This window comes from Lactuca saligna, chromosome 1 (genome assembly GCF_052625555.1).
Source record: "Lactuca saligna cultivar CGN05327 chromosome 1, ASM5262555v1, whole genome shotgun sequence".
NCBI lineage: Eukaryota > Viridiplantae > Streptophyta > Magnoliopsida > Asterales > Asteraceae > Lactuca > Lactuca saligna.
Window position 1 is genome coordinate 36,650,923 of NC_136417.1, and position 72,089 is coordinate 36,723,011.

At 34.9% G+C, this 72,089-nt stretch overlaps 4 protein-coding genes across 4 annotated transcripts; 2 read left to right on the forward strand and 2 right to left on the reverse strand.

The window, feature by feature from the left end:
- Positions 1–9,516: 9,516 nt before the first annotated feature.
- Positions 9,517–13,317, reverse strand: LOC145032861 (ATP-dependent protease La (LON) domain protein). Its single transcript, XM_078981816.1, has 10 exons — positions 13,097–13,317; positions 12,246–12,328; positions 12,078–12,155; positions 11,877–11,989; positions 11,725–11,790; positions 11,508–11,609; positions 10,959–11,409; positions 10,645–10,850; positions 10,047–10,210; positions 9,517–9,807 (listed from the first exon to the last, which is right to left on the reverse strand). The coding sequence occupies exons 1-10, from the start codon at positions 13,228–13,230 to the stop codon at positions 9,672–9,674; spliced, it is 1,533 nt and encodes a 510-aa protein (XP_078837942.1). The 5' UTR covers positions 13,231–13,317; the 3' UTR covers positions 9,517–9,671.
- An 8,363-nt stretch (positions 13,318–21,680) lies between these two features.
- Positions 21,681–22,478, forward strand: LOC145032869 (Polyketide cyclase/dehydrase and lipid transport superfamily protein). Its single transcript, XM_078981828.1, has one exon. The coding sequence runs from the start codon at positions 21,790–21,792 to the stop codon at positions 22,294–22,296; it is 507 nt and encodes a 168-aa protein (XP_078837954.1). The 5' UTR covers positions 21,681–21,789; the 3' UTR covers positions 22,297–22,478.
- An 11,712-nt stretch (positions 22,479–34,190) lies between these two features.
- Positions 34,191–35,051, forward strand: LOC145032878 (uncharacterized). Its single transcript, XM_078981839.1, has one exon. The coding sequence runs from the start codon at positions 34,258–34,260 to the stop codon at positions 34,786–34,788; it is 531 nt and encodes a 176-aa protein (XP_078837965.1). The 5' UTR covers positions 34,191–34,257; the 3' UTR covers positions 34,789–35,051.
- A 27,529-nt stretch (positions 35,052–62,580) lies between these two features.
- LOC145032887 (alpha/beta-Hydrolases superfamily protein) lies at positions 62,581–66,098 on the reverse strand. Its single transcript, XM_078981849.1, has 7 exons — positions 65,644–66,098; positions 64,962–65,000; positions 64,805–64,875; positions 64,620–64,684; positions 64,436–64,525; positions 64,238–64,330; positions 62,581–63,124 (listed from the first exon to the last, which is right to left on the reverse strand). Exons 1-7 carry the CDS (start codon positions 66,057–66,059, stop codon positions 62,708–62,710), a joined length of 1,191 nt encoding a protein of 396 aa, XP_078837975.1. The 5' UTR covers positions 66,060–66,098; the 3' UTR covers positions 62,581–62,707.
- Positions 66,099–72,089: the final 5,991 nt, after the last annotated feature.

The following is a 72,089-nucleotide window of genomic DNA, read 5'->3' on the forward strand; positions in this document are numbered from 1 at the left end:
TAATATCGTATAAGTCTTCAAACCTAGAGATATGATTTGTTACTTACAAGTTGGTTATGCATTGATTGTACGAAAAACGCATTGGTAACTCGATGTTATAAATCGCGCTCTTGTGTGTAATTCAATGAGTGCTAGAACAAACATATGAGTCGAAGTTTATCTGTTCCTTCTTGGATTAGAAGCTGATATCTGGGCCCCTCGATGATTTTGTTTTGACCTATGTACCGGGCCCGGTCAGAACTAAGTTGATGTGTTCCATTAAGTTCTTTGTCGAACAAATCGGAAATCGGGAAACAAACTGTTGTACAATAAGTAAGACATTGTTCCGTGTATTTGTCTGACGGATATCTAGAACAGAGGATTATATGATCACTTATCTTAAATGGCATACCATCATCTTCTCAGTTCCGAGAAACCTTGTAAAGAGCTACGATTGCCGATCGGTTCCTGAAGTCATACTTGCAGTAATAGTTATTAGACTTATCCAAGTGGGAGACTGTTGGATAAGGTGTCTAAGTCCATAACTATTTCTGGTATGTACTTGACCCGACCCGGCATGGTCCATTTGGGTTGCATGGCACCGTGCAATTGGATAGACTAAATGAGAGAAATAACACTTGGAGATTATTAATATATTATAAGTACTAATATATTAATAATATTATTTGATTAGTTTGATCAAGAATTAATTTAGAATTAATTATGTGATCAAAAGATAACTAATTAAATATATGGGTTGATTATGTAAATCATCCATATCTTGTATAGTGGGCTAAGAGGCTCCATGGATTATCAAGTTGGGTTCCACCCATAGGATGCTCCATGGATGCTCCGTGGGAGTTACAAACCCATGGGTCATGGAAATGAAGAGTCATGACACATTAGGGTTTAACCCTAGATGTGTCAACACTATATAAGAAACATGTTCTCCACCTAAAATCGGCTACAATAAGAAACAAGAGGGCTTGGCCGATTTTGAGAAGTGTGTGTTCTCTCATAAGTTCTTCCAAGAGCATTTGGTGTTGTGTGAAGCATTTGAGGCATCACACTTGGGGTGCTAGGCTCACAAGGTTTCAAGGAACACAAACAACAACAAGGTAAGTTATTCTATCTATACTTTAAGTTAAAATTGTTCCCCATGTATGCTAGATAGGAATATAACCTTGGAATTCAACTTTGCATGATAATTAGACAAACATAGATCCAAGGTTATTAGGGTTGCATGTACACTTAGGAAGTGTTAGAATGCTGAAAAACCCATCAGCAATTCCATGAAATTACACTTTGTGCCCTTGCAAAGACGTTAGTGGAGCATGTGTGGTTTATCAGTACACTAAATGGTTCTAAGCAAAGGTAGCAAAGGGTGACTCAATGTTTGTCATAGTTCGGTGGAGCGTGTATGGTTTACCAGCACATCGAATAGGTGACTGTAACATGTGAGGGCACCATGTAAGTTTGCATGGTTATTCACACCCGCTTTGTGATCCTCGGCATCCCAGTCACAAACAAGAGGGGCATATCGAGATTTAAACATGCCATTGAAAGTTCAATGAATCTCAAAGGATCTAGGAGTTTTCATAGATTTAAAACTTAAATTTCTTTTTCATTTTTCGTGGTGGAAATTAGTGAATCGTCATTCACTTACCTTCAAATATTCTGCAATTAGGGTTACGGCATCCCTCTCCCGAGTTGTGGAATATTGTGTTGGGTCCTAGCCTTAGTATTTCATTTGGGTGATTTACTAAGGACTCAATCAATCAACTAACTTAAATTAGTTTCTCCTGTTTTGTAGAGGTCAAAGTTCGACAACTATGGTCTTCCCAAATCCCGTGGAACAAGCATTCCACATGAAGATGGTATTCCACGATTCGATCGAGGAACAAGATATCATGCTTCACTTCCTCCACCTCCTCCAACTGTTCTCCCTAACCCACAAGATCGAAGAATTTAAAGGTTCAATATCACTAAGGCCCTATTGGAAATGAAACATGAAGATGGTAAATCCATGTGTGCCCACATTCTAGGAATGAAATCACACATCGATAGGTTGATTATGTTGGGTGTGTCATTTCCCGATGAGTTGGCTGTGAACTGGGTTCTGCAGTCACTCCCTGAATCATATAATGAGTTCAAAAGAAAGTATTATATGATGGATCATGACGATAACCTCATTGACCTAACTTACATGCTCACTGCTGCTGAATCAGAAATGATTTGGTGAAGCAATGGAGCGTATTTGTTGGGAAAGTCAACCGACCATGCTTCCGAGGACATTCTAAGAGAAGCAACCTGCGTTTGCTGCCAGGAGAAATGGCGTTGGATAGAAGTCTGCCCCAAGAGCCTGAAGATTCCAAAGATGGGAGAGTCAAAGAGTATGGATGTGCTTCAGGTAAAAATCCACTATCTAACTCCATTAAGTTCCTATTCGTTGATTCTTAATACATGATGTGATAAGATTGCATTTGAATGTTTTACAGGATCGGTGAAAAGAAAGGAAGCTTGATGAAATAGCAAGATAAGTCTAATCACAAAGAAATGGATCTCGATCGCATGGACTTGAAGATTAGATTTTGAGCTTATATATTTATGATAGAATTGTTAGGAATATTCGACTACATAGTTTTCAATGGATTTTGCATTGTAAGGACAAATGTTTTCCGCTGCTTTTATAAATAAAATAAATTTTGTTTGACTTATTTATTTATTTGTTTATTTCCTTGCAATGAAATCGTTATGAAATTGATGTTTACATATTTCTACAACGAATGGATATGATTCTTATCTATGGAAATGTTGAGAATTTACCAAATAGGGAGAGTTTCTCATCGCCCAAATTTCAATTGGACAGAAATTTGGAATCACGCAACTTGGTTGCATGATGAATGAGAAATTTCATATTTGGAAATTAGACTAATTCGTTGACAAAGTGTCAAGTGAAGGACTAGGAGATCGAGCACACAAAGTTGTGTGTTGATCAAGTCCACCATAAGAGTAACAAAGATATTCATCATGATTTACTAAAGGTTTAGTAAATATGATAAGATTAAGTGTAATTCGGAATTGATTAAAAAAAGTTTAAATCAATGGCAGAACGAATAAGAAGAATCAAGTAGGCAGAAAGATAAAAGGTTCTCCATTCTAAGAAGAAGGGAGAGTACCTTTTATGTTTTATGATAGGTCTTAATGATTAAGAACCATATCTCAAATGATCCTCTAAGTGAGTCTTAGTACAATTGTATGTTTAAGAAGAGGAATCAAGAATTGAAGAAATGGTTAAATCAAGAAGTCAATCATACTTCGTTCCAAAACAAGTCTTAAAGTTAAGATTATGACAATGAGTGACAAGTATTAAAAGGTTTATAACGTTCATCAAATGTGGAAAGTTGTGATGTCTTGGATAAGACAAAGACCAACTAGGACCAATTTATGAAGTGTTTTGATAAAAACTACACTAACTCTTGAATATTTGTTTGTCAAGAAATGTTTATTGACAAGAGAATCTTATATGTCAAGGAGTCAATGAGAGTCTTAATGGTCTTAAAAGGTTTCAAGAACAAATCAAATAAACCTTATCGATCATCACTAACACACGAGTTGAGGTTAACAACCTATCGTGTTGACATTATTTTGTTTCTGTGTTGTTCCAATTGAGTTAATTATGCATGTGAGTCCTATGAGTTCTCATTTGAATGCATAAAAGGCAAGGACCTTGATCAATGGAAAGTACATTGATAGGAAAAGGTGAGTTGCTTAACTACTTGGAAGACATGGTGGGCAGCCGTGCTACCATAAGGTAAGAAATCAAGATTAAGAAAGTTCGGTCCATATGAGTTTGAATTTGTCGTAAACCTTGGTTTTAACAAATTCTCATGGATAGGAACACATACACTGTTTAAATCTAAGTGTCATAAGATTTCCTCCTTCATGAAAATGATTGTGATAAAATGCTTCCACTAAGAAAGATTTTAAAAAGATAGTGATTGTAAAATAGCACTCTCGAATTCGATTATGGTTACGGTATCCCTTTCCATGATTTGAATTGTGAGGTTTGGCAATTAGTCTTAATTGTTTAGACACACATATGAACTATCTAAGGCAAAGGTGTATAAGTTCAATAAGCATTGATAAAAGATTATCAAAGCACTAAGTATTAGAAACATGAACTTAAGAAATTCAATAAGTATTGTTTTTCTGAAAGTTAAGCTGTTTCTGAATACATGTCAAAGCTAGTGTGAGCATAAGTGTTATGTTTTATAATAATCATCATGATAGTGGGAGCATAAATGTTATGATTGTATGATTATTAAGGCACGGATTGCAAGTTGGCAATACTAATTATAGAAAACAAGAGTTATACATTGTAAAGTCGTAAGGGTTGTAAAGTTGTTTTGCTATAATTAAGGGAGAGAATATTATGCTTCATTTCAAATCTAAAGGCTTAGGTTGAGAAATGTTAATAAATTTAGTCAAAGGTACATAGTGTGTTCTTAAAATTTCGATTATGATTACGGCATTCCTCTTCACAATTCGAATTTTGATAACATAGCAAATAAAACATTATGCATCGTGTCCCATACGCTTCGGGTATAGTATCGATTGCAAATGATTTAATAATTGACCATTCTAAAATTTTCCAAATGTCTAGCGCATTTAGAGGGAAAAGGGACTAGAATCGGTTTTGACTAAAATAATTAAACAACTATCAAAGGACAATCCAAAGTTCGACGAGGATTGGTTGCTTGTGAGTAGTTGGAAGCATGGTATTGGATGGACCATATCGACATTATTATGAATAGAAAAGATTCTATTAAGAACGAGTTGTCATATGGAAAATATGGAAATGTTTCCATATTGGATGGACCATATCGACATTATTATGAATAGATAAGATTCTATTAAGAGTAAGTTGTCATATGGAAAATATGGAAACGTGTCCATATTGGGAATTGAATATTGAAAATCTATGTCTAGATTAGAAACATTTATGCAAAAGGATGTTCAAAGGAATGTAATTTGAGTGAGAGACATCATATCTAAGGAATTGTCTTGTAACAATCTCCGATAGAGGACTTTGTAATATCATTGGCAATAGTCTTTGTGACTTTGGTGCAGTGACATTACAGAAGGATCATTGCATAAAATACTAGAATCTAGCATATTCTATAAGTAGCAAGAATTTGATATTATTTCACTTATGGAAAAGGATTTGGAGTTGTGAAATGAGAATGATTGGAAATGTGTTCAATTTGATCTATTTCACAAAGAAAGAACCATAGGTAAACATTGTGTGCATGCTAGGAGCATGGGACAAGTGTAATAATTCAAGTAAGAAGTCGATTACCCGAAACGACAAATAATGAGTAATCAATATGGTGATAAATAAAAGGTGTTTTATTTATGCTCAAAGGTTTGAGGCCATATGGGATTAGTATTATTCTTGTGTTTCACTTTGCATGTTTTGACTTCCTGAATAATTTAATTGGTTTAGAACAGTCAAATTATTCGAACGGGCCACAGTCGTTCATATGTTGGAAGTAGATATGAATGAAGATTGTCGTGAATTGGTGTGTGGATTGTCTAAAAGAGTATTAAACATAAGTAAATGTTTACTGCAACGTTCATGAGTGCTTATTTGAGCATTGGATTAAACACACGCTCACTTGGATCACTCCATGAATTGTATCGCGAGTGATTGGTGAGACGATAACATCTTATATTCTTGAAACCGAGATGTGTGAGTTGTATCTTGCAAATCGATTGCACATTGATAATATGTAAACACACCAGTAACTCGGTGTTATAAAACTTATTGTTGTGTGTGATTTGGTGAGTGAGTGCAAGCAAACATTGAGTCAAAGTTTATCCGTTCCTTTTACCCAAAGTGGGATAAAAGCGATATCTGTGGGCCCCTCGATGATTTAGTGATGACAAACATAAATGCTCGGCCGGGCTAGGGCTAATTTGATTTTTTTCAATTAGTCGGTCGTCGTAAATCGGAAATCGAGAAACAACACATAGACTGATAGAATTATTTTAATCCATGTCTCGTGTCTATACGATATCTAGAATGGAGGAATATACGATCCCTTATCTGAAGGACAGATTACTGATAAGATCAGAGTTTGACAGCGTCTTTGAGAGCTACGATTGCAAATCGAGGTGTACTTACATTTGTAGTTACTAGACTTATTCAAGTGGGAGACTGTTGGATTAGTGTCTAAGCCTGTAACCATAATTGGTAAGTACTTGACCCGATTGTGCATGGTCCTTTTGGGTTGCCTTCACCAAAGCAACCTGATTGGAGAAAAAATAGAGAAAGAGGTTATTATGATTTATTAATATGTTATAAGAATAATATATTAAAGTAGAAACCATATTCGTTTAATTAATATTGGTCAATAATTAATTAAGAATTAATTTTGTGATCAAATGTAATTAATTAAACTAGAGGGGCTGAATTGTAATTATGTGATAGTTACAAAATAGGGTAAGGATTATCCTAAGGATAGGTTGGACGAATTTAAGGTGATAAGGCCTTAGAATTCGTCCATGATAAGGATTCAAGGCTTATCTTAGGGTTGCTTGGTGGGCAAGCAACTAGATAAGGATAAGGACTGAAATCCTATCTCTACACCTATATAAACACCCCTTTGGCTCATGATTTCGTCCATACCTTCCCAAGGCTTCTTAGGGACGAATTTTTATACCTCTCCTCTTTCTCTATAGCATCTCCATTTGCTCTTGGTGTTTGTGAGCCATTAGAGGCACTACACTTGTGGTGCTTGCTTTCAAGACCTAAGGTTTGAAGATTCAAGTTGTTATTACAATATAATAACAAGAGGTATGTAATCTAACTTTCTTGGTTAATTTCGAAAATAGCAATCATCTTTAGGGTTTTATTATGTGTTCATAATGTTGTGTACCTAATAGTGAAAACATAGATCCAATGTTTGGGTTGCATGTACACATAGGATTGTTTGTATTAAACCCAACAGTATTCTTTCTGATGGTATGGTAACTCCAGCAATTTTTCACAATAATACAATGATTGGTTTTAAATTTGTATTAGGTATTTGTTTATGATTTTGTATAGTATTATTATACCAGTTACTGATAGTGGTTTTGGTTGTTATATGGTAAGAATTATTGATATGTTAAATAGGATTTTGGATTGCTTGTGTGTTATTGATCGATGTGGTTAGTTTGCTTCCTAAACTACTTAGCATTTCAAAATTACAAATATCAACCAACTCATTAAAATGAATAATTTAGCATTTCAAACAACCAAACAAACAAAATCCAAATACTTGAATGATCAATCATATTATAACAGTAACCATCTAATAAAACTTCAATCACTAACTTAAAAAAAAAAAAACAAATAAAACTACAATAACTTGATTGGTGTTTCACACTCCAAAACCCAACGTCTCTTTCCATTTATTCACACAAAAAGTTGAACAAACTATAGATTTGCTACCTGAGGAAAAAAAAAAAAAAAAGGTATGATTATCATGAAATACATACTTGTGATAACAACTAAAATGTCACGAGTGAGATCTAATTCTTTATTGTTCAAAAAACAAGAAACTAACATAGAAACTAGAAAATCTATTAGAAGCAAAATCATATTAATCCCAACATATGCATGAATCATGTTCCCATTATGAAGAAAAATACAATCACACAAACTCATTGAATATTACATGATTTTAGTGCATGTCATCGGCCGCTTGAGAGCTCTAAATGCCCCAAAAGGATCGAGGCTTTAGTTTCTTTTTTGTCGCAATGAAAAGCCACCCCATTTAATATTCACATGTAGCACAATACATCATACGGATGTCAAAAAATCTCGTGGGACCCCGATCCCGTGGGGGCCCCGTCCCATATGAGGGCATTTGTTGAAGAAAACATGGGACGGGGGCGGGGGTGGGGCAATGTTAACCCCCGTTTTAATTTCGGGGTAGGGGCGGGAGTTGGTAGTCTCGTCCAGAAAACCCCGTGGGGATCCCGTTAATAAACTATATAAATCAACATATATTAATTATATAAATATAATAAACAATAAAATGATTTTTCAAAAAACATGTTTTTAAGTTGTTTGTAACATGTAAAATTATGTTATAAATATATATTTGTTACCCAAAAAATAGTTTCTTTTAGCCTAAATAAGAACTTATTTTAACCCAAATAAGTTAGCCCAAAATCAATCGGGTGCTGGGGAACGGGAGCGGGGGCAGGGGTCAGAAGGGGAATTTGGGGGCGGGGGCAGGGGTCAGAAGGGGAATTTGGGGGCGGGGGCGGGGTGGAAAGGATGGAGATTCCGAGGGCGGAAGAACGGGAAATTTTTGGGGACAGAACGGGGGATGCAATCTCCGTACCGTTTGTCCCTGTTGACATCCCTAATACACTATTATCCATGCATATCTATTAAAAATAAATAAATAAATAATTAATCTTAGTATAAAAGTACTAAGTGTTTGATTAGTTATCTACAAATAAGCTTTGGTCCAAGACTTCTCTAAATGTAAATTAGATACATAGTATCCCACTAAGGGTTTTTTTTTCATGTATGGATATATTGGCTTAATGGATATGAATTAAAACTCAATTTGCAGTTGTTGAGACTTAAACCTCATTTAGTGCTTAATACAGCTTAATACATTAAGACTTGAACAAAAGTTGAAGAGGCATACCAAGGAAACCAGCTATACTCTTCTCTAGCTAGGCATCCCAATAAATGCTAATCCATTGGCTTTAAGTAAAATCATTATTTCATGAACATATCCACTCTGATTCACATAGACATCACCAACATATCGCTTCGCTTGCAGTCATAGTCTACCAAGGTCAAAATAGTAAATTCACTTTATTCCTCCACAAATACATAAAACATTAAATATGTAAATGTATGATAGAACCAGTAAAAAAACCCATTTGAACCGGTTTATTAAACTTGAATAGTTAGATTTCACTTACCCATTAAAAAACAATCTATTTCCAAAAAAAATTGAATAGCTGGATCAATCAGGTTATTCAAAGTGTACACAACTCGAAGGCAAACGCACACCATTTCCAGATCTAGACCAGCAGTTTAACCAGGAACCAATCATTAGGATCAATTCAACTAAAAACCGGTTTTAAAAATATTGCAAATATCTATCAATGCATTAAGTGTGAGCATGCGATAAAGGAACAACCTAACAAACAAAAATCCAAATACTTGAATGATCAGTTATATTATAACAATCAAACTTGAATCACTAATCTAAAAATAAAAACTACAACAGAACAAATTCTCAAGAACTTGATTGTGTTTCACACCCCAGAACCCAACATCTCTTTCCATTTATTACAAGAAATCTATTTTCACAAAACAAAGTTGAACAAACTACACACACCTTAAAAAAAAAAAAAAAAAAAAAGGTACGATTATCATGAAATATATGTGGTAAGTGGTAACAACTAACAAGTCACAAGTGAGATCTAATTCTTTAAAGTTCAAAAACAAGAAACTAACATCAAAACTAGAAAATCTATTAGAAACAAAATCATACAACTTTTAAAAATCCCAATTCCCTACATATGCATGAATCATGAATTCATGATCAATCATGTTTTCATTATGAAGAAAAATACAATCACACAAACTGATTGAACATTACATGATTTTAGTGCATGTCATCCGCCACTTGAGAGCTCCTAATCCCCCAAAAAGATCGAGGCTTTAGTTTCTTTTTTGTCGCAGTGAAAAGCCACCCCATTTGATATTCACATGTAGCACAATACGCTATTGTCCATGCATATCTACAAAAAATAAATAAATAAAATAAGTTTTATTAGTTACCTGACAAAAAGTTATTTTTACAGCAACCCCTGAGCTAATAATGTAAATCAGATACACAGTGTTTGTTTTTTTCCCATTAAGTCTTGTATGAATAAAAAGTTTGTTTGTTTCTTTTCAAGACCAGAGAAATCGTATGAATGAGACTAAATGACTATTTTACCCTTACATTCGAACAAAAAAAAATTGAAAATAATCATACCCAGGAAACCAACTATACTCTTCAGAGGGGACCCCAATGAGTGCTAATCCATTTGCTTTGAGTAAAGTCATTATTTCATGAACATATCCACTCGGATTCACATAAGCACCAAGAGGTCCATCACTTGACATCACCAACATATCACTTCGGCTCGCAATCACAGTCTACCAAGGTCAAAACAGTAAATTCACTTCATTCCTCGACAAATAGTCAAATAAATACAACATTAAGGCTGTTTGACGCTGATAAGCTAGCTTATTTTTCGAGTTTTTTTAAGTTGTCATATTTGGTAAGCCAAAAATTAGTTTATAAGCTAGTTTTTTAAAAAGCTACTTAGACTAGCTTTTCAGGAGCTTTTTTTTTTTAATTTTCCAAATATACCCCTTAATTAACCATAAAAAAACATTTTTTTTAAATGCCATTTTATGTCATTTTATATCTTTCAACTAGCTTTTTAGTCACTTTTACCAAACATCATTTTTTACCAGTTAACTTTTCAACTATCAGCTATCAGCTAGCTTTTCAGCTAACAGCTATCTTTTCAACTAATACGCCAAACATAGCCTAAATATGTGAATGTGTATTTTACTATTATTACCTGACAACTTTTACATTTGACTCGGTCAAAACTCTCAAGCAACTCAATTTCGCGACGCAAACGATACGAAATCCCATCGATTTCTAAAAGCTCCTGCCGAGTTGACTCAGACACAGGAATCTTACTTGCAATATGAAAAGAAAGAAGACCTGGTTTTCTCATTAGGGCATCCATGTTTGGTGTCCCTACTATTTTCTTCCACATATCTGCAAAATTCTTTCAAAAAGATAACAAAATGAGAGTCTAATGACATCATTACTTTTTTTTAAAGAATAAATCAAGATTTCAGAGGAAGTGTTAAAAATTAAAAGCACCTGATAACCTTTGGGCAAGACAATATGAATCATGCATCTTGTAAACCCAATAAGGCCAATATGCTCTTGGGCATTTCCTTAGTCCACGTACACGTACTGAGTAATTGTAATTTTCCCGTTTTGCCCCTCTAAATACCTCCTCATTTGTATGTAACGAGTTTTTAGATTTCTCATCATTTTCATCACTACTTGTTGACTCACCAAACAAACGTGAGCTATAAGAAGAAACAAGTGCAGAGCTATGAAGTTTTCGTTCAGTTAATGATAGTTCACTTTCAAAACTGTCATCTGACATGGCATCTGAGTCATCATGGTCTTGATTTCCATGAAGAGGTTGTTTAGAATGAGAATGAGAATGAGATAAGTTCTTTAATGGTGTTAGTTTTCCTACTGCTTCTCGTGGTGTCCTTAATGGCAAATCTTCTTCAATGATTTGTATCTCTCCACATGGCTATATATAAAAAGAGTGTATTATATTATTATCATTAGGAATTAGGGATATTTATAAAGTAAAAAGGATTAAATTATTTATATATATTGAACACATACAGCTCCTTCAAGTTCAATCCACCTGCGTCTTAAACGAAACCTTTGTTGCCCACGTGCCACTACATTTATTGATCCATCTTCCAATCGCCTATATTGTCGAATCTGAAACAAAAAAAATAAAATAAAAAATCAGATATATTCTTATTCAAGAAATACATTGTTGTTTAATGGGATATAAGTATAGAATAAGATGAAGTGAGAAGAATAGTGGCTACACCTCAGCTGTTGTTCCAGTGGTTGAAAATCTTATTCTTCCATCATCATTGTCTCTATAAACACGAATCTGGAAAATAGTTTGAAACATCATGTTGACACTATAAAAAACCTTAAATACAATAAAACAAAATTACATTGAAGATATTTACATACCACTCCTATGGTGTAAGGAGCTTCAACTTGTCTCAAGGCCCTATCCACAGCAGCTATAAAATTGGGTTGGATTACTCTGAGTGGAAGAGTTGCTTCAGGGAACAAAACTACACCTGAGATTCCAAATAATATGAATAACAAATTAACAATAAGTTTCATTTGCTATAAAATATAGGACACTAACATGTATTAATTACATACCTTCAAGATAAAATAGAGGTACATGCAATATGACACCACCATCCAAGAAAGCAAGCCTATTGTGAGTATCTTCAACCTCTGATTGGTATATATGTATGGGAGTGATTATTAGATTAGACATCATTAGTATAAAAAAGAAGTGAAAATGGAAGCTATTGAGATGCTTACCACCAAGATAAGAATGCATTGAAGCCAAAGATGTATTGAAGGTATAACCACCAGAAGCAGAAGCTCCTCCATATATACGATCACTGGGATCAGGGAAAAACCAGCAAAAAAAAAATAAACAGCAATGTTTGAGAGTTGACCAATAAGAGTCAAGTCTCAACACACAATCCACCTCATGCGGAAGAGTAATAGAGAAGTTAAAGAGGTGAGATTTGATGACATGAAGTATTGTGGTCATGAATAAGGGGAAATGCATGCTTTTCAAAACTTAAATCCTACAAATCCATGGAATCCATCTTAAGAGTTAAAACCAGTAGTCTTGGATAATGTTCTGTCTTAGTGGAACTAATTAAAGTGAAGGACAACAACCCAATTACAAATTGGAGCATATATACATATCTGAATATCTGTGTAATGCTAATACTGAATCTTCAAATAGAACCTACTTCAGGAAAGGCTTGTACTTGGACAAAATTCTGGATACTTGACTAATTGTTCATTTCTTTCTTCTCTCTATAGAATCTTCAAATAGAACCTATTAAAAAACGAAGATCTGGTATGCTAGTAACCTGGTGAAATAAGAGTAATCTTTCCAAAAGAAAAACAATGACACTAAGATGTCGAGCATTCTTAACCCTAAAATGGTACTATAACCTACCTTCGTCGACTAAAGTTCCGATAAAAAAATATTGGGTGCAATTCATTTCCTGACTTCTTTGGAAACCCTAAACCCTAAATACTAACAAGTTACGCATCGAATACAATGCGAATTCTTTCGGGAAAGAATTAGAGGGGGGCAAAGAATATTAGAAGATTCAAATCGCATAATAATCAAGGAGAGATTAGATTACTCGAATTGATCGTCTTCGGATGACTGGTGGCCATGTTCAACCTCTTCGACCTCCAATTCCTCGGAATCAAGCTGCCTTATTTGTTCGATTTGATACAGTTCTCTCTCTAGAATCCTCTGCTGACGATCTTCCATCTCGTTCACTCTTCTTACACGTATTATTATCCAGCATCACTTCATATATATACGATACCCCGCCAAATTACGAAATAAATTCCGCAGAAATGCTTCGAAGTTTCACCAGGTCGAATTTGTGCCTGATTTTGCCACGTGTATTTTTTTTTTTTTTACACTTACGTTCGTAACTTCGTTTGTTTGTTAAAAGTCTTTATTAATGTGTTATGTGTTTTTTAATATTTACATACTGTTGTTAATATTAAAAAAATAAAATAATTGATTTTATATAATGAAAATAATTTCTTAATACCGAAAATTTAATAATGTATAACATTTCAAAAAGAGTTTGCAAGAATAAACAAAAAAAACGAAAAAAAAAAATGTGAAACAAGAATTCATATAATCAAGATTCATCAAATTTCAGCAAGAAGAAAAGAAGAAGCTGGAAAATGTTAGAAAAGGCAATAAGATTATATTTTGTTGAATTCAATAAGATTTCAACAAGATATAATCAATATTCATCAAAATTTCGGCAAGAAAAAAAAAGAAGATGTTGGAAGAGGTTGGAAGGGACAATACAAGAGTTGCCCCAAACAGAACACGCGTACAAGTTTTTTTACTCTGAATACTTCTAAAAACAAACAACTGCGATATGAAAAGTGTTGCGTGTTTGCTGCACCGCACAACACTAAGATGTCTAAAGAGGTTTTTACAAAAAAAAAAAAAAAAAAAAAAAAAAAAAAAAAAAAAAAACACCACCTAAAATTCTTAAAACTTTGGCTCCGGCTTACTTTACGATTTAGTCAGAAATTATTACTATTTTTTGGAGTAAATTATACTAACGGTCTATATGGTTTGGGGTAAAATGTACATTTAGTTCCTAATTTTTCTTTTGAATTCTAACCGTCTCTAGTATATGTTTTTGTTGTACGCTTAGTCCATGCCAAATATAAAAATACTATATTACCCTTGTATATTTCTTTTTAAAATAATTTAATGTTTATTGATTATTTAGTTATTAAAGGAATTATTAATAAAAAGTGGGCCCCACCCATCCTTGGATCCTTAAAAGAACTAATGTCATCACCTCTAATGAAGCATCTCAAAAATACAATTTAAAATTTCCGTTTTAATTTATAAATAATACCATAGTAATCCAAATCATCTCATAAAAACATAAGTGATAATATCTCAAAACATCATATCAAAACACTATATCAAAATCACATGTCCATGTATCAGAGTAAGTCATCCTAGGCTAAAACGTTGTGATGTGTGCGATCCAGTCATCCTGAGCTCTTCCGCTTACTAACGGAAGTACATACATCCCAGGCTAAAACTTGCCCCTGCATCGGACCGAAGCCCGGAACATATAACATATAAGCTAAACCTTCCTCGGGCTTTCCCTGACATCGGACTGAAGCCCGAAATAGATAAACATAACATATAAGTTAAACATTCATCGAGATTGCCTTGACATCGAACCGAAGCTTAGAACACATAAACAAACGCATGCAAGAATCACGAAGACATCAAGCACACAAACATTCCTCGGGCTTTCCCCGGCATTAGACCGATGTCCGGAAACATATGACCTACATTAGGCTAACCCCAACATTGGACCGAAGTCAGACATACGCTATCATACATAAACGGGTCGGCATTCGTGTCTTCGACGCGTTCCTACTGGAGGAAAACTCACCTCAAATGTCGAGTGAAATAGTTGAACGTCTCTACTCCTACAACCGACTCTACTTACGCCCTACACAAAACAACTCCTTAGATACCATTCCTTACATTAATACCCTTTCACGGGTCAACCTTAGTCAAATTCAAGGTCCAAGTCAAAGTCAATGCTCAGTCAAAGTCAAAGTCAACAATCCGAGTTGACTAAAGTCATCAAGTCATCCCCTGACTCGCCGAGCTCCCTTGCTACTCATAGTCGCGATACAACGAGTCAACTCGTCGAGTCCCTTCACAGACTCGTCGAGTTCTACCTTGTACAGAATCGGGACAAATCGACACAACTCGTCGAGTCCCTCGCTGGACTCGCCGAGTTCCTCAGTGTGTTTGGGCCATCTTAATGGATTAAGCCCCAACTCTTAAGATCTAAGCTCGATACTTCGCATATACCCTGAAATTGTCCTTTTAAGGGTAAAGTTTCCAACTTTACCCGTTAATACCTTTACTTCATGGGTTTAGCTCAAACCCTAACTCTTTAGGACCTAGATCTTGGTCCACAAGCAATCTATACACCAACTAAAGCATACAAACAAAGATCTAGACTCTGATCACTACTTGAACACGTAAATCTTCCACCTTTCACTCCATGGATGACCTTTTGGAGCTTAAAAGGCCAAAATGGCATCCTATGGATTGCATGGGGCTTCAATGGCTATAAAGTTTGCACCTTTATGCCATTAAATCCCTCCATGATTCCAGATCTGAAGGTTTAGTCACTTGGGACATTCATACCCCAAAGATCAAGCTTCTTGGACCAAAAACCCAATAAAGGGATAATAAAGAGATCTAAGAAGCTACTAAGCAAGTTTGAGAGTTGATTACTAGAAAATGATGAGATTGAAATGGATTCTCTAGATCTACTAGCTTCTTCTTGAATCCCCAAGCTTCTCCTTCCTTCACAAGCTTCAAAACACACCAAGTTTCACTCAAAAATTGCTCACAAGCTCACAAATGCATTACATTTTCTAAACCTAGGATTTGGGACTTGGAGGTTGGAAATGAGGCCAGCAAGTGGGGATTAAGATGCTTAAATATGGTGCAAAACCCCGAAATTAGGGTTTCATCCTGGCAGCCCTACTTGTCAAGTTGAGGCTCTGAACTCGTTGAGTAGGTGGCTTAAAATCCTGCGTCAATCCTGGTTTTTACTCGACGAGTTTGGGGCTCCCAACTTATCGAGTCGCTCTACAAAAGTGAATAAATTATAATTAAATGTGTACTAGGAACCCGGCGTTACATCTAATCCGCTCTCCTAACTTCTCGAAAAAAAAAATCATGTTCTCTAGAATGCCACCGTTCGCATCGTAGGGGTTAAAACCACAACATCTTAAATTAGATTTTTCAATAAGCCTTGAAATCAGATGTTATATTTACCAGTAAGACATGAAATATAATATCAGATTGTAACACTCCACTCCAGGTATTCCATTTTAACCCTTAAAGTATTTCTTTTTGGCAAATGAGGACCTTCCATACACTTGGCGTACGATTGAGCATGCATCGCGGAGCTGAGGCTCGTATACGGGGCGTACGAGGCCAGAGACCAAAAACCCTAATTTCATGACTTGCATCCTATTTAAACAACCTTATATCATTTGGACCAAACCCTAATCAGCCTTCATAGCCTCATTTCGTCCTTAAACCCTATTTTTGCAAGAATTTGTGAAAGTTGAGCTTAAAGGTGTGTTTGGTGACTTTTCTAGAAGATGTACAACAAGAAGAAGGTGGTGTTCTAGTCTTGATCAAGGAAGGAGCCTTTAGATCTTGCATCTAGAGAATATTAGAGAGATTTTTTAAGGTATAAATCTTGCATCTTATCTATCCTCCTTGCTTGTTGATTTAATGTTTTCTAGATTCCACTTTTAAGTCCATAAATCATCTCTTTGGAGTTTGGGAAACTCTAAAGGTTAAGAAGGTTAGGTCTGAGACTCTTAGACTTGTTTATAGTATAAAAATGCAAACTTGATGTCTTCTATGGCTCCATGCATGAGTTAAGACCTTTGGAAAGGTCTTAATGTGGTAGATTGTGTTATTGGGATCTTATATAGCATGCAAAGGCATACAGTTGCCAACTTTATGCCTTAGGACAATTAAATTGACCAAGATTTAGAATTTAAATGAAGAGCCTGCATTCATTAAGCACTTAATGGATTTTATGCATGAGCGGTTTGTACGTTGGGCGTACTACGTTGTACGTTGCGCGTACAACCCCTTAGTCCAGTATGCGAAGTGTATAGAAGAGGTATGATGAGCGTACACTCTTAATGAGTCTTGGGCCTTCAGTGGGTTTTTAAGACTTTGGGCCCTAATTACTTGGGCCTGGACTTGTTGGTTTTAAGGGCTTGAATTTATTACTTGGACCAATGTTGGTATGTTTGGACCTATTGAGCCTTGTGGCCCAATATAGAATTGGGCTTTGATGTTACGCCCATTAGTGAAAAAAAGACCTTTGGGCCATTATGGAGGAACTTGGACTTAGAATTTTGGGCTCTTTGATTAGGTTGAGTTATAATCCTAATTAGGGTATTTGTATATTTGTTCAGTGTGAGATTTTGGCTAGTAGTTGAGCAGTGATTGTTTTCAGCAAACTAAGGTGAGTCTTCTCACTATACAAATGGGTCGAAGACACCAATGTCGGCCCATTACTTGATATGATATTTTATTAGTTGAATATCCAATGGTTTTGTCATTTGATATGTATTGACTTGTGTGAAGACCATGGGGGAGCCCATGACACTTGGTAAGACCATGAGAGGGAGCCTATGACCCTTGGATGTAAGACCATGAGGGTAGCCCAAGGCATTCCAGATGAAGACCATGTAGGGAGTCCATGGCAAATCTATGTATATATGTGCATGGCATAATGTGGTTATGTGTTATGTATTTTTGGAACTCACTAAGCATGTGCTTACAGTTTTGGTTGGTTGTGTCAGTTTAATTATGAAACTTTGAAGAAGTATAACTCCTTCTTACAAAGTCAGATTTATGCGTTTTATATATCTACAGGAATCGTATCAACATTTCCTATGTGTTTATGATAATTACTTTGGCTCAAGAATATGATATTTTTATTTCTTAATTTATTACAATCTATGACATTGGTAACATAGGGTGTTACACAATCAACATATATTATGAATGGATATTGATGGATCTGAAGTAAGAGATCATCACATAGAGTGTCAAAGTGTTGGGCAGTGGCCCTTGTTTGTCTTCTCTATCATCATCAACACTATCATCGACCATATTATCCAACAACCGTACACCTGTCTTCATGTCATCCACGCCTCACCACCATTATCCTTCTTCACAACTATAATGTTCAAAAATCACAACAAATTTTACTTTTCAAAACAACCTATTTACTCAAAAAGTGTTTACATAACCATTGTTTCCAAAAACATTATTGAAAATCATAGTCTCCCAAGATCCAACATCATAAAACCAAAAATGTATACGGCCACGTCTTCGCCTTACCACGATCCTTAGAAGTACCTGAAACAAAACTAAATTGTAGGCCAACGCTTAGTGAGTTCCCCCAAAGTACCGCTACATAAACATAACAAACAACAACATGCACACAGAACCTTCAACATGACTGGACCAACTCACTGGACCTTCAGCCCATCTGAACCGCTCTCTGGGCCTTTGGCCTGACTGGATCACCTCGCAGACCTTCAACCTATCCGGACCGCCCTGGGTATCTTGGCCTTCAGTCTATCAGCTTGTCCACCTTAGCCCAGTAAACCATAACATATCGATATAAACATTATCAATCAATAACAACCAACACAGGTAGTCCTACAGATCTACCAGTTTAATCACATAACCAATAACCATATATCTCTACATAACATCATACAACAACTAGGATATCGAATCCAATGGGCCGACTGGTGCCTTGACTGCCTTCAGCCCATAAGTACAATGAGGAAAACTCACCTCTCAATCTCAGTCTAAATATAGTCTAAATGAATTTCTGCTCCGACAACCGGCTCTACCCGACTCCTAATAATCAAAACATTTCTCATTATAAATTAATAGCAATTTTCCTAAAATGCCCTTGGTCAAAATCAGTTAAAATCAACAAAATCAATTGAGTCAACTCAGACTCGTACGCAGGGTGTACTCATGGTCTGAGGTGTTGGGGCTCAAACTGTATACACGCAACATACCATTTGGTACGCCCAACGTACGCAACATGTCTCATTCTTAACGACTTAAGGGATGCAACACATAGAAAACATTGTGTGTGTGTGTGTGTATATATATATATAGAGAGAGAGAGAGAGAGAAAGTGTGTGTGTGTGTGGGTAGGTGGGCTAGAATATATTAAAAAAAACACTTGAAAAGACCAAATGTCCCTAACTTTTAAAGAGATCTGACCAGTTAAGTCGATGGACCAAATCTACATGAAAATTTCAATTTTGAACCAACCATGCAATAAAAGAATTGACTTCATACGTAAACCACAATGACCAATTTTGCACTTTACTATGACCTTATAGTTCAAACATTCACATGACTTAATTGACTATAGAAACAATTATTTACAATCATAAATTACAGAATTACGTATCCAAATTCAAATAAGCGATAGACACAATTTCAAAATCATATAATACTTAAGATATATATAGTTCATAAATATCGAAAGAAAGAGAAGAGGAGTGGAAATTAGGAAGTACTACCTTTTTTTCTCAATTACAGAAGAAGGATTTTGTATTTTGTACTTTATTGTTGACTTAATTACTAAAGAATCAATCCATCGAGGGCATAGAAAGTTATCTTGTAGCCAATTGATTGGACAAAAGGGGCTGAATGGTGAAAAAAGTTTTAAATTTAATATAAAATTAAATATCATTCTATCTTACTATCCATCTTAGTCATAAAATAATAATACTTAGATCCGTAGGTGTGGTGTCACATATTACCATATTTTTTGGCCAGCCACGTTAGCACGATATCATTTTCTTGCACCCCACAAAACTAACAGGAATGATACCATACTTTTTTGTAATCATATAAATTGTATTTTAATAAAATGTAACTGTATAAAGTGTATAAAGTTAATAAAAGAAAACCATTTCATTAATTAAAAAAATACATACTAAAAAAAAACATAAATAAATAAATAAAAATATGATCGAAATATAGTAAAATAGTACGTCACACCTAATCATCGTCGGTAATCTTCCACCAAATCAGTTATGAAGGTTGTGGTGTCCGACTCGATCATATACTTCCCCTATGTTCGTCATGTATCTCGAAGTACTGATACTTACTCTTTCGAATGTTGGTAAATTCTCATTTTCATTGTAACGGGAAATTGTAATCCCCTCATCTTCTATAATCATATCATGCAATATGATGCATTCGTACATCAGACTATTTATTCTTTTTTACTCAAATGATCGTGCCAGTATTAAGTGTATTTGCCAATGTTTCTTTAGAACACCAAATGTTCACTCGATATCCTTCCAAGATGATTCTTAGGCCGACTTAAATGTTAATCATTTTTTGTCATTTGGACATGAAAATGATTTCACAAATATAACTAACTCGGGATATATCCCATCAATAAGGTAATACATACGCTTGTATGATGTCTCATTTGCTTGAAACAACATATCATACGATTTCCGAAAGTAGATGTCATTGAATATTGATAATTGGTTTAAAAAATTGATGTTGTTGTTGGAACCTGCTACACCAAAAGTGCATATCATATTCAAAGATCTAGGACACCACTACTTCTAAAATTATTGTTAGTAGGTTTCGATCACCACACATAAATTGACCGTGTCATGCATTAAGGTATATTGACCACCTCCAATGTATGCAATCAATACTACCAAGTATTAATGAGAACCCATGCTTGTTTTCATGTGCTATGTACAGTTGTTGGATTTCGTTAACTCGTTATGTGTAAGCTTATGTAAGTAATGACCACAATAAAGGATAATCACAGCTTTAACAAACTTGTATAGACATTCCTGTGTTGTTCGTTTTGGCATCCTCAAATATATATCTCATGAGTCTGATCTCATGTCGAATGCTACTTGACGAATTGTAGTTGTATATTTTTGAATCGTAAAGAGACCTTCTTGGCCTCTTGCATCAATCTTTTGCTGAAAAGATGAAAATCAATTTTTTAAGCCATCAACAGTGCGTAGAAATAATTATTTCCTTATCCGGATTTCTCCGTAGACTACATCATTGTTAAAGTAGTTATTCATAAGTTGGTTGTACTCGACTTCACGACTTCTCCGTATAAAATGATTTCTAGTTTTTGAATGCAAACTTTCGGCTTTATTTTCTTGTAGATAATCAAGTGTTGTTAGCATAACGTTGTCGATAAATACCGACTCTTGCAATGCAAACATTTCCGACGAATTCATTTTCAAATTCTAAATATAAAGAAAATAGAAAGGAAGCAATTGTTTTGTGATTTAAAATGTATAAATAAGGAAAAAAATTTTTGAAAAACACACCTAAAAGAATTGTAACAAAGCAACGGTCAAAAAAATGTGAGGTTATTCTCCTCGTGTAGTGGCCTTACTGCGCTTTAGAACACCCGATGGTGTGGTGTTCAGAACACCTCGGTGACCCGTCATCACTACGGTATACGGTATCCGTCGACACCTACCGGTCTTCGAGTCTATTACTTCTCTTTTTTAAATATTTACTTTAACCGGCCTTATCTAAGCCTCCTCCCCATCATATGGATCATTATATGTCACGTGTCTTGCCAACATCCTAAACTTAGTACATATCACTCTCTCTCTCTCTCTCTCTCTCTCTCTCTCTCTCTCTCTCTCTCATAAAGATAAAGAAATGGAGGAGAAGTCGTCTGTGGCAAAATGGGAAGGTAAGGTATCAACAACTGTAACGAAAGCAAGTGCAAATGAAATATGGTCTTTGTTCATAGACTTCTTCAACTTCCACAACTGGTTTCCCAACATGTCTACTTGCTACGGTGTTCATGGCGTGAATGGCGAGGTTGGCGGCGTGCGCTACTGTGCTGGTTTCTCTCTCCCAACTGAAGATGGCAGTGCTGAGCAAAACTGCAGTTGGTCAAAGGAGCGGTTAGTGGCCGTTGATCGGAACAAGATGTCAATGAGCTACGAGATGGTTGATTGCAATGTTGGATTCAAATCATATCTTTCCACTTTGAAGGTGGTTGGTGGTGGTGATGAAGGGTGCGTGATTGAATGGTTGTTTGCTGTTGATCCGGTTGAAGGATTGACATATGATTATCTTCTTCAGAAGTATCAAGATGGACTGGATCAAACTGCGAAGAAAATGGAGGATTCCTTCGTTCAGAAGAAGGCCGTTCAGTAAAATCCAAGAAGATGGAGGATTCCTTGGTTTAGAAGAAGGCCGTTCAATAAAATCCAAAGAATAAAACGAGGGTAGTGTTTTTCTTACTTTACCCCTTTGTATTTGTACTACATTTTAATATTCATTGTGCCGATTTTACGAATATAATATGACATTAAAAGTGATTATTTTCTGGTTTAAAACTCAAGGTATACAACTCATTTTTGTTTTGGATTAGATGTTTTTCTTTTACGCCATATACATTATTATACAATAATATTTTAATTGGATAATCACTTGAAATGATTAAAATGGTAAAGAAGTTTGAATTTTGTTCGAATATAGTTATTAAAACTTTTTATATACTAGTGAATTATTTGAAATTATTTATATTTTATCCTACACAAAAAGTCAACAAAAACTTAAAAATTGATAAGGTCGGTGGGTATGAGTAACGCTTGTACCCACTTTATGGGTATCACATCATCTTCTTCTCTCCATAACATATCTATAAACATCAAAAGGAAATGGTGTTTTATTTGAAAAAGTGTTGAGAAGAAGCAAATCAGGAAAAAAACAGAGGAATAACATTCGTTTCGTCCCGTTACCACCATCACGCCCGGTGGCATAACACCCGATAACAGCTGGCTGAGGCGGTGTTCATGCTGCCATGGCGCCGTTAAGGGTCTACTACATACGCATAACGGCCGGTGGCGTTGCCCATACCACATTGTCTAAGTCAAACATCAAGAAGCTGTAAAAACAAAACACGCTAGAAAAAAACATCTAAGCCCCCATTTTTTGCATTAATTACAAGATCTTCCCATAACTGCTTACAACACAAACAAAAGTTATAAAAAAAATCTAGCTTAGCAAAAAGGCACTACTACAAAAAAAGTAAAATCCGTTGGTAATCCGTCGCTATACTCTTTACCAACGGAATTGTAACATACCAAAATCCGTCGGTATATTCTTGTTGCTAATTATTTGTAACAGATTTCTAACGGCTACGACAAATTTTTAGCGATGGATTTTTCCATCGGTGATTATGATTAGTAACGGATCACCGACATAATTTTTTTTGTAACGGATTACCGACAAAATGTGTTTGGTACGGATTACCGACGGAATCTTGGAATAAGTCACTGACGGGTTACCAACAAAATCTAAAGGGGATTAAATACTTTCATTATCATGTTGGAAAAAATACTTTCATGACTTAAAGTGAAATAAAAATGTACACAAAAATCATTTGTTGCTTTTTAATTTGAGGATCCTTAGTAAAAAAAAAAACCAACTGATAACTCTTCATACATTTAAACTAATGAATACAAAAGAAGTGTAACTAGAAAAATACTTTCATAAATATTCATCACAAAGTCATTATATTCTTCAAAGTCGTTAATCATCCATGGAATTATATCAATATCAACTAAATATGAACTTAATCTAACATGGCAAAGTTTAAGACAAAGAAATAAGTGTACCAAACATCCAACAAAGATGAAAGATAAGTGAAAAAATGATGATCTTCAAGCTTTAAGAACACCTCAAAGCTCCAAGAAATAGTCTTTGAATTTCTTCTTTAAAAGTTGCAAAAGACCTCACTGAACCTCCTCTAAATAGCAACCAAATGTGAAAAGACAAGAATAACCCATAGGACTTACATTGGCTACGCAATTCTTAGTGCAATTTTTGTGTGGGTTGCACAAAAGGACTTGCTAGCTTTGACTTGCATGGTTAAGTCCATTTCATGCTTGATCTTCCTTTCCTCTTGCTTCCATTCCACCCGAAAATAAGAGTCTAAAAGGCTTCTAGAATACCCAATAAAGCCCAATATCACTTCTTCATCAACTCTATAGCCCATATTCATCCGATCTTCATTAATCTTCAAGCCGAATTACACAAATCTTCAAGATTAAGCCCAAGCTCCTCTTATATCCAACTTTACCAAATAGCCCAAATAAAAATACATTCCAAGTCCATAAATTACCCCCAACGCCTACAAACACTCTCAATCAAATCCACACCTGTCTTCTAATCTTCTTGATAGTCTTCTAAATATCTGCAATTAAACACAAAAACTAAAAAGTATCCAAAATAATTTTAAAATAATAAAAAATAACATATATGCATTATGATTAACTAAAAATAAATAAAAGACACTAAAATAAACCATAAAAAAGTAAATAAAATGCACATATCAAGTGGGTTGGGAGGGATGAGAAAAATAGGTTTCTATATGTCATGTGATAAGAGATCTGGAAATTGGTTCACACAACACCAAACACACTTGGAATAACTTGAGAGAACATACACACTTCATGAAATCGGCTAGCCCTTCATTCTCACACATAGTGGCCGATTTTCTCCAAGAATAAGATCATTATATAGTTAGGGTTACCCATGTAAACCCTAATTGTCATGGCCTTTCATTTCCATGATCCATGCGTACAAATACACCATGGAGCATCCATGGAGCATCTTATGGGTTTTAGCCCAACTTGACAATCCATGGAGCATTAGCCCACTATATAAGTACGGATGATTTACACAATCAACCCATATATTTAATTAGTCTTCTTTTGATCACTTAATTAATTCTAGATTAATTTTTGATCAATACTAATTAAATAATCTTATTAATATATTAGAACTTATAATATATTAACAAACCTTAAGTGTTATTTCTCTCATTTTAGTCTATCCAAATGCATGATGCCATGCAACCCAAATGGACCATGCAGGGTCGGGTCAAGTCTTACCAATTATAGTTATGGACTTAGAAATTAATCCAACAAAAATATAAGAACATCTACAACATTTGAACATGATCCATCTTTAATTTGGCTGCTAGTTCCTTGTTTCCTTCTTTCTCATACCTATTTATAACAAATCTTGAAACCTTTAATGCTTCCAAAATCATATTCTTCTAAAAAAAATACATTTGAATCGTAACTTATTCCATATATAATACTATGAATAACCATATCCATTTTGTATTCGAAATGTAATAGTTGTATAAAAGTTCCAGATATAAACACAAACTTCATGGCTTAATATGCATCATAAGTAAGGTGCGCAATTATAACCTGAAATGTCTTAATCACAATAAATTCATTTCAATGAAAATTTGTGCAAGCATGCATAGATAACAAGAACACACTTAATCATGTTTCCTTGTCAAGTACCATTTGATTTCACTTTTCTTGACTTGATATCTTCCATGAATTTAGTAAGAACCAGAGATTATAGACTAGAAACCAATGGATAAACCCTAATGGAAAAAATGCAGTGGCGTCGATGATGGAGATTCTAAATAATGAAAAAAACAAACAGATAGAAGAATTGCTAAGAGATTTATCGGAGGTGTCACTCTCTATCAGAGAGGATGAGCTCCACCAGTGCTGGGTATCGTTAGACAATGTTAGACGACAAGGTGGGGCTGGAGGTCGTAGGTGGGAGGAGCTGGCACCAAGAGAAATGTCGGGGTTGGAGAAGTTGTTGATGTATAGAGCTAAGAAATTGTCACATCCCAAAACCGGAACGACGGAAACATTTTGGGGCGGAGGACGTCATGTACAGTATCACAACAATGCATAATAGTAAACAAGCAACAACATCATCCATTGCATTAATAATATAATTTAATACAAGTGTGTTATGTGTATAGTTTATAAGACACCAAAAATGAATAATCAAAATAAAGACGAGTTTTGAAAGCTCCATCTTCTCAAAACCTGGTCATCGGTACCTGTCTACTGGTGACCTGAGAATACAAGTTATTTTGAAAGCATAGATCAGCGTTAAAGCTGGTGAGTTCATAAGTATTTTAGTTTTTTCTATGAAAGCGTTTGTAAATGTTTGATGTAAATATTTGTAAGTGTTTGTAGTAAATGTTTGTATCTCCTAGAAAATCCTATATTTTCTACTAAAAGTAGCATTTTACTAAGGCCCGAGTGTTCTATATGTTGTTTGTTTGTAAAAGTGTGTATCTCTCCCAAGTGTGACTATCATTACAAAAATATAGTTTACATTTCCGTTTATGTGAGAAGATCACAGTGTGAATGCAATGGGAAAATAACGATGTATTGTAGTATTGTATATAAGTAACTACCTATGTAATAACTACCTTAAACTAGTTTGTTAATTAAGGTAAAATGTGATGAGGTTGTAACCATACTTGATTGACTATTGAAACACGACGATCAAAGACATCGAAATGGTATGACATTCGTCACCCGTAGACCTGCAAGTTCCACTATAGCTAGCAGCAGGGTGTAGGATGGTCAGTCTCATATAGATCTATACACAAATTCACGTTCTCCCTTTAGGAGACCCTGGTTACAAAATGTGACACGATAATAGATTGTCATGCCATGAAGTAGTGGCTCACATTAATGTTATAGTGTTCTAGTGTGTGTATAGTATGCTCTAGTGTATTGTATGTTCTCTCTGTTCTAGTGTATAGTATGTTCTCTTGTATAGCGTAGTGTATGTTCTCTAAGTTTTTCATCATAGTATGTTCTTTCTGTTTCGCATAATAGTATGTTCGTATTTGACTCATGTATGAACTGACTCTTGTATGTTTCACTGTACTAGAAATAGTGAGTAGTGAACCTCTAAACTATACATATTATAGTTTACTAGTAATGTTGTTCGAATGACTATGTATGTTTGTACACCTTTGCTACCCAAAGGTGTTGAACTGATGTAAGAACTTTTATATCCATACATATATACATAATATATAACTAAGATTCAAACGACACTCGGACAAACAACCGGATACCCTAAGTCCACAACCAAACAAGGAACAGGAAATAAAGTGAGTTATCAGTCCTAAGTCCTTTCAACCGTACTTATATAACTATATCTATATAGACATGATTTTGACAATATATAAGTTTAAAAGAGTTTAATAAAAAGTTTAACAAATGAAAGAGTTTTAACCAATTGAATGGTAACAAATGACTTTATGTCAGTGTATAATTTTTTTTGAAGAGTTTGTTTAATGAAACGATTTGAAGTATAAGAAGATCCACTTGTTTGATAGTTATTAATCACATGTGATTGATATACCAACTATAATGTTATCAACTTGTATCCCCCTATAAAAGTATTTAAAATCATTTAAAAGATATATTAAGGGGTATGAACTCACCTATAGTGAGTGATACGAATGAAAGATCGGTTGCAGGATGCTAAGTGTTAAGTTAAATTTCGGGCACAAACGGATCCTATAAGGCATATAATGATACATATATGTATATAATTAGTGTTTATATAACTAATCATGTAAGGAAACACCTTATGGACTAAGAAACACTTGAATAGAAGTGTTACAATCACATGTGATTGCACATAAAAGCGAGTTTATGGCCACACATGGTGTTCACGGCCCTGATGTTTATGAACCAAAGTGTTTACGGCCATGGGGTTTATGACCCTATGAGTTTACGGTCGTAAACTCATGAATACATATGCCAAAGAGTGTTTTATGGTCCTATTCATCCTCAAGGAGGTGTGTCTTGACCAATTCCTAGTCATAAGAAGAGTTTAAGACCAAACTAGGACCCTTAATAAGGGTTTACGACCAAGGGAGATGCTCATGGCCATAAAATCTCATTGTTATTGGGAAAATGGTTGTTTTCAAGGGTGTAAGTGAATAGCTTCTATAAAATAACTAGTATATGGAAGTTTATTTACGTTTTGAAGCTTGAAGGGGGTGTTTACGGTCCAAGAACTAGTGTGTGTTCTTGGTGTTCTTGGTAGAGGTGAGCAAAACCGAACCCGGAAACCGAAAAACTGATAAAAACCGACAAAAACAAAACCGAAAAACCGAAACCGAAGCATAAACCGACGGTTTGGGTTTAGATTTTTTGAAAACCGAAAATTTCGGTTTGGGTTGGGTTTTGGGTTTGGTAAAACCGATAGAAACCAAACCAAACCGATTATATATATACTATTTATAAAAATATATAATTTATATACAAATATAAATATGTTTACAGAAGTAATGTCAAAAGGATGAGCTGGTTCAGGTGGGTAAGGCTCTTGCGTGTGTTTCTGGAGGTTTCAAGTTTGAAACTTGTGGCCAAAATTTTACTTCTTTTATTTTCGCAGCTATATAAACCTATCCCACATCGAAACATGATCGAAACTTAGCTACATATGCTCGCCTACATAAGCTAAACATACATCCTCTTCAGTTTTATTCAGCTATGAGCTTTGTCCCACATCGCTTGAGGGATCAAAGTAGAAGCCATCTTCACTTCTATAAAAGTGAGGATATGAAATGATAGAAAAACAGTTTTAGGTTTGGTTTAGCTCAAAAACCGAAACCGAAACTGAAACCGAAAACCTGATTTGGAAATCGATAATCCATAAAACCAAACCCATGGGTTTAGGGTCGGTTAGGGTTCAAATTTTTAGAAACCGATGGTCATCGGTTTGGTTTCGGTTTTAGGGCAAAACCGACCCATGCTCAACCCTAGTTCCTGGAGATCTAACCCAAAAGATGAATTTCATGGATGAAATCAAAGGGTGATACTAGATTAAGAAGATTAACACCTAATAAAATGGAAGAAATGCTTACTCTTTTGAAGATCAAGTGAAACTCGTGATGATAGTTGAGAGAGAATCTAAATTCTAGGCTTGAAAGTGTAGAAATGACTAGAATTAAAGGCATAACTCATATATGGATATGAGTTTACGGCCAAGGAGGTGTTTATGGCCGTAAACTCCTTATGAATGGAGTTTCCGACTTGAATGCTGCACATTGCACTCTAGAATACACTTCCTAGCATTCCTTCTTGAAGGTACTAGGCTTATAACACCCAAACAGACTCAAAACAGTGCAAAAAGATAGCAAAAACGAGTCTAACTTTGATTGAATTGAATGATTGTACAAGAAAGAAATTTTGGGTTGTCACAGAAATAAAGAAAGGGGGTGCTAACGTGAGAATGAGAGAAAGGGAAATTGATGGTACTTTTCCCAATCTGCTAGGCACATAGGTTTTTCAATGATTGAATCAAAGATATGGACTATGTAAGAGACTTAAGTGTTGTTATCAAACACCCTAGCTGGATTGAGTCATCCAAAAAATATGATCGGACCCACTCAACAAGAAATTAAACAGGGCATAACCTATTCTCATCTATATGATATGTATTATAGTACCCCCCCCCCCCCCCCCCCCTAATATCTTAACCTGTAATTCATTTTTACAAAAATGTCATATTTAAAAATAAGATATTACATGGCAAAAACATTTAATTAAAATAATATATTACTATATGAAAATTTTGAAAATTAAATTTTTTTTTTTTTTCAAAAATACGAAATATGATAAATTCTTATGTATATATTTATCAAAAATACCGTAAATACTATATTATAATTAAGAGTTTAATATAAATAACAAAAATTAAAATGAAATATCATTTAGTATTTATTAAAAGAATTTATAAGTCAATAAATAAGAAAGATTTAAATTTTAACTATCATTAGAGAGTAAAATGAAATATCATTGTTGAAAGTGGTGTCAGTTTTATTACAGAAAAACTCAAAAATAAAAAAGAAAAAATATTAGTTTGTATCAAGTTGTTGAATTATGCAACCAAAAAGTTCATTATCTCCCGTAGTCAAAACAACAATTTTAAGTTTGATTCTAAATATTCAACCTCCAATTCTAAAAAGATAATTTTTTTCTCCTGTAGTAAAAAAAAAAAACAATTTTAAGTTTGGTTCTAAATATTCGACCTCCAATTCTAAAAAGATAATTTTTAGGTCGGTTATAAAATGGTCAATAATTTAAGATGGTATAAATTAATGTTTTTGTTTGATAATATTAGTGGGAAACTAATGTAACAAAATAAAAAACTATGCTTGAGGATGATTCTAATCATATTATCTTCACTGTTTGTGATTAATAGCTCACAATGTTTAAGTCACAAGTAATTTTTTTTTCCCAATTTGACTCATTTTGCAAAATCTGCAATTAAATCAAAAATCATAGAAAAGATATACACAAAAAGATGATAAGAGGATCTTACTTTGATGATGATGATGATTCTACAAGTATGTGTTAATCATCTCCTTTTGATCCTCTAGACAATAGACACCCCAAAGCACCCAAAGTTCATACATGGAGCACACATTAAGTAAATAGTCTGATAAAAATGACTTTGTTCAACACTTGATCCAGTGCTTATCAGTATTTGTACAGGCGTACAAGTTTTTCAGTAGTCATATACCATTTACAAACTCCTTCATTAGGTCGCAATGATACATTTTTTTCTTTACAGTTTTATTCATACTTTTTTATCAACTGTCATAACTTGGTTATTATCAAGGTTGTAAAAACTGTTCGGTGTTAGCTAGTCGGTGGACTGGGGTTAATGGATTAATCAGCTAGGCGGAGATTAATCGGGGATCATTAATTGCTAATTTGTCAGTTTTTAAAAAATTAAATATGATTAATATCATATAAAAGTTCGTAAACACCACTAATATCATAACAAAATATGTTAATATGATAAATACAACACTAACCATACCTAAAAAAGTTTCAATTGAGATATAACTTCTTCAAAGTGTTAAAATTTCAATTGGTCTCTATTGTTTCAGTCATTATGTATTTAGGGATTAATCATTAGACACCTTCTAATCAGTCTAGTAACACCTAGGGATTAATTGGAGATTAATCGGGACCTTATCGAGATTTTTACAACACAGGTTATTATGCATTACCTAATGATGACTCACATACCATATGAATGGGATGAATTTTCCGGAGTTTGAGTCATCAGGCAGCACACAACACAAATAACCTAATCAGGTAATTGTTTTATAAAATAAAAAAATTAAAAAAAAAACCTGGAAATAATAATCTATTTTGACAATCCCCCCAAATTTGCATTATCATCAAACAATATTTCCTTGAAAGCTTTCTTACCAAATATGAAGAAATTTGGAGAGCAAAAACAGAAATTTCATAATTTTCACCAAACAAATCATGTTGTAAATAACGTAAAAAGTTATTTGTTTTCTTTTATCAAATCTCCGGTTTGAAAGAACAAACCAAAAACTAAAATATTATATTTCCTTTTTCATTCTTTCCACATTTTTCGTTCTTTTCAAATTGAAAAAACGCATACAAGTTACTTTTTATGTTTATTGTTTCTATTACTTATTTTTTAGTAAACACTAATGATCCATGTGATTGGGCACGATTTATCCTTTAGCTCTTTTTGGAGATTTTGATCAGGGTGGATGGAAAAAATATTTACCATTTTAGTGTTCTTTCAAAACTATTTACAATTTTAGTGTTTTTCTTTTTTTTCTTTATTTTTTAGTTTCTTTTTCAGTTTTTTTTTTTATTTTTTTTTATTTTTTTTATTTAAATATCTTATTTTTCTGTTTTTCTTTTTTATTCCACCTTTTATTGTTTTTTTAATTTTTCTTTATTTTTTTGTTTCTTTTCAGTTTTTTTTTTTAAAATTTAAATATCTTATTTCTTTTTCTTTTTTATTCCACCTTTATATATATATATATATATATATATATATATATATATATATATATATATATATATATATATATATAAATGACAACTTTCATTTTAGTTTTTTTTATCCTTTTTTACTGTTTTTTAAATATATGTTTTTTTTATTTAATTTTTTCTGTTTTATTTAAATATTCGATTTTCTTATACAACCTTTTTACCATCAAATTTTAGCCTCAACATTAAAAAATCATCAAAAACCACCACTATAATCAAATTTTAAGGTGCAAAAATTCCAACATTCACATACAATGTTTTTAAAGTGAAAAAAAATCTCAACATTGTTTCTTATAAAAAACATTGTAGGTGAATGTCACCACAAAAAAAATCCAACATTGTTTATTACAAAAAGAAAAACATCACAATTAGCTTCATATTGAATCGGTAAAAATTCATTACCTGTAAAAAATATATATATTATTTTTTAAATTACCTTGGCATAGACGGACATCTATTAAGTGGATGACTCTCCAACCATTCTCGAGCACGTGGATTTAACGGGACATAATCGAAAACAATGTCCGTCTATACCAACGTAATTTAAAAAAATAATATTTTTATGGTATTTGTTATAGTTATTCTCTTGTTATTATTATTTTTTTTACAAGTAATAATTTTTTACCGATTCAAGATGAAGCTAATTGTGATGTTTTTCTTTTTGTAATAAACAATATTGGGTTTTTTTTGTGATGTTTTTTTTGTAAGAAACAATGTTGAGATTTTTTTCACTTTAAAAACATTGTATGTGAATGTTGGAATTTTTGCACCTTAAAATTTTATTATAGTGGTGGTTTTTGATGATTTTTTAATGTTGAGGCTAAAATTTGATGGTAAAAATGTTGTATAAGAAAATCAGATATTTAAATAATACAGAAAAAAACAAATAAAAAAACATATATTAAAAAAAAACAGTAAAAAAAGGATAAAAAAACTAAAATGAAAGTTGTCATTTATATATATATATATATATATATATATATATATATATATATATATATATATATATATATATAATAAAAATGTGGAATAAAAAAGAAAAAAATAGATATTTAAATTAAAAAAAAAACTGAAAAGAAACTAAAAAGTAAAGAAAATGAGAAAAACAATAAAAAGGAGGAATAAAAAAGGAAAAAAGAAAAATAAGATATTTAAATTAAAAAAAAAAAAAAACTGAAAAGAAAACTAAAAAATAAAAGAAAAAGAAGAAAAACACTAAAATGGTAAATAGTTTTAAAAGAACACTAAAATGGTAAATATTTTGTTTCCTGGAACAACTCTAATAACACTAATATATAAGTATCTATTGGTTTCATTCCTATTTGAAACGAATATATTATCCTTTTCACTTTTCTTTTTACTTTTATAATATTCATTTCATATTTCAAACATTAAATACATAGGGGCGTTAAGGGGGTAAAAAGACAGCTGTACATGATTCAATTTTTTTCATTATGTATTTTTATTTCAAAATAAAAAATTATAATAACGATAATTACACTTTTTTTCTTATTTGTCATTGGTGTTTGAGGGGGTAAAATAGACACAATTGCCACCCAACGCCACCGCCACCGCCACCACCATCGTCATCTGAAACCCAAATGGAACCGTAATCTGAAAGCTAACCCATTAAAACCCAAATGAAAACATAACCAAATGAAACCCAACAACATGTATATGTTGAAATCCGTACAAAAGAAATTGATCAAATGAAACCATAATCACATAATAGGTTTCAAAGCAACAAACAACACGTAAATGTTGCATACGATTGCCAAAATCAAATGAAACAAAAAAACTGAAACCAAATCCACGAATGGGTTCCAAAATCTAAATTATCAAAATGGTGTTCGGTTAGAAATGCTCTCAACATTAACTTGCATTTTTTTTTTTCTTTTTTTTTTAAAGAATGGTGCTATAAAAACTCCGCTCAAACATCAGTGGTACATTAAAAATTATAGTATAATTTTTCCCACTTAGTTATACAGAACCAGTTCACCACAACTACACATAAGGTTTGACCTAAATTTATGGTAAAAAATTTTGATTTGAAATTCATTACTTGTGACTACTCTATTGATTCAATGCCTTTATTGTTTATTTGGTTAACCACAAAAAACAAGTAGCACATGGACCCCACCGAGTAAAAAAAAAAGTTAGGGATAAAAGGAATGAATTACCCAAATCATAAGGACCATAAAAAAGAGATAGGGATAAAACGCATGAATTACCGAAATCATAAGGACCATTCGTGTCATTTACCTCTTACTTTTTCTTCAACCCCGGAAAACCCCACGTTGCTATATTTATGATAATTGCCTAAAAGTGCACAACACTGTTTGTAATAAATTAAAATATATATAAGCTAGCAAAGATTATATTATATAGCGACTTTGAAGAAAAGCACAAACTCAAAATGGCTCAAGAAAGCAGAGATTCGAAATGGGAAGGCAAAGCCATTGCAGAAGTAAGAAGCGCAACAGCAGACCAAGTATGGCCTCTGATCGAAGACTTCTGCTCTCTTGAAAAATGGTATCCAGGCGTCGACGCATGCCAACAAGTTAAAGGAGTCTACGGGGAACCAGGTCTCATCAGGTACATCACAACAACCGTGCCAGCACCACCACCACCTGACGCCGCCGATCAGACTCCGGCGACTGTCGTCAAGTGGTGTTACGAGACGCTACTGTCTATCGATCCTGTTCAACGCCGTCTGAGCTATCAGATCACTGAGAACAACCTTGGGGTGGGGTTTTATGTGGCTGAGTGGACAGTTCTTGAAAACAAAGATGGTGATGGTGCTGGTGGCTGCCGGATTGAGTGGCGGTTCACGGCTGATCCGGTGGAAGATCAGACTTTCGAGGGTTTCTGTGGTTATTTACAGTCGTCTCTGAAAGGCATAGCGGAGAGAATGGAAAAGGCGCTGCAAGCTGCTACTAATAATTGAAGTGATGAAGTTTATGTTTAATGGTACGGAATAATAATTCTATATCTAAGTAAACTTGTTAAAGATCTTTATAATTAAGATTTGACAAAAGAAAATCCGTTCTTTTTTTTTTTTTTGTCAGATTTTAGTAATTATAAAAGAAAAAGTTTAGTAAGATATAACATTTGCTGATCTTATGTTGTTATGCATGTATGAATCCCTTATGATTGTTCACGGATCGAAGTGGTTTAATTTTTTCAATATAAGTTCGTGTTTTTTTTTAAGAGTAATTTGCTTGAATTCGAAGTCGTGAGGGAGAAGAAGGATATGATTGGATGATATTAAACAAAAACATTAAGTTGGATTAGTTTTTGAAACGTGAAGAAAATGTCTTGCTACGATGTTCTTCTAAACAGATGGCACTTTTGCTTCAAAAAAGTGAGTCGTTGTAATCATGTTAATTCATATTTTTTTAGTATATTAGTATTTTAATTTGATAAGATAAATTTATAGGTCACCCGAAAGATTCTTTTATATAATATGTGATGAAATCTAAACGATATTTAAATATTTAATTTGAAACATGATTTGAAAATTTATTAGACAGAAGCTGTATGAAGTATGAACTTGATATTACTTCTTTATATAATTATATTTGATACGGAGAAAATTAGTCAACAGTGGGCTGCATAACCATGGGAGTTTCTATTCGCACTTGATTCCCACTCGAGGCGAATCTTAGATGGATGCTCATTAATCATTACCCATTTATAAGTGATTTATGGGATGAATTTTGATTTTTCACTTTCTTTTATCATACCAATATTATTGACCTCATGATAAGAATCTAATTAAAAGTGTTTGATTGACCTTCTATATGAGTATTGAAACAAATTAATATGGACTGTTCAAATTGTGTGATACTATTAATATGTTCTTGTAACTTTACATGGTAAAATACAAATTTGGTTAATGTGATTTGGTTTTTTATGTACGTTTTTTGTTTTTGTTTTTGTTTTTTGTTTTTTGTTTTTTTTTTTTTTTTTTTTTGAAACATTAGCCATCTCGAAGAAGCATTGTTATCACACTTTGAGTCTCTACACCATTTCACTTAATGATTTAGGAGTTAAATTCATTCAAATGACATTTTTTCTATATTGTGGTCTTCATCATCCTCGAGAATCCATACATCAGCAATAAGTTCAACTAATAAAACCACAAATTAATCTTACAGTTAACCAAACCAAAATACAAACTCTACAAAAAAACAATTCAAAAAATTACTATTATTATTCATCAATAACCCTAAAATCAAAACTGATGATAATATTAGAACTACATCGCACATCGGGTCGGGATCATATGAGGGGAATGCCAACATAATGTAGCGAATCTTATGTTGCTAATATCGCTTACAAGGGGTTATCTTTCATAAACCCTATTACATCGATTTTGAAATATTGAATTTATGTTTTAATGGTGATATATAGCTAGAAAGATGCAAAGATGTAATGAATGGTCAGGTACCATATTTATAGGTTACAAAGGCAGAAAACTTAAAGAAAAGAATGCACATGACGCTGTTTTTGAAGGATTGCCAAAAAAAGGAAGGCGAGGATTATAGCGGGAAACATATGGTTCGTGGTCAAATAAATTTCACACCTTGTCTACTCCAACACTATTTTATATGAGTCTTTTCAGCAAATCAAACAACCAATGTCACCATGTGCAATTTTAATTCCAGCAACAACATGATTTTTTTTAACCTGTAAATATAAATATATAATTTACTTTTAAACTAGCATTTAATTTCTTTCTAACTAACATTTAATATCTTTCTATGTCTACGAAGAGACTTAAACACTCGATCTCAATGAGGCACCTTATACCATTGGGCTAAAAACATTTTTATTCATCTAACTACTACTTAAATTTGTTACTAATGTTTGTATTTTAAATTTGATTTTAATTTTGCTTTGTTGTAATTTTATGATTATTTATAGAGTTTTGGATTTCTGATTTAATGTGGTTATTGATGCAAGGTTTAGAGCTCAAACTTGGGTTGATCATTATGGTTATTTTTTGTATATTATCATTTTAATAATCATATTTCCAATCGTGCATGCATGGGTTCATTGTATCGATTTTGATCTGTGTATTTATGGATTTACCATGATGCCTTGCTAGAGTTTATGTATGACATTTTTATTGGCGATCCTTTATTTTTGAGAGCCCTATGCTAATAGTGATGAATGGGCCCCTAAGATAAGACAAATGATTATTTATAAAAATCATTCAGAAAAGTGTAAGGCAACTGGTCCGAACCCCTATTAATGAGAGAGCCAACAATGTTTACGCCTTAAAGCCAGCCGAGCTGCAAGATTTTTGTTAAAGTTTTACGTAAATGTGTGTGTATATATATATATATATATATATATATATATATATATATATATATATATATATATATATATATATATATATTAAAAATAGATCAACTAAAAACTAAAAGAACGGAACAGATGAGAATCGAACCCAGGACATTTAACACGAAAAGGCAGCTCATAAGCCAGTTGAACTTAAAATAGTTTGTTAAAATTGTTGCGTAACATGATATATATAATATATAATAACTATATAAATTGGCAAAAAATTGGGCCCCATTTTTTCCGAGGCCCAATGCGGTTGCACACCTTGCACACCCTCAAAACTGGGTATGAATCATACCATGTTATCGGCATGTATGAGGGTGGGAGTTATGATTGGAGATCCACTGCTACATTGCTGAGAAGCTCATGATTGTGGATTATATGTTTGCATTCGTGCATAGATATTTTACATATGGATTCATATGTTAGATTCATGCATATTTTAATTTTATTTATTTTCATATTTTGATTTTATTTAAATTCATAGACCATGAGGTCTCTGTGTTTTACATACTTAGGAACTATTTGTTTTTTTTGTTTTTTTTTAATGAAGATTTGCGCAACCATTTTTTTCTGCGCCGTGCAGATATATACCCTCACGGAATGTTTGTTTTTTGGAAGTATGTAGATCAAAAAACGTCTGTGGAAGGTCTTCCTGATGCAGACATGAGTCATTGTCTTGAAAGGTCTTCAGATCTTATTTTAATCTAAAAAAAAACATAGGCCACTAGTTTTTTTTTTTTTTTTTTTTTTTTTTTTTTTTTTTTTTTTTTGCTGAAAATGCATTTTTAATATTTACGACATGCAATTAAGTTTGAAAAATCAATTTATTTCAACAGTTATAGAAGTTAAAAACAAACAATCTTTTTATTGGAGACTGTAGATATCTGGTTCACATCTTCTGCCACAGATGCTTGCAGAAGTGATCCGCAAACTGCAGATATTTTAGCTTAAAAAAAAAACAAACAACACATTAATTATAGGTTAAGGTCTATCGGGGTAAACATGTCATTTTATTTTCAAAATCATCAAGTGAATATGTAGGGATTTTAAACGCACATCATTTTCTTTATGTGCACCTCTAAGTTGACCTTGCTGCTATGATACCACCCGATTTGAGATGGGTAATCTCTAGAAATTTAGAGAGAGAAATAGAAGACACTTGAGACAATTTTCTACTTAATTCCATCATCAAAACAACTTACAATTTATAGAAAGCTAACTTGGTTGTTATCAACCTTAGGGAACAAGTAAAAACATAGGAATATGAACTAAAATTAAGGAGAGTATCCTGCATCCACTTCTTCCAGTCAGGTAGCTCCTGGAATGTGATCTGACTTGGTCTTCATGACCGTTTGTTGAGTCAATCTTCATAACATGATGGATTTTTACGGGCTCTGATGGGTTGAGTCATGGGAGCGGTATATTGAGTTGGTATCCGGATTATGTCAATACCCTCCCCTTCAAGATGGAGCTTGTCCTCAAGATACGAATTAAGGTGCATATTGGGGTAGTTTTCCTTATTTTCCCAGGTGGCTTCATTCTCATATTTGACTTTCCAGTTGAGTAAAATTTGTTGAACCTTTTTTTCCTGCTCGATTATCGTTAGTGTGTCTAGAGCTCTCTCTGGTTCTTCAATTGGATGGTCAACAATGTAATAGCTTGGAAGCGGTAGAGATGGCATTATGATTGGTCCTATGCATGGTCGTGGGAGTAATACATGAAAAACAAGGTGAATCTTTTATTTTGGTGGGAGTGCCAAGCGATATGCGTCTTTACCAATTCGTTCCTATATGGTGAAAGGACCAAAAAAACATGCGACTTAACTTTTGTGACTATCTTTTGTGAACAGAATGTTGGTGATAGGTTTTTCGACACAAGTAGACCAAGTCACCCACTTTGAATTCTTTCTCCATTCGGTGTTTATTAGCTTGGTCCGACATTTGTTGGCGTGTTTTGCTTAATGTTTCTTTTAGTTACAAGATAAGGCGTTGGTGTTCTTGGAGTGTGTTTTCTATTGATGCTATAGTGGTTGTACCTGTAGGGTAATGAGGTAGAGAAGAAGCGGGCATCTATACAGAGCTTAAAAAGGTGTCATTTCGATGACACTGTGATAACTAGTATTACACCACAATTCTGCCAAGTATAAGAACTTGCTCCAAGTTCGAGGTTCATTACATACAAAACACCGCGAGTATGATTCAAGGCATCGATTGACTACTTTAGTTTGTCTATCGATTTCGGGGTGATATGTACTTGAATGTAAAAGACATGTGTCTAGTTTAACAAATAACTCTTTCCAAAAGCAATTAAGGAAGATTGGGTCCCGGTCAGATAAGATGGACTTTATTCCATGCAGGTGATAGATGTGATGTAAGATCAGTGTAGCCAAGGATGTTGTTGTCGAGTTGGGTGGTAATGGGAGGAAGTGAGCGAATTTGGTGAGGCTATCGACAATCACCCAGATAGTTGTCTTTCCATTTGATGGGGGTAGATTTGTAACAAAATACATTGATATTTCATCCCATACAAGATTTGGAGTGGGAAGGGGTTGAAGTAGTCCGTCTGGTTTAAGTGGTGGGTTTTTTGTTTGTTGGCAAATGGCACATTTGGTGATAAAATGGGTATTGTCATGTTTTAAGTGTGACCATACAAATACCCAATTGTTTCGTCGGATCGTGGTTGTGATTCCCGAGTGCCCACCGATTGTGGTGATGTGGAACTCCTATAGTAGTTTATGTCGGAGGGAAGGCAAATTGGAAATGAGTAGTTTGTTTCGGAAAAATACCAACCCATCATGAAGCAAATATCTAGCAAGGCCGTCAGTGCTTGATTTAACACACTCTATCCATGTGCATCCTCTTGGATCATTGAGGTAGTGCTTTCTCAGTTCTTGGAACCATGGAAAAGTGGGTGTGGAGAGAGCGAGAAAGTGGTTGTCCTTGGTCCGGCTTATAGCATCAGCAACTTTATTTTCTTTTTCAGGCCTGTAATGGACCTCAAAGTCATATCCAAGAAGCTTTGTAGCCCACCTGTGTTGTTCCGGGGTTTGTATAGCTTAGGTTAACAGATGTCACAAACTTCATTGATTAGTGAAGACTCTAAATCGACGACCCAAAAGATATTGTCGCCACTTCTTGACCGCCTCTATGATGGCGTATAATTCTTTGATATAAGTGGCAGCGTTTCTCATATGTGTACAAAGCTTCTTGTTGAAGAAATCTATGGGTTTGTCTTGTTGGGAGAGGACGGCACCAACCTCGGTATCCGATGCATCTGTCGTTACATCAAAAGTGATTGTGAAATCCAACAGACATAAGGTGGGGGTGAGATCATTGCATGTTTCATGGTTTGGAAAGCTTGGCAAGTCGTGTCATTCCATTCCAGCTTGTTGGATTTTTGGAGGATATCGGTGAGCGGGGTGGCTATGTTGGCATAATGTCATAAGAATATTCTATAGTACCCTGTAAGACCAAGAAATCCTTGTAGACTTGTGATGTTAGATAGTAATGGCCAATCTTGTATCGCCTTCATTTTTTCTGGATTAGTGGCTACTCCGTGTTGTAATATGATATGCCCCAGGTACGAGACGTCGTGAACCAGGAATATACACTTGGATAGTTTGATGTAATATTGGTTTATTGTGAGGATTTTGAATATGTATTGTAGATGATCGTAGTGGGTTTCTCGAGAGGGGTTATAGATGAGAATATCATCAAAAAATACAGTTACAAAGTTTTGTAAAACTAATCATAATAGATCATTCATAGCAGCTTGAAATGTTGAAGGCGCATTCGAGAGTTTGAATGACATTACAAGAAATTTGTAGTGTTTGTCTCTGGGTCAGAAGATTGTTTTGTGTATATCTTTGTCATGGCTTAGGATTTAGTGGTAACCCACCCAAAGATCTACTTTTAAAAATATTTGGGTGCCATGTAGCTCATGGAGGAGCCCGTCCACTATTGGTGTTAGATAACGATCCTTGATGGTGATGTCATTGAGAGCTCGGTAGTCAATATAAAAATGTCATGTGCCATCTTTCTTTTTTACGAGGAGGATCGGGGATGAAAACAGACTTTGACTTGGTTTAATCAAACTTTCTTTCAGCATTTCTGTGATGAGTTATGTTATGATTTTCTTTTGGTAATATGGGTAGCGATAAGGTCGGATATTAACAAGAGGTGACATTGGTTGGATATTGATGTGGTGGTCATGTAGGCGTTGAGGTGTAAGGTTTTTTGGTGTATCAAAGAGGTTATTGTAAGTAGTCATAAGTGTTTGAAGATTTGGGTGAGTAAGTGAGGTGGGGTTTTGCATGGGTAACATGGGTTGATGATCAAAAAGGAGGGTGTGCATCAATGCAATTGCAGTGGATTGTAACAATTGTTGGATTGTGCTTGGCATTTCTTGAGAAACAGTGGGTTCTTCGTGGAGCGTAATCGATTGCCCGTTGGCTTGGATGGTGATCTGGGGAATTAAAAAATCGGCTTGGATAGGTACGAGGGAGGCTAGCCATGTGACGCCTATAATAATTTCAGCACCTTCGACTGGAAGAAAAAACAAAGGTATCGTGAAGGGTACTTTTGGAAACAGAGGAGTAAATTTGAGCAATAACCTTAATAGTGCATGTATGAATCACTATGAACCATGACATGGAATAAAGGGCGTGGTTGTATTGGTAATTGATGAAAGTTAGAAAGGTGTGGCAATATGTTGTATCGGTAATCACTACTAACCGTCAAAGTTTTACGGCAAAACCGACACGACACCGAGAATCGTAAAAAGTGAATTTACGATAAAATAATTTTTGGCCTTAGTAACCTAAACGAAATTCGTAGAATATGTTAAACCGAGAGTGTCCATAAAAAGAACACCCAAATCTGACTTCGTATGAGGAAGTTATGATTTTTCTAAGATTTAGCATAACAATGCATAACCCGATAATTCGAATTTTAGATTGGTCGATTTTCAGCCAAAATAATCTAAATGAGAAATGAAGACACCATTAATAGGAGTTAAACGATAAAAAGATAGTGGAAAACGGAGCTCGTATGCGAAAGATATGAACGAAGCTTAGTCCATACTCTTCGACCGCAGCAAATTCGATAAAGTTTTGTAAATTCGATATAGAAAGAGAATTAGGCAAGGGGATCTAAATGAAAGTTGTATTACTCATAAATACCAATGTGTGGATATAAACAACGTCGAAAATGGAGTTCGTATGAGAAAGATATGGACGAAGATAAGTCTCTACTCTTCGAGCGCGATAAATACGATATAGTTTTTGTAAATCTAAGATATAATGAGAATTAGCCGACGAGGTCTAAATGAAAGTTGTAGTACTCGTAAATACCAACGCGTGGAGATAAATAACGTAGAAATCTGAACTGGTACGCGGAAGATACGGACGAAACTTAGAGACTACTCTACGATAAAATCCCTATAAATAAAGGATGAATCCTTCATATTTTCTTCACACCATAAGCCTCTATTTCTCTCTCTAATTTCTCTCTAGCCTCCCTAAACCCCTCCCAAGTCTAGGGAACCTCCCTAGCATGAGAAGGAAGCCCCAGAGCACCCGATAGCTCTGAGAAGAAAAGCTTTCGGCTCGGAAACGCTGCTCCAGCGAAGTCCGGTTTTTTTTTTTTTAATAAAAACTCACTGTAAGTGAGCTACGCCTACACTATTTCTAATATAACTTTTATTTAAATATAGTAATGTTATTAGGACCTTATAATAATTATTTGGGCTATTATTATGTGTTATATAAGTGTCGTTATTATATCTTTTTAACCACTCGCGGTACGAGGAATCTGGTTTAAAGGGCTGCATAGGGTTGTTGGATTTCAGAAATTATGTATGCCAAAATGGTCCTGCCCTCCAGTGTTTTATGTCTGGACCCTATCTGTACATAGTAGGTGAAGAGTATTGTTTAACGCTTATATAATAATAATAATAGCTAGACTATTAATTAGTCTCTGTAAAACGTTAGAATAAACTCTAGCGGTAATGGTACTAGGTTTCGTCGAAGGAAATTGTTTTAAAGTAAACGAAGTGCTGTCCAAGAACCGTGTCACCACCTTATCAGGTGAGTGCATAGTCTCTTTCATCTTACACATAGATATGAAGTATTTTAATATAAATTACATGCTATGTGTGCATATTGTCTGAATACTTGCTGTCTATGTTGGTTGAAAGATTTTTATACATATTTTAAACGATTTAAACTGTATATGTATTTTATATCTACAAAAATATTGGGTAAAACATGAGTAGATGTAATAGTTGATGTGTGATAAAATGATGAGAGGCCCCAATGTTGTTGTTGATTTTGTCATCTAGCGGAGTATGGATGACGACCACAGACTCTTCTAGAAAGTCCAGTGGAACGCTAGCAAGCTCGCAACCTGTAGGTGTTTTTGAACTAGGTGATCATTAGGTATTTTGAACTGAGTGTGTTCACTAGATATTTTGAACTAAGCGTGTTCACTAGTATTTTTGAACTAAGTGTTCACCAAATGTTTTGGTCTACGTGTTCACCAGTTGTAATCTATAAACCTTGGTAACGATGGACTTCGTGTCAATTCCTTAGGATGATCCTTAGGAATAAATGAACGATGAATAGTTTATTCTTAGGGCAGATCCTTAAGAGTAAAGAAGATAATAGGGATGGGTAATTGGGTTGATTAATTGTTTGAAGATTAAACATAATAATTATATTATTGTGGGATAAAACCCTATGTACTCACCACGTTTCCCAACCTGACCCACTCAGTTTATTTATATCACAGGTGTTGATATGAAGTCACATTACACTGAGAGATTAAGGAGATATAAACCACTAGTGATAATGAATGTAAGTTATGTTTATGCTTATGTTTCTGTATTGAGGATGACATCCCAAATGTTTCAAAATGAATAAAAATACTTTTCTTCAAAAATGCCTTGATAACGTATTTAACATGTTTTACTGGGTATAAATTCCGTAACATTTTTATTAAAAGAGGTACTCTGATTTTTATAAAGCATAAAAAAAACCGGTCTTTTCTGGTCGTGAAAATGGGGATGTCACAAGAGACCTTTGAAAAGCTAAAATAGTTTAAACAAGAGGTGGAGAATTAGCTGGGCAGGAAGATAAAGATGCTCTGATCCGATCAGGGTGGTGAGTATCTTAGTATCGAGTTCCTAGACTATCTTAAGGAATGTGGAGTTATTTCACAATTGACACCACCTAGAACACCACAGCTTAATTGTAACGCCCGCAGATCCGGGCTAGTCAATTTAAAGGCAATAGGGGTCGAAAACGACTTTTCTACAAAAAGATTATTTAGAATAAATAATCTTAACCAAGTTTTAGAATATGTCACAAGGTTTCCGTACATATAAAGAACGCCGAAATCCAAGTTATAACGAAGAAGTTATGACCCGTCGAAGTTTCGCGTCGGAACCGGCACGGCGCCGGGAAGCGTAAAATAGTAAATTTATGATAGAGAGAGATTTTCCTTAACGCTCTAAACGAAATTCGTAGAATATGTTAAACTAAGAACATCGATAAAAAGAACGCCCAAATCTGACTTCGTATGAAGAAGTTATGATTTTTCGAAGTTTCGGATTAGCGGTGTACAACCCGAAATTCGAATTTTAGATCGATTGATTTTTAGCCGACACAACCTAAACAAGAATCGAAGATCTCGTTATTAGTAGCGTAACGATAAAAATACAGACGAAAATGGACATCGTATAAAGAAGTTATGAGATTTTAACGGACCAATCCTGTCCTGGCCTGTTAAAAATATAACTTTAAAAATAAAGTCAAAATTAGCCGACGGAGTCTAAACGAAAGTTGTAGAGTACGTCTCCACCTACGCGTGGATATAAAGAACGTCAAAAACGGAGTTCGTATGAATGGGTTACAAATTATAATAGCATATTTACGTATTAAAATAAAGTATAAATCATGTATACGTACATATATATATATATATATATATATATATATATATATATATATATATATATATATATATATATATATACACATATATACATATGTATATATCATTAGAAAGGTATCGACGATGCGGTCATTATAATACTAATGTTGAGTTCTTTCGACATTAGTTTAGTACAAATATCATTAAATCCATTTAAAATAGTATTATAGAGGGGTATTTAGTTGTTTATATAACTAAAAGGTCATTAAGTAATTATGGAGGGTAGTTTTTGAAAATTCAATTAGTATAAATAAGAGCCTTGGGCTCTCATATTTCTTGCACCATTCTCTTGATTCAAGAGTCTTTCTCTCCTTATCCCCCGAGCATTTCGGTCCCTCGTGATTCGACTTCTCTTTCTGTAGTTTTAGTATAGTAAGGTGAGCGCCGAAGCGCTGCATGAATCTTTCTTAGAAAGATTCAGCGACGAAGTTCTGCCCCCGCAGAGCCCGACTCCTAGCTAAAATCCCCTTGAAAGTAAGTTATGCTTACCCTATTTTAAATACAGTTTATATTTAAAATTAGTATTGTTATTATAAATTTATAATAAATATTTGAGCTATTATTATGACTTATATAAGCGTCGTTATAATATCTTTTAACTACTCGCGGTACGGGAAATCTGGTTTAAAGGGCCGCATAGGGTTGTTGGATTTCAGAAGTGCTATACGCCAAAATGGTCCTGCCCTCCGGTGTTTTATGTCTGGCCCCTGTCTGTACATAGTAGTTGGAAAGTATTGTTTAAACGCTTATATAATAATAATAATAATAATAATAATAATAATAATAATAATAAGACTAATAATTAGTCACGGTAATATTAGACTAAAATCTAGTGGTGATAATACTAGGTTTCGTCAAAGGAAATTATTTTAAAGTAAACGAAGCGCTGTCCGAGTACCGAGTCACCACCTTCTCAAGTGAGTGCATAGTCCCTTTCATCTTACACATAGATATGAAGTATTTTAATATAAATTATGTGCTATGTGTGCATATTGTCTGAATACTTGTTGTCTATGCTGAGTGAAAGATTTTATACATGTTTTAAATGATTTAAACTATATATGTATTTTATATCTACGAAAATGTTGGGGTAAAACATGGGTAGATATAATAGATGAAATATGAGTTGGATGATGAGTTGAGAGGTGATATAGACTATAAGGTGTGGGTGAGAGGTGTACGATGTGAGAAGCCTTTTTCCCAAACGATGTCCCCGTCATTCAGCAGAGTATGGATGACAACCACGGACTATCCTAGATAGTCCAGTGGAACACTATCAGGCTCGCAACCTGTAGGTGTTGTGAACGATGTGTTCACCCAGTGTACTCTAAACTTTGGTGATCATGCAGACTTGATACCTAGACCCTGGCGATCATGCAGACTTGGTGCCAAAACCTTACTTAGTGCCTATTGTATAAATTCTGGTGACTATGCAGACTTAGTGCCTAAACCCCGGTGACGATGGACTTCGTGCCGATTCCTTAGGATGATCCTTAGGAATGTATGAACGAGGAATAGTTGATTCTTAGGGTAGATCCTTAAGAATAAAGCAGATAATAGGGATGGGTAATTGGGTTGATTGTTTGATTATTTGAAAATAATAATTATATTATTGTGGGTTGAAAACCCTATGTACTCACCAGGTTTCCCAACCTGACCCACTCAGTTTATTTGTATCACAGGTGTCGATATGAAGTCACATTTCACTGAGAGATTTAAAAGAGATGTAGATCACTAGTGTAAATAAATGTAAGTTTTGTTTATGCTTATGTTTCTGTATTGACGATGACATCCCAAATGTTTTTAAAAGTGAATAAAAATATATTTCTTTAGAAATGCTTTGACAACGCGATTATCATGTTTTTCTGGGAACAAATTCTGCAACATTTTTATTAAAAGAAGTACTCTGATTTTTATAAAGCATAAACAAAATCGGTCTTTTCTGGCCGTGAAAATGGGAATGTCACATTAAGGGTGTGGCTGAGAGGTGCAATCGAACCTTGTTGTACATGGTTCGTTTAATGATGAGTCGAGCTTCATTACCTATCTCATTTTGGGGGTATACCTTATAGACTGCCGCCCATATCCTTAATCTAGTCCCAACTAAAAAGGTTTCCAAAACACCTCACGATAAGCTCGAACATTTTAGTGAGCGTTGTATTTTCATCGACTACCCACAAAAATCCTTTGGATATCTCTTTTATAGATCGTGTGACAATGTTGTCTTCGTTGCGAGTAGAAGAGTCTTTCATGAGAGAGAGCTCATATGCCAAGGGGATGGTGGGAGGCAAATTTACCTTGAAGAGCTTCAAGAGTCAAGCGGTAAAGGAACCTCAAACACTAGTGATCAACCTGAGGAGGAAACTCATGTTGAACTGATTGACGAGTTCGTACCTATGAGGCGAACTAGTAGAGTTAGAGTTCCACCTGAGTTTTATGGTTTCCATATTAGTGCAGAAGGTGATACATTTATCAGTGATAGCACGATGGTAAATTTGGATGAACCTAACAACTACAAGGAATCCATGGCAGACCCCGAGTCTGCAAAGATGGAAAGAGGCAATGGACAAAGAGATTCGGTCCATGTATGACAATCAAGTTTGGAACTTGGTTGACAATGTACCGGTTCGTAAGACAGTCAGGTGCAAATGGATCTTCAAGAAGAAGACCGACATAAATGGAAAGTACACTGGCGCGACTGGTTGTGAAGGGCTTTACTCAAACTCATGGAGTTGACTATGATGAGACCTTCTCACCAGTAGAAAAGATTAAATCTATAAGGGTTATGCTAGCCATAGCTGCATTTCATGACTGTGAAATATTGCAAATGGATGTTAAAACCGCTTTCCTTAATGGGAAGTTGGCTGAAGATGATTACATGAATCAGCCAGAGGGTTTTTTCAATCCAGAGTACCTTAATAGAGTGTATAAGCTTGAGAAATCCATTTATGGATTGAAACAAACATCTCGCAGATGGAATCTTTGTTTCGATGAGAAAGTCAAAGAGTTTGGATTTTCGAGAAGCGAGGATGAGTCCTATGTATATGTCAAGGCTAATGGGAGCATAGTGAGCTTTCTAGTGTTGTATGTGGATGACATAGTTCTCATAGGAAATGACATCCCAACCTTGTAGGAGGTAAAGTCCTGGCTTTGGAAGTGTTTCGCTATGAAGGACCTTGGGGGAGCTACTTATATCCTAGGAATAAGGATATTGAGAAACAAGAGTAAAAGACTAATGGGATTTAGTCAAAGTACCTACTTGGTCAATGTGTTAAAGAGGTTCAGCATGGAGAATTCCAAGAAAGGGGACTTACCTATCCAAAGTAATACCAAACTAAGTAAGACTCAGAGTGCAAGTACAGAGGTTGAGATAGTTGAGATGAGTCGAATACCATATGCTTCTGTGGTTGGCTCGATCATGTATGCTATGACTTGTACTTGCTCTGATGTGGCCTTTTCGTTCATCATGGTTAGCAAATATCTTGGGAATCCTGGTAAAGCTCACTGGACTATTTTAAAGAATATTCTTAAGTACTTGCGGAGGACTAAGGATTAGGTCCTTACCCTCGATGGGAGTGATGACTTAAGAGTTATGGGGTATAGTGACGCCAGCTTTCAGACCGACAGAGATAATTTCCTCTCTCATTCGGGCTGGGTATTTACCCTAAATGAAGGAACAATAACTTGGAAAAGTTTCAAATGGGAGACTATAGCTGATTCAACGTGCGAATCAGAGTACATAGCAGCAAGTGAAGCATCGAAGGAGGCAATATGGCTAAGAACTTCATCGGAGACCTTGGAGTTGTGCCAGCTATGAAGGAGCCTATGGAAATTTTCTATGACAGCAAGAGTGCGGTCGCCTTAGCCAAGGAGCCAAGGGATCATGGCAGATCCAGGCACATCGACAGAAAATATCACTTCATAAGACATCGAATAGAATAAGGACTCTTCGTGGTATAAAGGGTATCTTCAGATGAGAACCCAACAGATCCCCTCATGAAGGGACTGAGTAGGGTTAAGCATTTGCAGCATGCAAGGAGCATTGAGTTGAAGGATGATATTAGTTTTAATGATTAGATAGATATTTTAGAAAGATGTAATAGATAAAATGTAATTGACATTTGATGCTTAAATAAAAGGTGTTTTTATTTATGAGTAAAGTTACTATCTTATGTCAATTGTTTACTATTGTTTCATTTTGTATGTTTTGACTTCCATAATAATTATATTATTCAAACTGTCTACAGTCGATCATACTTTGGAAGTAGGTATCAAGGTAAGACTATCATGAATTTGGCTTGTAGATTGTCTAAGGTGTTTAGACATAGAAAAAGTTTTCTACAACACTCATGAGTGCTCATAAGGTCTAAGTATTGGATTAAACCCATCCTCACTTGAAGCATTTCATGGAATTTATCACAAGTGATCATGAGACGATAATATCATATAAGTCTTAAAACCAAGATATATGAGTTGTTGACTATGAGTTGGTTGTATATTGATAGTGTGAAAACACATTAGTAACTTGATGTTATAAAACACACTGTTGTGTATGATTTAACGAATAGTTAGTGCAATCATATAATGTCGAAGTTTATTTGTTCCTTTTAATTCTTGGAGGATTAAAAGCGATATCTTGGGCCCCTCGATGATTTTGTTTTGACTTATGTGTCGGGCCCAGTCAGAACTAAATTGATGTGTTCATTTAAGTTCTCTATCAAACAAATCGGAAATCGGGAAACAAATTGTTGAGCAATAAGTATGACTATGTTCCATGTATTTGTTTGGTTGATATCTTGAAGAACAGAGGATTATATGATCCCTTATCTAAATGGCGTGCCAAAATTACACAGAGGCTTTTAAAAGCTACGATTGCTAGTAGGTTTTTTAAGTTGTACTTGCAGTTATAGTTATTAGACTTATCCAAGTGGGAGACTGTTGGATTAGATGTCTAAGCCCATAACTATATTTGGTATATACTTGACCCGAGAGTAGCATGGTCCATTTGGGTTGCATTTCAACAGAACAATCTTATAGGATGGACGTTTGAGAGAGAGGTTGTTTATGATTTGCTAATATATTATAAGTATAATATATTGAGAAATCATATAATTTAATTAGTGTTAATCAAGAATTAATTTAGTGATCACAAGAGACTAGTTAAATTAATAGGGACTAATTGTATAAATTAGTTATATATATATATATATATATATATATATATATATATATATATATATATATATATATATGGTTTGGGCTTATGATACATGATGGACTAAGTTTATGGATGAATCCATAAAGAGTTGGTCCATATAGATCATGGATCATGTATAATAATCCTAAGGGTATGTATTAGGGTTTAACCATGACTTTTAGTATTATACCATATATATAAGTTACCCTATAGCTAAAAATCGGATAGACATATGTTCTAAGAGTTCATAGGGGTGATTTTTGTGTGCAAGATACTCTCTCTCAAGTCCTCCATTGTTGGTGGTGTTTTGTGAAGCATTAAGGCATCACACTTGAGGTGCTAAGCTTTTAAAGGCCAAAGTTAACTAGATACAACAAAAGGTAATGTTTCTTACTAGTCATATTGTTCATATGTCAATTGCATGCAAGTTAGGATATGTATGCTTTGGAAAATGAAAATGCATGTATAATTTGAGAAAACATAGATCCAAAGTATCTAGGGTTGCATGTGCACATAGGAGTGTTAGAATGCTCAAAACCCTTCATGGACGTGGTCAAGGATTATAACTGCAAGATCCTTTGTCATCCGGGTAAAGCTAATGTGGTAGCGGATGCTTTGAGCCACAAGTCAGATGGATCTTTGGTTGGGGAGATGTGTATGAGGATATCTATTGATTCTACACTTTTGGGATTGATCAGAGATGCTCGGGTAGAGAGAGTTCAGAAGGGGAACTGGAAACGAGAAAGGATCAGGAGTGAGATTGACAGATTTATCATAGATAGTCGAGGGTTATTGACCCGGTGTGGTCGGGTTTGGGTTCCAATTTCTGGTTGGAGCAGTCAGATTGTGTTAGAGGAGGCTCATAAGTCTCGTTTTTCTATACACCCGGGAGCCACCAAGATGTATTGGGATTTGAGATTGATTTATTGGTGGCCGTGTATGAAGAGGGAGATAGTCTGGTATGTCATGAGGTGCTTGCCCAACAGGATGGTCAAGGCCGAGCATCAGAGGCCAAATGGCAAGTTGCAGCCTCTAGAGGTTCCCATGTGGAAATGGGAGCAGATCACCATGAATTTTATCACCAAGCTGCCAAAGACGACAAAGGTTTTTGATGCTATAAGGGTCATCGTGGATCGATTGACCAAGAGTGCCCACTTTTTGGCTATCCGGGAGAGTTCTTCGACCGAAAAGTTGGTCGATGTTTATGTCCAGGAGTTCGTTGCTCGCTATGGGGTTCCGGTTTTCATCGTTTCTGACCGAGATGTTCGTTTCACTTCCCGACTCTGGAAAAAGTTCCACGAGGAACTGGGCACGAGGTTACATTTTAGCACCACATATCATCCGTAGACTGATGGCCAAAGTGAGCGGACTATATAGACCCTTGAGGATATTTTACGGGCCTGTGTTATTGAATTTGATGGGATTTGGGATTCCTACCTACCTCTTGCGGACTTCTCTTACAACAATAGTTATCAACATTGGTGCTCTTCCTTTTGAGCTCTTATATGGTCGGAGATTTCGTACCCCGATTTGTTGGGGAGAGGTTGGTCACAGGGTTATGGGAAGGACCGAAGTAGTACTTCAGACCACGTAGCTTATCCAACAGATCACGGAGAGACTATAGACCGCTCAGAGTTGGCAGAAGAGCTATGCCGACCGATGTCGATCAAAGTTGGAGTTTTAGGTCGACGATATGGTGCTCTCGAAGGTCTCACCCTGGAAGGGTGTGATACACTTCATGAAGAGGAGGAAATTGGGTCCCTGGTTCATTGGAACTTTTCAGGTGATTTCTAGGGTTGGCAAGGTGGCTTGCGGGTTGGATTTGTCAAGAGAGCTCAGTTAGATCCACAACACTTTCTATGTCTCTCAGTTGCAGAAGTGTGTGTTGGACAACGACATATTGATTCTGTTGTATGATATTCAGGTCGATGGGCACCTAAACTATGTTGAGAGGCCAGTAGCTATTCTAGAAAGAAATATGAAGGTCCTGTGCAACAAGGAGATACCTTTTGTAAAGGTATAGTGGCAGCATCAAAGAGGTTTCAAGTGGACCTGGGAGCTAAAGGCTAAGATGCGGGAGCATTATCCTAAGTTATTCGTTGTTACAGACTTCGAGGACGAATTCTAGTTCAAGTGGGGGAGAACTTAAACATCTTGATGATGAGGTACTTCTAATTTTAACCCTATAATTCAATTATGTTGCATTTTGGCCCCTAAGTTCAAGAAAGTATGCCAAAATGATCCCTAGTGGCATTTTCGTAAATACACCTTGGGAGAGTAGGCCATGCGTATGCATGTACGTTGACCGTACTAGGGCGCGCCCTAGTATGTTGGGCGTACATGTTGTACAGTGGGTATAATTTCCAGATATGGAAACCTTGATTTTTAGGGTTTAGATCATATTTAAACACCCTTATTGCCTCATCTCCCCTCACCTCATCAGCCTCCACCCCTCTTGATACGTTTTACAACCCTAGTTCACCTTGAGAAGCTATTTTAAACCTAAGAGTGTGTGTGTTTTGTACATAGGCGAAGAAGGAAGGAAGCCAATCTCATCTTGGAAGAGTGAAGCACTTTGGATCTAGGGTTTCTACATCATTTGCAACCTTTTTAAGGTATAAAGGTTGCAACTTTACCCTTTTATCATATAGATCTATATTTGGATGTCTTAATGATGCTATTTGGTCCCAAAATGTTAGATCTTGAGCATGGCATGTTCTTAACTCATTAAGCTATCATTTCAGACCCTAGGAGGGGCTTAAGTCATAAAAATGGAGTCCCAATGGTTAGTTATGTCCCATGCATGTTATCGAGAGTCTTAAGGCATTAAGATGTTGGGTTTTTATGGATTAAGCACTTATTAAGCATGCAAGGTCATAAAGTTGGAAACTTTATGACTCCTAATGACATTTTAAGCTTGGATCTACATTGGACGTGTTAAGTCTCTACCTTAAGCACTTAATGGGGAAAAAAGGAAAGTCTAGGGTTACGCTGAGCGTACCTAGGTTACACCCAACGTACACAGTCAATGACCCTATTTTTGGTCAGTAGAGGAGTACGCCCAATGTACCTCCAGAGTACGCCCCACGTACGCTTGATGAGTTGACTCGACTAGGTTGACTCAGTTGATTTATGCATTTTGATCAATTTGACCTTGACTTTGACCAAGTTTGACCTTAAGGATATTTTGGATTTTTTGGGATTTTGATGGATATTGGTCATTTGGTTGTAATAGGTGTCGGTTAGAGAGTTGAGATTTGGAGTCGGAACCTCATTAGCTTTTGTCCAATTTATGAGGTGAGTTTTCCTCACTGTACTTGCGGTTCCGTGACATCTCCAATTTCACGGCCAAAAAAGACCAATTTGTTTATGCTTTGTTTTTAAAATTAGAGTAATCTTTTAAAGAAAACAGTTGTGAAATTTGTTCCCAAAATAAAATATGATAAGAATTTATCAAAACATTTCTTTAAAGAAATGTATTTTCGTTATATAACAAAATCTCGGGATGTCATGTTCAATACAGACCAAAAGCATAAACAGAACAAAAATATACCTTACAACAGTTATTCATAACTATTGGCCTTTAATCCAAAATATCTCGTTATGTCAGCCAACGTATGCTCTCGTACCATAACCTGTAATACAAAGAAAACTGAGATGGTCAGGCTTGGGAGCCTGGTGAGCATATAGGGTTTTCAACCCACAATAATATAATTATTATATTCAATTATCAAACAATCAATCCAATTACCCACCCCCATTATCTCCATTTATTTCTTAAAGATTTATCCTAAGAACCGATTACCCTCTCATTCATTCACAAGGATTGCCCTAAGGAACCGGCACAAAGTCTAGTGCTGCCAAGGTTCTTAGATTACCTATGGTGAACACGCAGTTCACAATAATTAATGAACACCTAGTTCAAGAACACCTAATTAACTCTTAGTTCCAATATTACCCAATGAACACCTAGTTCACAAACACTTAATGAACACTTAGTTCAAATATCCCGGACGAACACTAAGTTCAAATATCTAATGAACACTTAGTTCGAATATCCCTGGTGAACCCAATCACCTAAGGAACACAGAGTATGAAAGCTCTTAGTTCAAACAATGTGATAATAATAAAGTATATATCGATCCTTTAAAACCACTAATATTATAAACACATATAAATCATATTTCTAAAACAATATATCCCATCCCATCGATCCCCACATACTAACCCTATACAATGATCTGACGAGATCTAGCCTAAGGAATCAATATGAACCACAAACTGACGAAGGTGCTTCGGAAATTCACTGACAGCAAACGAGGATCAATAAAGACATCAAATGAGGGGAATGGAATAAGTTTCACCACGAACCTTTGTTCGTAAAAGAAAGAACAACAATACATTTTAAGTCAGGGGTAGGTATCTAGATAACAATGCCTAGGCGTGGTCTGACTATCATGAGGTATTATACCCCCAAACTCTACCTATCCCATCATTGAACTTTGCCTACCAGTGGCCTGAATATCATGAGGTATTTCACCCCCAGACGCACCCTATCCAACAATATAACACCAGACATACCTAGCAGTGGTCTATTACCGACATACTTTATTAGGTAGTCTACGAAGTTCCCTTAATTACTTCGTGAAAGAAAACGCTGACATATGAAGCTGGATCGATCACTTCATACAAGAAACGCTAACTCCAAAGCTCTTTTAAAATAAAAGTATGGGGAAATACTACTAGAGTACTCCCGTACGCTCCCATAACCGACACACAAAATTGTCAAAAAGACTTTGTACATGATAGTACTTCTGGCACGTTATAGTACTTTGGTATGCGAAGGACTCGTACCCGAGAACGTAATAGTACCCTGGCACAAGAAACACCCAAGACACAGAGCTTTGAAAAGGACTTCGTACATAAAATGTACTTCTCTATGTAGGACGTGCTCCACCAATCATCAATCTTACCCCACACGTACTCTTAATACGAGACTACCCAAAGTCCAAATTTAATGGAACTAAACATCCCTATTTAAGTCTTAACCCATCACTAGGCAAGCCTACAATGCCTATAATAAATTTTCGATACTATCTCCATTTGGAAATGCTAACTATGAGTATACTTAACACAAGGTTTTTAAGTAATAATATCATATATACACATCTTAACACATATTGGAACATAACTGGTTCGTACATTCTATATAATCAATTATATATATAACATACGTTTTGAGCAATAGCAAATAATTCACACACACACACACATATACATATATATATATATATATATATATATATATATATATATATATATATATATATATATATTTCATACTTTAATCACTACTCGTATTAAAATCACGTTCCTAAAAGGGACTATACACATGATACCTTATCGAATGAAAACATAGTTCAAAAATACATAATCCGTACTCCTGGATCTAAAATTTACCTCATTACCTAATCCATAATCTCGGATCTAAAACTAGCCTCTTGATCTGACCCATACTCCCGGATCTATAACAAGTTTATCTCTTTACCCTTTATCTCATGATCCAACTCATCTTTTATCACATACCAACAATATTATCTACCCATGTTCTACCCAACATATTTGTAAATACAAAATACATATACGGTTTAACTCATTAAAACCTATATAATTCATCCATTCCACAATAATCTGAAATAAACAACAATATATACACACATAGCACGTATTTCATAGCAAATACTTAATATTTATGTGTTAGAAGAAAGTGACTATACACTCACTTGATAAGACGATGATCAGACAACGTCTCATCTCTTAAAATAATCTTTTGCGATGAAACCGGGATGTTTTCCTCCAAAACCGGGCTTCACGTGGGCAGAGCTTTGGCTCGGGAATCATTCTTCTCGGGATCTTTGGGGCTTCGGGACTTACTTTGGGTCTCGGGGGATGATATCGGGTCTTCGGGGGGTTAAAATAGGGCTTAGAGAGAGTATCGAGAGTGGAAGAGTAAGAGATGAGCAACCAAACTCGGCTGCCTCTTGAATTCTATTTATAGGGTGAATTTTCTGGGTTCACCTCGTGAGCCACATATGTTCACCTCGTGAGCTAGGCTTACCTGGTGAGCTACATATGCTCACCTCGTGAGCTAGACTTACCTGGTGAGCTACATATGCTCACCTCGTGAGCTCGATACATCATTGCGTTCATCATGGCCACTTGCCCTGGAATATGTCCATCATTTGTTCACCTCGTGAGCCACTAATGCTCACCTCGTGAGCTAGGCCCACCTCGTGAACTACATATGTTCATCTCGTGAGCTTTGACACGACCTTGGGGTTCACGCCCCGAACTTTAGAAATTCATAACTTTCACATACGAGTTCCATTTTCGACGTTCTTTATATCCACGCGTAGGTGAGATTATGCTATACAACTCTTATTTTGACTCCATTGGCTAATTTTGAATTTATTTTTAGTATATTATAAATATATTATTTTTAGTAGGCCAAGACAGGAAAACTCCGTTATAAATTCATAACTTCTTCATCCGACGTTTGTTTTCATCTATCTTTTTACCGTTGCACTACCATTGACAAGATCTTCGATTCTTGTTTAGATTGTTTCGGCTAAAAACTGTTCAATCTTAAAATCGAACTTCGGGTTGTACACTGCTAAGCCAAAACATCGAAAAATCATAACTTCCTCATACGAAGTCAGATTTGGGAGTTCTTTTTATGCACGTTATCGGTTTAACGAAATCTAAAATATTCGTTTAGATCACTAAGGCTAAATATCACTCTATCGTAAATTCACTTTTTACGTCACACAGCGTTGTGCCGGTTCTGTCGCAAAACTTCGACAGGTCATAACTTCTTCGTTATAACTCGGATTTCAACGTTCTTTATTTGTACGAAATCCTTGTAACATATACTAAAACTTAGTTAATACTAATCCTCCTAAATAATCTTCTATCAAAAAGTCATTTTCGATACTTATTGTCTCTTAATTGATTAACCCGGATCTGCGGGTGTTACAGGTTCGAAGGCACCAAGGCCATCCTTTTGGATTTGATATCCTATTATGTGATAATATGTTATCATGTCGTAGTGATTTGTTAGATCGGTATACTAGTATATAAGATGATGTTATGCTTAGTGATCTGTAGATCTGCCTGACCATCTGTAGAATGTTTATATGATTATATGTTATATGTGCATATATTTAGTTGGTGGTTGAGGCTTTACTACTTTGTGCGTAAGCCAACAGGCCGAGGACATACCAACCTGATGGTTGATTGGGCCCGAGGGTATTCCATCCTGAGGATGACAGGACCCGTTGTAGATTGGCATTCCAACATGATGGTTGATTAGGTTTGGGTTATTCCAACCTGATGGTTGACTGGACCCATAGTATGTTGGCATTCTAACCCGATGGTTAATTGGGCCTAGGGGTATTCCAACCCAATGGTTGATTGGACCCGACATGTTGTTATTGTATATGTTTTTTGTTTATGTATTGGTACTCTGGGGATCTCATTAAGCATTAGCTTATAGTTTTGGGTTATGTTTCAAGTACTTCGAATGATGCGGAAAGGCGAAAGCATTACTATACACATCCTCTTGTTTATGTCTTATAATTTTGGGAGACTCTGATGTTTGAAAATGTTTGAAAACTATGATTGTAAACAATTTAAGAATTTAGGTTGGTTTTAAAAAGTTTAAATTTCTTGTGATTTTTATGGGTGTTACAAACATAGACAACTAACACAATCCAATGGGTCGAAATTTGTGCCTTCGAACCACGAGTATAGTGAGAAGACTCACCTCAATCTGAAGATAGATAACTCGCACACCCGAGCTGTTGATGCTGGAACTCTTCATACTAACTAAATACATAATAAAACCCTAAATTAAAATTAAGATACTAATCCACCTCAAGTCTTGGTTCATAATTGTCTTACTTTGGTAAAAAAAAAAAAAAAACTATTTTACCCTTCCAAGTCTAGAATCTATCCCACTTGACCTAACATCAATTTTTATCAAAATCAATCATCGGGTGTTATGTCCTGCATAAAACCATGCTCTACGCCCTACGTAGAGCATCTTATGGAAAATAGGGACATTTCAGGCTACGCCATGTGTTGCCATATCTACGCCCCACGTACTACCCTGCTCTTCCAACTTCATAATAAGCTTTTAATACTTAAAGACTAAATGGCTAATTCCCAGATCCGGTCTTAAAGGGCATCCTAAGTGATAAAGTATCTGACTTATGCCTTTGCATGGCTTAAAAGAGCACAATACTAAACGCTAGGTTCATAAGGCACTCCAATGCTTAAGAACTCATGCTTGAAAGGATAGGAGTGACCAAGCTCCCCATTTTATCCCTCTACAAGCCTAGAAATAACATGAAAAAATACTCATAAGGTCTGCAGTAGCTTCTATTCACTAAGACCAAGGTTAAGGGACAAAAGAACATGAAAACCCCACAAGCTAATTAGATTTATCAAAGGAGTCATCAAGTTTCAAGCTTTATTCCTCCTGGAGAATGTTGATGAAGGGCAAAGTCTGGATCTACAAGCATGAAGCTCGCCAATGTTTCTTTAAGGAACTCCTTGTTCACAATGCACATAAAGATTACACTTCAACTTTAAAGTTCACACTAAGGGGTTAGGGTTTTGAGGTGAAAGAATGGAAGGGTGGAGACTGAGTATAGAGAGAGTCTTAAGGAGTTAAGGCCCTTAAAATAAAGCTCACAACGCCACAATTAGGGTTTAAACCAGGCGTTCCTACGCCATGCATACAAATCTCTACGCCCCACATAGAGCATCAATTCCTCGCATCCTGTTTCCCTCCTACGCCCCACGTAGGAGAAAATTTTCCAAAAATTAAACTTTATGATGCAAAGAAATGTATCTGAGGATACAGGTGTTTCAATAAACAAGTTAAATAGATCTTATAAACTTTAAAAAAAAAATAGTGACTAAATGGGAAGTTAGACTATAGTAGAAAATTTTAATCTTAAAACTTTTTTTATTGGATAACTATAACCAATAACATTACATAAACGGTTCTATTTGCAATAAAATGCTAAATGAAAATGGACAAAATCAAAAAATGGTAAAAATAAAGGCATTTAATGGAGTTTCCTACATACTTAATGGATAAAAATTAACGAAGTTGGAATTAAGGACCACGCATATATTTTCTGTAAATCGCAAGAATAAGACATGTCATTAAAACTTGGACTAAAATGAAGAAAAGTGTAAACCATAGGACCAAAGCTATAATACACTCTAGAGTACACATGTCAAAATTTTAAACGTAGACTAAACTGCAAAAGAGTGTAATTCATAGGGACCAAAGTTGCAGAAATGTGTAAAACATGTTATACATGTGAAAAGGATGAATATACATAGAATAAACACAGTACATTGACCTTATAATCTTTAAAAAATTTATGACTAAATGGTAATTTAGACTATAGTTTAAAACATTATTTTAATCTTAAAAAATTTTATTAGATAACTATAACTAATAACATTGTATAAATTGTTCAATGGCAATAAAATGTTAAATGAAAAAGGGACAAAATCAAAAAAATGATAAAAATAAAGGCATTTAATGGAGTTTCCTACCTACATAACGGGGAAATTAAAGAGTCGGACTTAAGGACCACATATGTATCTTTTTGAAATCACAAGGATAAAACATCAAAATTTTAAAATTTTGGTCAATGTGGGACTAGCGCACTATTTTGCCTTTTAGATTTGAGGTCTCGAGTTTTATTCTAGGAGTCGACGGTTTAATGATACTAACTACTAACTACTAACCTTGTAGTTCAAAAAAAAAAGTTAAATTCTGACTAAATTGTAGAAGAATGTAAACCGTAGGGACCAAAACTGTAATATACTTTAATGACAAATAAATCAAAGATGGGTAAATTGGTCTTTAACATCTTTTCAAAAGTAGTTAACCCTTATTTTTAACGGTTGTAACCAAAAAGGTGAACAATACAATATATTCAAACCGACAGTGATCACCTTGTCAAAAGTTTATCATAGAAACTATATTTGATCTATTTTAAAAAACGCAGGGGTAATTTGCGGAATTTCGTAATACTAGCGCGTATAAGAGTTGTCGGAAGTTATTTACACGTTTCAACACCCAGCACCACATGGGAGAACATTATAGTCATAGAAGTTTACAAAGTCAAAGTTCATGTACCTCGTATTTGTAAGTCCATATAATTGGGAAAGTCGGTTGGGAAAGCTGTTTATTTGAATTTTTTCACTACCCAGTGAATTTGTAAAGCTGTTCTATTGTTCGCATATTTATATATATTAATATTTTATTCGTTCTATATATATATTTTTTACAAGATAATATAAAATATTTTTCTTAATTTAATAAAAAACTAAATAGAATAATATTATAAATTTAATATACTCTAATAAATTAAGGTTATTTTTTTTTGTCACATCTCACATTCATTAAATTTATTAAATATCATTTTATGATTATTTTGAATTAATTTCTTTTTCATATGTAATTTTATAAGTTTTTCTATTTTCATAAATTTCACATAATACTTTAATGTAATAATTACAATAAAATTAATAATAAATGAATATCAATTTCATTAATGGACTCACCTATGGGTGCAAACGAGTCAAGCTACTCGCGAGCTACTCGGGATCGGCTCGTTAAAAGCTCGACTCGAAACCGGTTTTAAACGAGTCCGAGCCGAGCTCGAGCTTAATATTAAGCTCGTTTATTAAACGAGCTCGAGCCTATGTCACTAAGCTCGATTAGGCTCGCGAGCCTAAACGAGCCTTTATATAATATAATTTATTACTACCTCCATCCCAAATTGATAGTTCACTTTTGAATTTTGAAGTTATTTTTCTTTAACTTTGATCTTAAATATTTTTGTTTTTGATAGATAATACTTTGTGCAAAATATATGAATGGATTGTATTTTAAATGTTTTTTTTATTCTTATAATTCTTATCAAGTAATATATAACACAAATAAAAATATTTAAGGTCAAAGTTGAAGAAAAAAGACTTCAAAAGTCAAAAGTAGACTATCAATTTGGGACGGAGGGAGTATTATTTTTGTATATTAAAATAAAAACATATTTGGGAAATTATGAATTTCGGGTATTAGTAAACGAGCTTCTTAACGAGCTTGAATCGAGTTTAAGCTTATTTAGGCACATCAAACGACAAACGAGCCAAACCAGAGCCCGAGCCGAGCTTGTATAATTCTTTATGAGCCCGAGCTGAGCTCAGTAAAAGAAAGCTCGAATCGAGCCGAGCTCGAGCTCGAGCCTTGTATAACTTAAACGAGCCCGAGCCGAGCCTGACCAGGCTCGGGCTCGGCTCCGCTCGTTTGCACCCCTAGACTCACCTCTTATTTCAAAATTCTCAAATGAAAGCTCATTAGTTTATTTTGTTTATTTATTTAAATTTAAAAGATAATAAAAATCAATTTTAATAATTCATTATTTTTTTAATTTCTTATAATTTCAAAATTTTTAAATATTTAAACCTTTATATTTAATTTTTTTAAATTAAATCATGTAATAAATAGAGGTATTACATCTAATTTGTAATGATCCATGTAAAAGGAAGATGGTGTGTCTTAAATCTCTAGTTAATGGTAAGTGTCTTGATATATTAGACCATTTATTTTTAATTTAACACACTATTTTATTATGTCCAAATTAGATAGAAAAAAACAAGCATCTATAAATATCCATATCAAATGCTTAAACCATTTACCTCATAACCCATTAACTGAAAAGAAACATCCCATGTTTTGGTGCATTATTGATTCATATCATACTTTATGTCTCAAAAACATTTGGATATGTTTAACACCTTTCAATTAACTATCTTATAAAATATGTTATTAATAATAAAATAATGATAAGATAAATTTTTAAAATACTCAAACTAGTGTTTAAGGAAACTTATTAAGCTTTTTCAAAATTCTACCCAAATATACTCTTCACTAATTATAAAACAACTAAACCTTCTACATACTCTTTTTATGTTATTTTACATATATGATCTAGTTTTATCAAATGTTATTTTTATCAAACTAAAAACTAGTTTTTCAACTATAACCTATCTTTCCAACTAGTCATAGCCTTAAACCATACAAAACATTCAAAATAATAAATTTCCATAATCTAGAGATACGATTTAACATTAAGCATAAAAATCCCAAATCCATACACACATACATACATACACATACATTCTCACAAACCACATAACCTAATATTAAGTTCACCTTCAAAGAATGGTTAATAGGAGCTACTCATTAGCTTCCTCTCCATCCAATCAATAATATCTCGTCCAATATCCTCCCTTTCAGGCTCAAACAACAAATCATGCAAGAACCCATCGTACAGCTTTAAATGCTTGTACTTTGATGGTGCCTCATGGTACAAGTCCTGTGAAGCAAGTGGGTCCGTGACTTTGTCAGCGGTTCCATGTAGGACAAAAAAAGGTACAGTTACCGACTTAAAGTTTCGCGTTAAGTGAGCTGAAATTCGAAGAATTTCATGCCCAGTACGGACCCTCATTGGGCCTGTGTAGACCAGAGGGTCCGTGTATTTGGCTATCAGAGCCGCGGGATCTCTTGAAACTGGGATCCCTCTTTTGTTCGCGCCTTTGAACTGGTATTTTGGAGCTAAAAGTGAAAATAATGGCGCTACTGCCTGCATAATATATATAGGTGAAATTGTTAAACATTATGATTTTATCAATTTAACCACTTAACTGTTTTATGATTATTTAAAAAAAAAAACCATATGAAATTGTGAGCTATATTGATTTTATTGATTTAACCAATGATATTTTTGACTTGTTAAAAACTTGTTTTTCTATGTCACCGGTTTTGTAGGTAGGTGAAGTACAAAAAAGTAAGTGTGTACTTTAATTTAACGGTTTAACAATTGTACTCATTATGGGGTTTTTTTTTTTAATTTATTTAATGGGTTTTGATGGATTAACGGTTTGATTTTTTTTTTAATTAATATGAAAAAGTGATTTAATAATTAATGGGCTAGGCCAAAAAATCTGGCGTAATATATTAAGACACTAACCGATTACCTATTTGACTTTTTTTTTTTTTCAACTTCTCTTGTGCTAAAATGGATGAATATTGTGAAACTGGTTTTTGGAATGTAAGGATAAAATGGTAATTTAGTCATTTAGTTTGAAAAAGAAAGGGTCTTATACATACAAAACGTGCGGCGTAAAGGCATCTCCAAATTATGCACCAAATTTGCATATAACTTGGTGTGAAACCAATTTTTTAAAATATGTTTACACCAAATTTGGGTTTACAACAATAAATGCACCAAATTTCAACAACGCATTTAGGAGTTAGGTAATGTGTTATAGTATAAGTATTTGAAATTTGATTAACCTCAACAAAAAAAAACAAAAACATGAAGGAACTTTTTTTTTTTTATCACACTTATAGCTAAATTACAGTATTTTATTTTCAATGTATATAAAATTAAAATTCTATAAAAGATGAAAAAAAAATAAACCCTAATAAAATTATGTGTAATGTGGTCCATATTATTTACATTGATGCAACAAGTTTCCACCTAATTTGGTGCAACATTTTGTGCATACGTTAAACATGCTTTCTACTTCCCACTTTAATCTTTACTAAAATTGGGTCAAAATACAATAAAGGACAAAATATATATATATATATATATATATATATATATATATATATATATATATATATATATATATATACTTTTATTAATTGTGTGAATAAATATAATTCGAGGTAAAATTACGAGACTTACCCCTACTATGGGATGCGCGGGAGTAACACGCAATGCAGGTGAAGTTAGTATAATTCCCTCCACCATTTCTTCAATGTAAGGATAGCTAGCAGCCTATTAGAACAAAGTCACAAACAAATGACAAATTTACCCTTCATAAAACCAAATATGAAATATCACTTGTACATAATATTATCAACTATTGTATATAGTCTTTACCTTTAAAACCACAGCTCCACCTGTTGAATGCCCATAAAGAAAGCAAGGTGTCCCTGGGTGATCTCCCTTTATTTTCTCCAAGAAAGACCCCTAAAAATTAATAAAAATATAAATTTATAAAATCACATATGGTAAAAAAAAATAATAATAAGAGATAAAAAGGTTGTATAAAGTATAAACTCACAGTATCTGCTACAACATGATCAAGTGAAGGAACATATCCATGTAATCCATCACTACCTCCATGACCTAAAGTATAGAAATTTATAAAAACCATAATAATGTTTTATTGTAAAAAGTAAAGTGGAAATTGTTATTGTAATTTGTAAATGGTATTTTGGTAATTAAAGTATGACATATCATACCTACCTATCCAGTCCATTGCATATACCCCAAAGTTAGAGGAATTGAGTTGCTTAGCAAAATCAGCATATCTCCCACTACAAATTAAGTAGTTTTAATAAAATAATTAAAAATTGAATTATGTGATAATGAGGTCAGAAAAATGAAGTGGAAATGGAAATACCTATGTTCGTTTAGTCCATGTATGATGATCAAAATACCCCTGGAAAGAGAAAAGCAGCAGAATTAGAAAATGGAAACTATTGAAATGAGAAAAGTTGTGGATTATGTAATTCATTGATTGAAAAATGATAGATTAGTGCTTAAATTAGTGCTTAAAGTGGGATAACATGACTCTTTAGATCAAATAAATTGTTCTTTCTAAGGTGAAAACTGTAAGATTCTTTACACTTGGAGAAAGCTTTTAAATTGCAAACAATGGAGTGAAGCTTTTGACCACAAAATGAAAGTAGATTAGGCGAAACATACAGTATTCCCTTGAACAGTTTTTATGCTTAACTTGACACCCAAATTACCAAATATGAAGTGATATTGATCAATTGACATCTAGCAAGCATACATGATACAACTTTTCATAGCATTATCTTTGATATATCGATTTTATGGTAAATTCGAATTTCCTGTTTGTCTGATCGACCTAGAAATGAGTACTGATTTAGGAAGAACGTTGAAATATAGAAATTACTGAAATTTTAAGCATTTAGTTTCTGAAATCTTCCAAGCTAATCATTTAAACGCACAAATTGTGATGATATAACGCTTGATAATACAGAATTCTGAGATGAAATTCGTAAAAGTTGTATGATAATTAGCAATATGACGAAGTCTACAAGAGGTTGCTTTACCTAATCTCCCCGGAAACCGGTAGCCACGACCGGCAAAACAAGGCGTTACGTCCGGTTCCGAAGAACAGAGACGTGGTGGCGTGGCACTGGCTAGTCCAGTCATCATCGATCGACGGCTTAACCATCTGAATTTCCTCGGCGAGAGCTCTTCGCCTGAGCACATCCTCCTCGATTTCTCTCCTCCTGAAAGAAAACTTCCGTTTCGAGGAAGGGGATGACGGAGGTGAAGGATGGCGATGGTGCTGTTGACAACGACGGAGATGGAAAATGAACCACAGGAAGATTGATTGGAAGAAAATTAGTGCACGGCGGATTGAGGCTGAAGAAAACACCGATCGGCGAACGTTCTTGAAGACGGGAATGATACGGCCGCTGGCGCCGGAGGTCAGCTCTTCCATCTGTACCGTTCCTTCCATGGCTGGCGGACAGATGTTGAGTCTGTCAAAAGCAAACTAGTGTTTCTCTTATAACGCGTTAGAGGGGTTAGAAAGTGAAAATACCTTATACTTTGATAGTTTCATTTATAGCCCCTAAAGGATGTTAAAATGCAAATTAAGCACTAAACAAGTGGTTTAATGTAGGGATTAATACGGTAGCCGTTTTTTTTTTTTTTTTTTTTTTCCTTTCTAAACCGTGCATCATACCAATTATAATTGGTAAATAAAGTTTTTCTACTAACGTTCCAAGTGTAGTTGGTACCAACTTGTTTAGCTACCAATAAATTCGGTTGGTATATGTTGGTAACGGTATATAGTAACATGTATGAGATTTGTGAATAAGATTTTTATAACTGTATGGATTAAAGTTTTTAAAATATTAAACACCAAACACACACACACACATATATATATATATATATATATATATATATATATATATATATATATATATATATTAAAATTGAATTTGTTGGTTTGATACTACCATAATATTGAAAATTTTGTATCATTACCATACTATGATTACTCAAATGGTATGGTACTACCAACCAAAAATGTAGGCTACCACACATATTGGTCATCAACACTTTTGGTTCGGTTGGTAACATGTTGGTTTTCTGTGATACATATTTGTCGACACTAATTTAATGTATGTGGGAGTTTCTGTCTTAGAATACTACATTATTCAATGCAAACATATAATTGTATGAACATATCAATCACCAAACTATTTCTTAATAAATATTGACAAAGTTTATAGCTAAAATCAGTATAAAGAATACCTTATAACAATTATTAATGGAAAAATAAGTGATTTTGATGATTTTTTTTACTAAACTAAACTCTTTTTATTTTTAGGATAATTTAAAGAGAAAATTAAAAATGTAGCCAATTTCCTTAATTACTTTTTACAGAAAATAGCCAAAATAATCCAACATTACAAAAATAACCATCAAAATCGCAGATGGATTAACCTCATTTGCAATTTTACCTGTTGAACTACGAATGTACAAGTCGGTAAACCATGGACACACATAATGAGTTGTACGTTCGCAAATGGATTGAGTCTATTGACACTATGGACGATTTCATGTACAAGCCAGACAATATGGTAAGATATTTACTTATTTTGTGTTTTAATCATCATTTATCAAGTTTATGCTTTGTTTATTTACGATTTATCCGGAAAAAGTTTGAAAAAACGAAAATTAAAGGTGATTTCCCCTTTGATTCTCTTAAATATATGTGTTATATTTGATATTTAGATGATTTCTTAAATCTATAAGTCAAAATCGGGATTTATGACCTACTCTCCATGCATGGCATCAAAACTCGACTATAGGCCAGATCCAAGACTCTACAAGGCCACTTAGACCCAGAGATTCATAAAGTTGCTAACTTTATGAGATCCAACCATTCACTCACTCAAGAACAACAAGAAAAAGGGCCAAAACTCAAGATTTAGCAACATAGAGGAATAAAAATTGGGTCTTAGATACTTACAATGGTCCAGAAGAGTGCCAAACTGAAAGATAAGGGCTTGCTTGTTCGATCCTAACTTCCTTCTTCCAACTCCTTCCTTCTTTGGCTCGAAAAACATCACACTAGCTCACAAATAAGTGGGAAAGACGATTAGGGTTCTCAAGCGTCTATATGGGGAGTTGGAGGCTGATAAAAGACCACCCCATCAAAATTAAGGATATTGTATAGGGTGCAAAACCCTAAAAATTAGGGTTTTCTCAACCAGCCACCAACACATCATGTTTTCCCACCAACACACCGTGTTGGTCCAAAAAAACAAGCAGCCCAAAATTTCCTCAAGACGCCATGATGAGGCTTCACCACGACGTGTTTCATAGGAAAAATCATGCAAAATGGAATAATTCTCATACCTGGAGATCATGGTGTTACAACTCTCCCCCACTTGAACTAGACTTCGTCCTCGAAGTCTGCTGTGGTTAACAAATCTAGGTAATGCTCCTGCATCTCAGCCGCTAACTCCCAGGTCCACTCGGAGCCCCTCTAGTGCTATCATCGTACCTTTACAAAATGTACTTCCTTGTTACGAAACACCTTTATCTTCCTATACCAAATAGCTACCAGCCTCTCAACATAATTTAGGAGCTCATCAACCTAAATATAATCCAAATACACTACTGCATCCTCATCCAATACGTATTTTCGCAGCTATGAAACATGAAAAGTGTTATGAATCTGACTGAGCTCCTCAGGAAGATCTAATCTGTAGGCGACCTTGCCAACCCTGGCAATAATCCGGAATGGCCCAATATATCGGTGACCCAAATTCCCCCTCTTCTTGAAGCGAATCACACATTTCAAAGTTAAGAGCTTCAATAACACCATGTCGCCGACCTGGAACTCCAACTCGGATCGACGATAGTCAGCATAGCTCTTCTGCCTACTCTAAGTAGTCTACAATCTCTGCCTGATCTGTTGAATCATCTCCGTAGTATGAAGGACCACCTCGGTCCGACCAATAAGCATGTGACCAATCTCGCCCCAGTAGACTGGGGTACGAGATCTTCGCCCATACAAGAGCTCAAAATGCAGAGCACTAATGCTAGAGTGAAAAATGTTGTTGTAGGAGAACTCCGCAAGAGGTATGTAGGAGTGCCAGCTCCCACCAAAATCAATTACACATGCCTGCAACATATCCTCAAGGGTCTGTATTGTTCACTCACTTTGGTTGTCAGTCTGCAGATGATAAGTTGTGCTGAAGTGCAACCTCATGCCCAGTTCATCATGGAAATTTTGCCAAAAATAAAAGGTGAACCAAACATCACGATCTGAAACAATAGAGACCGAAACCCCATGGTGAGCAACGATCTCACGAATATACACATCAACCAACGTCTCGGCCAAAGAACTCTCCCGAATCACCTGGAAGTGGTCACTCTTTGTCAATCGATCCACGATGACCCAAATCGTATCAAAACCCTTTTCCGTCTTCGGCAACTTGGTAATGAATTCCATCAAAATCTGCTCCCATTTCCATATGGGAACCTCCAAAGGCTGCAGCTTGCCATGCGGCCTCTAATGCTCGGCCTTGACCATCCTGCAGGTCAAGCACCTCTCCACGTACCAGGTTATCTCTCTTTTCATACACGACCACCAATAACTTAATCTCAGATCCCGATACATCTTGGTGGCCCCAGATAGATAGAAAAACGAAACTTATGAGCCTCCTCCAACACAATCTGTCTAACCCCACCAAACATAGGAACCCATACTCGACCACAACGGGTCAACAATCCACGATTATCTGGAACAAAGCTGGCGATCTCACCTATGATCCTATTTATCTTCCAGTTCTCTTCCCAAACACCCTCGCCCCGAGCCTCCCTAATCAATCCAAAAAGCGGAGAATCCACATATATCCACATACATGATACCCCATCTGAAGACCCAGCCGACTTGCAGCTCAACACATCTGCCACCACATTCACTTTACCCGGATGGTAAAGGATCTCGCAATCATAATCCTTGACTACGTCCAGCCACCTGCGCTACCTCATGTTCAAGTTCAACTGATCCATAATATGCCTCAAACTATTGTGATCCGTGCAAATAGTACACCAGACCCCATAAAGATAATACCTCCAAATCTTGAGGGAAAAAACCACATCCCTCAACTCCAGATCATGCGTGGGATACTATTAGAATAGGTGTCTAAGCCCATAACTATAATTGGTATGTACTTGACATGAGAGTAGCATGGTCCATTTTGGGTTGCATTCACCAGAACAATATGAGAAGATGGATATTTGAGAAAGAGGTTATTTATGATTTATTAATATATTATAGGTATAATATATTAAATAGGAATCATATTATTTAATTAGTATTGATCAAGAATTAATTTTGAATTAATTTAGTGATCAAAAGAGACTAATTAAATTTACAGGGGCTGATTGTGTAAATCAATGATATATATATATGTGTGTGTGTGTGTGTGTGTGATGGGTTATATACAAACAATCCTATGTGTGCATGCAACCCTAGAATTGGATCTATGTTTTCACTATTAGTTACACAACATTATGAACACACAATAAAACCCTAATGAGTCATACTATTTTCGAAATTCACCAAGAAGATTAGAATACATACCCTTTTGTCGTTATATAGTAATAACAACTCAAATCCTCCTTGTAATGGCTTTAGAAAGCTTAGAGTCACAAGTGTCACTCCTCTAATGGCTCACAAACACCAAGAGCAAGAGGATGAAGAATGATAAGAGAGGAGGCACCCAAAAACATGTGGAAACCCTAAGGAAACTCTTGGACACGTTTTTGGTGCTCTAGGGATCCTTAAATAGTGAGGCTATTAGGGTTATCTAACAAGGAAACCCTAATTTGACTGCTTAAACCCTAAACAACCCATGGACTCCCTCCTTAGAGGCCTAGGACGATTTCTAATGGGTTTTCCCCATAGAACTCGTCTACCCCTCTAATATGAAAGTCATTAGCCTAATATTCAACTATCATACAATTGACAGTTCTAGTCCCTTAAGTTTAATTAATGTCTTTTAGCCACAAAATTAATTCTTAATTAATTATTGACTAATATTAATTAACCAATATGATTTCTCCTTTAATATATTATTCTCATAATATATTAATAAATCATAATTAATCCCCTCTCTCTATAATTCATCCTATCAAGTTGCTTTGGTGAAGGCAACCCAAAAGAACCATGCACCATCGGGTCAAGTACATACCAAAATAGTTATGAACTTAGACACTAATCCAACAATATGTTGGGCTAATCGATGATTGATTAGTGATGTGCTAAGCTTATGGATGTATCCATATAGTGTCAGACCATTACAAGCCGAAGTGTAAGAATTAGGGTTTACACATAACCCTTGGAATTCTACACTATATATATATATATATATATATATATATATATATATATATGTAACCCCTTGGCCTATAATGTGGACACTAGTGATCTTAGAGATACTATAGTCGATTCTTGAGTGCCTCTAACCTCTCTCTCAAGTTCTCCAATTGTTGGTGGTGTTTTGTGAACCATTTGAAGCATCACACTTGAGGTGCTAAGTTCTTAAAGGCCAAATACAACAAGCTACAATAAAAGGTAATCTTCTAACTAGTTTTATGATTCATATATCAAGTTGTATGCTAGTTTAGGCTTCATGTTTTGGAAAATGGTTTATTGCATGTATAACTAGAGAAAACTTAGATCCAAAGCATTAGGGTTGTATGTGCACCATAGGGATGTTATAGTGCTCAAACCCCATCAGATACCTCACCTCGTGCGGCTTCAGCTGCCGCGAAGCATATGCTATCACTTGTCCTCTATGCATGAGGACCACCCCCAAACCAGTGATGGAAGCATCACATAATACCACGAAATCATCAATTCCCTCAGGGAGGGTCAAAATTGGGGCCTCACATAATCTCTGCCGAAGGTTCTCAAATGTTGACTGCTGCTCAGGGCCCCACCAGAAATCCACCCCCTTCATCGTCAGACGAATGAGGGGTAGTGCAATCTTGGAGAAACCTTGAATGAATCTATGGTAGTACCCTGCCAACCCCAAGAAACTCCTGATATCTGAGGGAGATTTCAGAACCTCCCACTACATCACTGCCTCGATCTTGGCCGGATCGACTAGTATCACGTCCTGGTTAACGAGGTGTCCAAGGAACAAAACCTCTCGTAACCAAAACTCGCACTTCGAGAACTTAACATAAATTCGTTCTTACCTCAGAACCCCCACAAGCTCGCGAAGATGCTCCTCATGCTACACTCTGGTCTTGAAATACTACGTGCATATTGGTGAGCCTGAATGGCATCGCCATGAACTCGTAATGCCCATAACAAGTCTGTAACACGGTCTTCTCCACGTCCTCCTCTCTTACCTTGACCTGATGGTACCCGGATCTCATATCTATCTTAGAGAACCAAGATGCTCCGTACAACTGATCAAAGAGATCATTAATCTGCGGAAAGGATAAT

Bases quoted from the DNA above. Each gene is read 5' to 3' on its own strand.
- LOC145032861 (XM_078981816.1), bottom strand. From the start codon at position 13,230: ATGGAAGATCGTCAGCAGAGGATTCTAGAGAGAGAACTGTATCAAATC. The intron at 11,990-12,077 runs GTATGTAATTAA...TTGGAATCTCAG, and splicing joins ACCTCTATTTTATCTTGAAG to GTGTAGTTTTGTTCCCTGAA. The intron at 11,791-11,876 runs GTATGTAAATAT...ACTATTTTCCAG, and splicing joins CTCCTTACACCATAGGAGTG to ATTCGTGTTTATAGAGACAA.
- LOC145032869 (XM_078981828.1), top strand. From the start codon at position 21,790: ATGGAGGAGAAGTCGTCTGTGGCAAAATGGGAAGGTAAGGTATCAACA.
- LOC145032878 (XM_078981839.1), top strand. From the start codon at position 34,258: ATGGCTCAAGAAAGCAGAGATTCGAAATGGGAAGGCAAAGCCATTGCA.
- LOC145032887 (XM_078981849.1), bottom strand. From the start codon at position 66,059: ATGGAAGGAACGGTACAGATGGAAGAGCTGACCTCCGGCGCCAGCGGC. The intron at 64,526-64,619 runs GTGAGTTTATAC...ATTAATTTTTAG, and splicing joins ATCATGTTGTAGCAGATACT to GGGTCTTTCTTGGAGAAAAT. The intron at 63,125-64,237 runs GTAAGTCTCGTA...TATATTATGCAG, and splicing joins CCGCGCATCCCATAGTAGGG to GCAGTAGCGCCATTATTTTC.